Source organism: Brassica napus, chromosome C9, assembly GCF_020379485.1.
Source record: "Brassica napus cultivar Da-Ae chromosome C9, Da-Ae, whole genome shotgun sequence".
Taxonomy (NCBI): Eukaryota; Viridiplantae; Streptophyta; class Magnoliopsida; order Brassicales; family Brassicaceae; genus Brassica; species Brassica napus.
The window spans coordinates 27,906,797-27,970,498 of NC_063452.1; the positions used below are offsets into that span (position 1 = coordinate 27,906,797).

The 63,702-nt window shown below is 36.3% G+C and overlaps 5 protein-coding genes and 1 non-coding gene across 6 annotated transcripts; 3 read left to right on the forward strand and 3 right to left on the reverse strand.

Annotated features, from left to right (window-relative positions):
* Positions 1-727: 727 nt before the first annotated feature.
* Positions 728-4,221, reverse strand: LOC106430990. Its single transcript, XM_048767819.1, has 5 exons — positions 3,879-4,221; positions 3,347-3,540; positions 2,180-3,148; positions 1,657-2,103; positions 728-1,276 (listed from the first exon to the last, which is right to left on the reverse strand). The coding sequence occupies exons 1-5, from the start codon at positions 4,219-4,221 to the stop codon at positions 728-730; spliced, it is 2,502 nt and encodes an 833-aa protein (XP_048623776.1).
* A 17,451-nt stretch (positions 4,222-21,672) lies between these two features.
* On the forward strand, positions 21,673-22,612 carry LOC106417909 (auxin-responsive protein SAUR36). The gene has a single exon (XM_013858625.3). It carries the CDS (start codon positions 21,969-21,971, stop codon positions 22,449-22,451), a length of 483 nt encoding a protein of 160 aa, XP_013714079.1. The 5' UTR covers positions 21,673-21,968; the 3' UTR covers positions 22,452-22,612.
* Positions 22,613-23,177: 565 nt separating this feature from the next.
* Positions 23,178-23,251, forward strand: TRNAN-GUU. Its single transcript has one exon. It is a non-coding gene; the product is annotated as a tRNA-Asn (tRNA).
* Positions 23,252-32,743: 9,492 nt separating this feature from the next.
* On the reverse strand, positions 32,744-33,573 carry LOC106375901 (pectinesterase inhibitor 9-like). Its single transcript, XM_013815913.3, has one exon. It carries the CDS (start codon positions 33,513-33,515, stop codon positions 32,901-32,903), a length of 615 nt encoding a protein of 204 aa, XP_013671367.2. The 5' UTR covers positions 33,516-33,573; the 3' UTR covers positions 32,744-32,900.
* Positions 33,574-34,304: 731 nt separating this feature from the next.
* BNACNNG22150D lies at positions 34,305-35,257 on the reverse strand. The gene is made up of 4 exons (XM_013858446.3): positions 35,111-35,257; positions 34,865-35,027; positions 34,696-34,789; positions 34,305-34,620 (listed from the first exon to the last, which is right to left on the reverse strand). The coding sequence occupies exons 1-4, from the start codon at positions 35,168-35,170 to the stop codon at positions 34,425-34,427; spliced, it is 513 nt and encodes a 170-aa protein (XP_013713900.1). The 5' UTR covers positions 35,171-35,257; the 3' UTR covers positions 34,305-34,424.
* A 24,384-nt stretch (positions 35,258-59,641) lies between these two features.
* Positions 59,642-60,729, forward strand: LOC106417185. The gene is made up of 2 exons (XM_013858030.1): positions 59,642-60,221; positions 60,272-60,729. Exons 1-2 carry the CDS (start codon positions 59,642-59,644, stop codon positions 60,727-60,729), a joined length of 1,038 nt encoding a protein of 345 aa, XP_013713484.1.
* Positions 60,730-63,702: the final 2,973 nt, after the last annotated feature.

The following is a 63,702-nucleotide window of genomic DNA, read 5'->3' on the forward strand; positions in this document are numbered from 1 at the left end:
TTAGGTGTGAATAAATTAAATATTTAAAATATATTTATATTATTTTATTTATTTCTTGAATTTTAGAGACTAATAAGTGTGAGAATGATTAGATAATACACAATTAGAAATTGATGGAGAAAATTGCAATAATTTAAAAGAAGAAGAATTTAAATATAAAAAAAGACATGAGGACACATGTCAACAAACTCTTCTTCCACATGTCATGAGAAGGGAAAAAGCCAACTTTATATTTATAGATAACACAATAATAGTTTATGAGTTTTGAATTATGCTCACACCTTATATGTATCAGTTAAGTTTATGAGTAATTGTAAGACAAACATATACCTCAAGATCAAGATTGATTCTAAACTCGTAGATTCAATAAAGAAGACACATTCAGTTGATTATATATTTACTTCATATATATAATTGGAGTTTCAATTTAACATTTTAAAGTATAAACTTTTTTTTTTATTATAGGGTATGTTTGAGGTATGGCTGAGTTATAATATCGTAACGGCTGACTAATACTAATCGATACGGCTGCGTTATATAAACATGTTACGATTATAGGGTATGTTTGGGGTAAATCTGAGTTACGTATATACGACACGGCAGGGTTATAAAAACAATAAGACTGAGTCAAATACTTAATAACAACATAAGTCAAGTACAAAATAACAACATAAGTTCATCATAAAACAACAACAACATAAGTCAAGTACTTCATAACAACACATGTTCAATTAGCCATCATTTGGTCCGTCACAACATTTCCTTCTTCAGCGAGGATATTTGCTGCCATCTTCATCCGTAAACCTTGAATATTTTGATCGTTTATCCCATCAAACGTTACACCAAGCGCTAGACACTCCACAAACTTCAACGAATACACCCCACAATCGCCAACCTGGGTGTTTTGTGGAGTGTATCTTTTGCTTCTCCTTCTGAATGAGAACTTCTTCCTGCTAATGGGTCGGATATTGGTAGGAATATGTGCACTCAACATAGCGGGAATCATGTGCGTCAGCGGTTTAAATGAATTCAGAATTCTCTGCTCACTTTCGAGTGTTACCTCTCCAAAGATTGGATCGTAGCAATCAATCTTCTCCTTCTTCAGATCCACGTGATACGCAACCCAGTGATTTCTGCCGGTTTGAAGACATCCGTACAAGTGATCCACATCTTCATACCACTTCAAGTTTGTTTGACAATGATCGGGAATCCTACCATTTATCATATCTTCATAACCATTGCCTTTGAACATGAACATTGTGGGTTTCATCTTGAACTGAGCGTAATCGTGAATCAAAAAACTTTGCCACCAAACGTCAACGAAGGCAATCCGCTTGGACCAGAATGGAGTGGACTATCCCATGGACCTTTTAATGAGGACGTTCATATACGCCACGACATACTACATAAATAATATTAACAAGTCAGCCGTAATCAAATATATAACTCAGCCGTTATATAATAAAAGAATATATAACCCAGCCGTAAAAATTAGTTAACACTGCCGTAATAAAATAAAATAATATATAACTCAGCCGTAATAAAGACTTACATTATCAAACACCCATCCATACTCATTCTCCGGCCACGGTCTCTCATGGATGAGTATGCTGTAGAAGTCACTCTCATGATCAGCTGTTAGTACTTCTTTTTTACCGGGCGCTGCTGGTGGTTTGGGTGAATTGCCTTGATGTGCTGCATAAGTTTCTCCAATAGCGCCGGATCAACAGGTGCTAGAGGGTCATATATTGCTGATGAAGGAGTAACATTCTTCCTCATGCACATCGTTCCATCATGTCCTACATTCGGAAAAACTAATGATGAAGAAACTGCCGTCATTGACAACCCTTTTGGAGTTAACCGAACATTTTTCTCCCGGTAGTCCTTAATTATAGCAGATCTAACCACTTCAGAATTCTCGACATCAGACTCCGGCGCGAATTCGTTCTGTTCTGCAACAACTTCGTCAGTTATATCAGCCAATGAACTGTCCTCTACATCAGGTTGTACCTTGCATCTTGTTACACCGTCACGCGGCGGAGTCACCTTTTTGTACTTTGACCCAGCCTGTTTTTGCTTCTTTAGCTCAGCCTCTTGTTTCTTCTTTAACTCAGCCTCTTTTTTGTTAGCCTCAACCGTTTTTTTTCTTAGCTTCAGCCTCTTTTTTCTTATCCTCAACAGCTTTTTTCTTAGCCTCAGCCTTCTCCTTCCTCTTAAACGCAACATCTGCCTGCGCTGCTTTTTTCTTTTCATCGGCTTCCTCACCCTTAACAATACGCTTGCGCCTATAGCCGCGTCCATAGGCTGGATCCTTAGCAGCCTTATCATCCTTAGTGGCCTTATCATCCTTAGTAGCCTTTGCAGGAGAAACTACTACGAAATCAAGAGGCCGCATATCAGTAGCTTTATCGACACTACCAAACTCCTCATCCAAAGTCCTTTTCACCCCTGATTCCTTTTCAAGCTCTTTGGCCAAATTCTTTTTCGGTCCAAACTCCTTACCAGTAGTCGCAGCTACTAACGCTGGACTATTAACAGACTTCTGATGCGTTCGAACCACCGGTGATGCCATCGATAAAGAGTTATCTGATAATTGTGGAGAGGGGTTATCATGGTTTTCGAGAATTTTCCCAATCCCCAGATCTTTTAGACGCTCCTCCAGTAAAGCATTCACCCTGTCATCAATGGTCTTTTGGTCCATCAATGGTCTGTTCCGGTCTAACTCGTAAGCTTCCAACCGTGAGTCAACCTGATCAAATTTTCTGGAAATAATATCCAGAGTACTCACAATGGTCGTTAGAGTCGCTTTGTTCTCCAACTCCAACTCTTTGCTGCCTTCCTTCTCGCTAGAACCCTTTCCCGCTGCATCAGCTTCAGACTCATTCTGTGTCTTAACTTTCTTCTGCTTCTTAGTGGGTGGCTCAGCTTCTGACGAAACTCCACCCTTCATTCTCTTCTTCTCATTCCCCTTCCCCTTTGCATTCCCCTTCCCCTTTGCATTCCCCTGCACTTCCCACAAACCTTTCACAAATCTACCTGAATGTATGTTTGTTATCAACCTAACGAGTTGTGGGTCATCATCTTCACCCGGCCAAATAGGAAACATCTCTTCAATTGAGTCCTTCAAAACCATTCTCCTCACACGCACCTGCAACACCAGGTTATAACAAAACTCAGCCTCCAAACTAACACAAAACTCAGCCATCAACTAAAATAATTCAGCCGTGATTTAACACATAACTCAGCCATCAACTAAAATAATTCAGCTGTAATTTAACACATAACTCAGCCATTAAGTAACTCCGAACTCAGCCATCAAATAAATTAAGTCAGCGTTAAACCTTACTTTGCCATGCTTTTTGATTTCGGCAGACAACAATTTATCAAAGCTTGCACGTGTACGCTTTCCACCCCATCGCAAAAGCGGAACGTCTTCGTTATTGCTCACTCTCCCAAAACTCTCACCGAAGCATGTGACGGATTCATAAGCCCAAAACAATAACGCGTCCTTCATGCCGCTTATTGTGTATGAACCTCCATCTGGAGCCAACGTTTTAACAGAGTCAATTAGAAATTCGTATGCAGTCCGATCCCATGGATACGACCTCATGGCTTCATCATCGAATACCCTTATTGCACTTTGAAAGGGTATCCTTGAATTGTGATGCAAACAATAGACTCCCATGGCTTGAAGAAGTAGCAGCTCCAACCACTTGCGCTTTTCAAAACTCCAAAGCGGACAGAACGCTAATGCTGCCTTCAGTTCATCTAACTTTGGTCCCATCCCAAGCGGCACCTTCAACTCCCCCCCCCCCCCCCCCCCCCCCCCCAAAACTCGTTGTATTGACCAGGATCAAATTTTTCTGTTGGCAATGGACCTGTGTTTAGCTTAGTGATCTTACCAAACTCGAGCAAGCTAAACCTTATAGCCTCATCAGCCATGAGACACCATATCTCCTTGTTTATAACTCGCAGCTGTCTACACAGTAGATAGTGCACGGTCCTACCAGACCACATGCTTTCGCGTTTAGCTAGCCTAGCAACTACTCCAATGGGAGAGTTCACCAGTTCTTCCCACACATCAAGTCTTATTGTTTCTCTAACGTGGGGGAAATGCCCTGGATGGAAATTGTGATTAATAACTTTACCATCTAGGTTAGAAGACCTTTCAGGGTAAAGTCTTGGTGGGTAATCCCCTGATTTAACTTCAGCAGCATCCATCTGATCATATAACCCAACAATAAAATCAGCCACAACAAAACAGTAACTCAGTCGCATCATAAGAGTAACACAGTCATAACATAACATTAGGTTATTCACGACACAAATATAACTCAGCCATAACATAACCATAACTCAGCCGCAGCAAAACCCAAACTCAGACGCAACGAAACCCCCAACAAAACAAAATCACAGCCGCAACACAACTCTATCTCAGTCGCAACAAAATATAAATCAGATGAAATATAATACATAACTGACCCACAAACTCAACAAAACACAATATATAATGTCGCGATATCCTACCGGAAAAGACGAACTTGGAGATAAGAATGCGGCGAAGACGATTTCGTACAAACGAGTTCAGAATTCTGATTTCGGGCACGATGATAATAGAGAAAACAGAGTACAACGACAGAGAGCTATTTCGACAAAAAAGAAGTTAACACAGACAATGTCGATGACGAAGGGTGGGAGTATCCTCGCGGTTCCTTCTTCGACGGTTCTTCTTCGAGACGACAAAACGATGTTCTTAGTTAGTTTTTTTTTTTAAACTTCGATTTAGTTATGTTGGAGAAGAGACGGTTTGGTTTCTATTGTGGTGGTGATGTGTAGTTTTAATTATTGATGTGGATTATATGTTTAAAAGTAATTTCAATTAAAAAAACTAACCAAAAGTCATTAGAATCATTTACTATGGGTGTCCAAACTAACTAGTCATTTTAAAAAGATGTTTAACACTCTAGTAATAAACCAACTTTTGTTATACATTCTAGTAATTTTCTATATTCTTTTTCCTCTTACTATTTGAGAAGAACAAAATTATTCATTAAAATGTCAAATTGTTCTAAACTTTCGTTGTAACCTCCGAAACAAAGCTTCGCCACCACCAGAATCTTCAAAAATTGAATAACAATGAATTTGGGTAAAAAAACTAAAATCCTCTAAAACTTTTTGTCCTATACACCCTCCTAAATGCTATTGAAATAACGGATTTACATTTTGCTCCATTATTACGACGACATATGTTGGATTCCAGGAATTTCAAGCCAGGTGTTAACTTTCTTACAAAACATTATCGTCCTTCATACTGGCATCTGTTGTGATGTATGTGTGAATAGGATTCAAACTTTTATAGAATATTAAATTTACATAGCATCAGAAGATAAGAACAAATGACAAACGTATATGCATGTTTCAATATTAGGTAAACACAAGTACATAATATTGTTAGTTTATATCTCTCTCTTCTGTAAAGGTTCGGAATTTCTTTCTTATTTTCCCAACTAAATTAACACGTTTTCAATTGTTCTGGTTAAATGTATCGTGGTAACCGGAGTATATCGTTTTCTTTTGAAATAGTGGATGGAGAAAAGAGAAGAAAATATGTAAGTGTGCGACGAAAAAACAAAAAAAGTATAAAAACGTGTGTGGTTTTAAGTTACGCCTTGACCATTCATTATTCTCTACGCATTGTATCACGCTTTCCACAGGTAATAGATATGCATCGAACGTTACACGTTCTGGCTTTTAAAAACTTTTTTATGGGTTGAGAATTAAGAGAATGAACTTTACACATTAATCAAAATCTGAGTGAACTTAAAACAAAATAAAATTGTGAGTGTTGCTAAGTAAACTTGTTTGGGTTAAGAAAAAAGTGACGAATTGTCTAAATCAGTTGTCTCTAATGTTAATTGGCAAATATATTCCTCACCAAGTTATAGATGCCTGTGGTAAGACAAAATGAAAAAGGAACAAATGCATGAAGGGGGTTAGTAAAAAAAAATAAAAAAAATAAAGAGTTGTAAGCTAACTATGGTTGCTATTTTGAGTTATGAGTTAATGTTCTAGTCATTTTGCTTAATATTCATAACAGCCTCATTTTTTAAGAATATAGTCATGCATTGATATATGTGTCAATTTGGTATGAAAATAGACAACGCTCTCCCTCCCCGCACGTAAGAGTCTTTAATACAATATTTGACATTGTGCAATACTATATATGTTAAATATATAGTACATGACAAATAATTTCTACCAACAACACATTATGAAGGAGATAAACAAAATAAGAAGGATAAGAAAGATAAAGACTTGGTAGATAAGTAGACAAAGGAACGGACAGAGGAGAAGGAGGAAGTGGCGCAGGGAGGGAGGGAGAGAGGGAGAGGAAAAGTATATTGTACTATTTTATGTTTTTAAACAAAATGGAACACATCAACATTGTGTTTCATTTTAGAAATAAAATCTAACTATACTATATATATGTGTAAAGTAGTATAGATTTAAAACCGCGATTATAAAATATTATATAAAATTTATAAAATATATGTCTGTTTTAAAATTTTCAAAACATATTATGTGTACAAAAAATCTATGTTTTAATTATGTAAACTACAAAGTTCAATAATTATTTTACAAGAAACTGAAAGCAACTAATAATAGAAGGGGAAAACATATTTGTAAGAAAAAAAAAAGAAAGAAAAAAAATCATTCAAACATAAATGGTGCATGGAAGGGGCAATATAGCAATCGTTACATAAATATCATAGCTTTCTCTTTGCTATGTATATATACTTCATTTAAATCCTACAATGGATATGATCCCAAATTTCCCTTAATGTTCTAGCGGAGTTTCGAGAAAAGTTCGTTCGTCCTATTTCTTGCAGAGTTTTTCATAACAGAGTGTGGAACTGATTTATGAATGAAAAAGAAAATTATATATGTATGCGTTTAGTACATGACTTTGATTTAGTCATGCAATCACATTATTAATATATGCATGAGTTCATCAAATAAATAATTACAAATTGGTTGTTCATCAATATATAATGTTAATTGTTTTATTACAGTCTGGATTTTCAGATTAACTCCTGTTTGCGAAATATGATGATTTTTTATGTATAATAATAACAACTATGTAATAACCCGCACCTTGCGCGGAATGTGATTATTAGTTTCGTTATTTTGAATTAAAGAAACATTAATCTGTTTAATATGGATATCGGTTCGGTTTTAGGTTGTTTTTTGGCTTTTTATCTCCTAAAATATAACTATCATTTTAAATTAATATTTATTTGGTTTGTTCCGTTAAAATATTTGATGTTTTTGTTTTTTTTCCTGTGATAATCAAAAATTACTATTTTTTGTTTGTTTTCATGTTATGAATCTTAGATAGTCGTGATGTCGAACCAATGGTTTCATATTATAGTTTCTAAACGGATAATAGTTAAAAAAACAAAATTATTAGGACAAATCATTTTACTACAATTTGGTCGATAGTGAAAGAAGCATTAAGAAAAAGAATATTTTAACTTCCAAAAAATTAGATATTTCAGTTGTGGTAAATACTTAGTTATAAGGTGCTCACGTCAATGTGCACATGTATGTGTATGTAAAAGTATATAAATATAGTTGATAAATATATAAAGATACTGTTAATTAATATTAAATGACATTTTTTTTCAAAATAATACATGAAAATAAAAATTCTTAAAATAAAATTAATTAAAAACAAAAATATTGTAAAATTTATATAAACTATAATATATAACTTATATATAATTATTTAAATATATGTATATATATATGCATATAACGGATCAAATTGGATATCTGTTTCTATAAATATTGATATTTGTGAATTTTTTTTACGGATATTGCATTTTAGTATTTGATTTGCTTCGTAGAGTAACGGATATCCAGATTTTCGGTTCGAATCAAAACGCATAATGAATCGAATCAAAATTTATGAATAATTTGTCCAGCTCTATTCGTAAACAATAAAAATAACGTAAAAAAGAACCATGCGCGTGATTTTTGTATTTAAAAAAAATGTAAAATATATAGTGTGAACATATTTGTGTAGAGTTTGGCTGAAAACCTCTTTACATGTGACATGTGTCTATTTTAGTGTGAACGCATTTATTACAATGTTTCTACACGTGACATATGTCCAGTTTAGTATCAACGCATTTATTACCATATTTGTCTTTTAATATATCTTATTATATAAAGCTCGGTTCTTCGAAGTTGCTAATTAACATGATCGTGACACATGGCGACTAAAATATAAGATTATGACATGTGTTAAAAATAATAAATTTTTGTAAATATAATATTTGATAATATATAATTACTTATTATATAAAGTTTGGTTCTTCGAAGTTGCTAATTAACATGATCGTGACACATGGCGACTAAAATATAAGATTGTGACATGTGTTAAAAATATTAAAATTTTGTAAATATAATATTTGATAATATATAATTATAGTTATCTAAAATAAAGTATTTAATAATGATTTTTTATTTTTTATAAATCCTATTTAAAATAAAATTGGAAAGTTTATTTGAAAGTAATTTTCCCTTTTAAAAAGAACTTCATGAAAACATTATAATGAGATGGTGGCATAAATAAATTGTAAAAATAGTAACTATAAAATATCTAAATGTAACCAAAAATAATTAAATGAAAGTAATTTTCATTTTCATAAATCATAAACCAAATATAACTGTAAAAGTAATTTTCCTTTTCATAAATCATAAACCAAATATAACTGTAAAACATTATTTTATAGTAATTATTCCAAATTTTCTTTATAGATACCTAACATAAAGTACTTGATAGTAATTTTTCTTTTCTAAAATCCTAAATGAAATATAGTTAAATATATATACATATATATTTATTATTTAAAATAAAATATAAGATAGTAATTTTTTATTTTTTTTAAACAGTTCCTAAACAAAAGAAAGGTTGAAAATTATTGAAAGTGATTTACCTTTAAAAAAATGAGAAATTTTTTTATATTAAAAGTAATGACAAAATGAATTGTAAAAATAGTAATGTGGAAAACTTATTAATTTTAACTAAAAATAATTATTTGATAGTAATTTTATAAAACCTAAACAGTAGATTATTAAAATTTCTAATTAACATTATCGCGACACATGATAATAAAAAATTAAGATATATTGACATGTGTTAATTGTTTTATAAATATATGATAATTATCTAAAATAAATTGTTTGATAAAAATTCTTTTTTCAAATCATAGAAAATAGAATTTTAAATGAGTTATTTGATAATAATTTTACCTTTATAAGAATTTGATGAAGAACATGATACTAGAAATACTAAAGTAATGAATTATAAAAAGAGTTATTTTAAAAATTATATAATTATAATTGAAAATTGTTATTGATAGTATTTTTCCTTTTCTAAATTTTTGAATAAAATATAATTCTCAATTTTTTTTGATGAAATTATTTTACAGGAGTCTTTCTTTTCAAAAAATCCTAAACAAAATAAAATTTAATTTTCAAGAGTATTTGATAGTATTTGTTTTTCAAATCGTAAATAAATTTGATTTGTAAAACAACATTTTCAAATATTTCTTATAAATAACAAAATTTTATGTTTAAAAGATCACAATAATTATATTTGTATATACGATTAGATTCTCTCTAATTTTTCACCATACATAATAGCAGATAAAAGAAATTTTTTATAAAAGATTTATTTCTTCACACAGCTCTAAATTTCTTTACTATTAATTTGCTACATCTTATGTGTACATAAAATTATGATGCCGTTGTTAATGAGCTTATGCCACCATTATGTTATTGCGTTTATATGCATAGAAAATATATAATTAGCTATAATGTCACGTTGCAAGAATTGAAAATATTGTCAAATGTGTACATTCAAGTGTTGGTGAAAATTATTTATTTTAAATTAAAATTAAAGAATTAGATTTTAATCTTTGAAATTTTGCGGTCTCAAATATTTATAAAAACATAAAGGTAAATATACTACATATTATATATTTTTTATTTTACTAAATTTAATATTTCAATTTTTATTTATTTTTATTAAATCAACTTTATGGATAAGAACTGTAAAAACAAACGCAAAGAACAAAGATAAAAAAATTTAGAGTAAAACATGTGAGAATATTTAGAAAATCACATTCTTATGCTCAATTTATATTTTAATTCAGTTGTGTAACATTATCTATTTAAATTGTGTTGCTTTTAATTTGTTTTAAACCTTATAAACAATATGGAGGATTTACACCAAAAAAATTTTCTATATGTTTTAAGTTTAATTACATACCATTCATATTATTTTTATTGTAAATAAAATTGAACTATTTATAAATTAAATAAAAAAATTAGTTAAGTTTTTAAATATTATATCATTTCAAAATAAATATCAAAGAACCCGTGCAATCTAGTACTATATAAAAGTTGAGGCCATTGAGGGCGTCCACGTAGGATGTTAAACCACCAATCGTATTATGACACATCCGATATTTAATTTGCTATTTTAAAAAAATTTAATATTAAAAATAATCTTTAAAAACAAAATTGATATTACATAAATATACTAAACTAACAAAATAGATATTAACTTTTCATAACTTTCTAAAAAATGCTAACTATTAAAGTAAAATGGAAATTCAATAGAAAATAGTAATATTAACAAAAAATATGTCTTCTTAGGTATATTTTAATGTTAAAATAGTTAAAATAACAAAAACAATTAAAATTTTTTTGACTAATATATAAAATAAGAAAATTTTTAATTTCTAATATATGTAGTATTGCGTGACTATAAATAATTTTCTAAGTTTCACATGGATCAAGATTTTCCGGTTTGGTTCACAGAGTCATTATGAGTCTGTATAAGTTGATGACAAAAAAAAAAGTTTCCAAATGAGTCTAAATTATGGTTGCATCTACTTACTTTGAGAAAGTGATAGTGAAAAAAAAGAGAAATCTAAACTATGGTTGCTTCTGCTTCTTTCTCGGTATTTTCACGACCTCAAGCAGGGTTTTAATAAGAAGTTGTTTATTACAGGTTTTGCAGAGTGGTTATTTTTTGGGAGTTTATTTATAGGTTCATTGTTTAACTGTCCATATATAAAATATACGATTTTATCATAATGTTCTAATGATATACCTATTTTTATAGATGCCTTTGGAAAGTTAGTTCTCATCAACAATGAGAATTTTAACTATCCAACTGGTGATGCATTTTAATTTTTTATTTTTAAATATGTCAATATTTCTTAAAAAACTGTTTATTTCATAGTAAAAAGAAATCAATATCGAATATGGCAAACTAAAAAAGTAAAAACATTATACATATATTAACTTAATATATATGTTAATAATTTCGAAATTTAACATAAAGTAACTAAAAATAATAATTCATTTTAAAATGCAATAATTATAACAATTATAACTATAAATTTAACACATGATTTTTAAAATTTAGGCTATAAGCAATTGAAATTCATAAATAAAATACATTATATATAATCTAAGACTATAAATCAGTGAAAAAAATTCATTATACTTTGATTAGGATTTGAAAAGTTCCATAAAATCAATTAAAATAAAACTCAAACCAATAGCAAACAAGGTAAGTTAACAAAAGTAAAACATTATATGCTATTAAAATATTCAAAATAACATATATTATATATGAGGCTATAAGTCATTGAGAGTGTACACATAGGACTAGGAAAAAAAAACAATCAAAATATGAAAAATCATAATTATAGTTTACTATTCTTAAAACGTTAAAATTTCCAAAATTGATAACACAAAATGAAATTCAACATCAAATAAGGTAAACTATTAAATAAAAGCCTATAAGTCATTAAAAGCGTCCAATATGATTTAAAACAACCAACCATATTATGACAAATAAGCATTTTAATTTGTTATTTTTTAAATATGTCAATATTTCCCAAAAACTGTTTATTACATAATAAAAAAGAAAACAATATCGAATATGGTAAACTAACAAAAGTAAAAACATTATACATATATTAACTTAATATATATATATATATATAATAATTTCAAAATTTAACATAAATTAACTAAAAATAATAATTAATTTTAAAATGCAATAATTCGAACAATTATAACTATAAATTTAACTCATGATTTTCAAAATTTAGGTTATATGCTATTGAAAAAATTCATGAATAACATGCATTATATATAACCTAAGACTATATAAATCAGTGAGAAACAATTCATTATATTTTGATTAGGATTTAAAAAATTTCATAAGATCATTTAAAATAAAATTGAAACCAAAATCAAACAAGGTAAGTTAACAAAAGTAAAACATTATAAATAAATTTACTTAATATATACTATTTCTCAAAATGTAACATTAAAATAAAATACAAAATAAGAATTAATATCAAGAATACAAAATTTTCAAACAATTATAAGTAAATTAATTTAACTCATGGTTTTCAAAGTTTAGGCTATATACTATTGAAAATATTCAAAAATAACATATACCATGTATGAGGCTATAAATCATTGAGAGTATACACATAGAATTAGAAAAAAAAACAATCAAAATATGAAAAATCATAATTATAGTTTACTATTTTAAAAATGTTAAAATTTCCAAAATTGATAATACAAAATGAAATTCAACATCAAATAAGGTATACTAATAAATAAATCATCAAAATTAAATTGATTCATAGATATAGATACAATATTTTTCCTTCCAGGAACACAAAATAAAAATATACTCTTCAAAATAAAATTTCAAAAGTGTATTTTCAAAATAAATTATAAATCAATATCAAATGTGTTTTCTTTAATAATATCCAAATCGAAAAGCCAAACATAATCTTCATGAACAAGGAACGCGTCAAGAATATAGGACTTGAAGTGAATGAACAATAATAGTGAATGAGAAATAGTACAAAGAAAAATGTAAAACATCTGCGAGAGAAAGTAGACATACAAAGCCGAAGACAAAATCCAATAGACAAAAAACGTATCACACCAAAAAATTGGATAGAGTAGAGAATAATTCCAATATAAGAAAAATATTTGAAATTTGCATTCGCTCTCTCTGAAAGATGTTAAGTAAGAGAACAGAGATAGAGAGAGAGAATCGCAAGCCATAATTTATTTATGAGTTTCAAATTATTTTTAATCAATAAAAAAAACTAACGAATTTATTTATCCATTAAAATTTTAAATATTAATCAACATTATTATTTTATGTTTGTACAAATATTGTTTTAGTCAGTTACAGTCAAAATCTTCATAAAAACTAAACAAATAAGCTATACTGAAATAAATCTATCATGATGTGATCTACAAGATTTTTAAAAACAATTGTTATTAAAGCAAACTAAATGATGAATTCTTATAATCATTAGTCTGATTCACCTCATATAACATATAAAGTTTAAGATGCTCTCTGTTGAGTTATGTTGAAGAATATATTTAAAGAACAATGCTTACAAGTTAGATAAAAATAATAAAGAGTTTAAGAAATCATGTCAAATAAATTGGTTAAGATTTTTAATAAAATTATAAAGACGACCAGCAATTAATTAGCATGAAATATAACATAAAAGAATGATCGAAAAAATAATCAATATGAATTTATCATCAACAAACTAAAAACATACAAATTTATAAACTTATAACATTTTAAAAAATCTCAAGATTACAATAAGTACGCTATCTAAGACGTTCATTATCTTATCACCAGCATTTAGCAACTAGAAATATTTTTTTTTTATCAAATTATATAATAGTTTATAAAGAATCTTAAAAATATTCATGGAAACTCCGAAACAAACATATATTATCTATCGTACCAAAATCATATTTTTCATATAAAAAAGTAAATTATGATATATTGTAATGCTATACAACTAAATAATTAGATCAAGTAATATATAAATATTATACTTTAGGTTCTCTATAATATTAATTCAATAAATAAAATATTATTTAACATTTGTTTAATTCATTATATTTACTTTAAATTTATATTATCTTACAAAGATTATTTAATATTAATTAAGGTTCATCAAAATATTTGTTGCGATTAAATTTTAAATCTCAATATTATACTATTACATATCTATATATATATATATATATATATGTATAACAATCACACATTAATTATAAAGATTTTCTGAATATAAAGAAAAATTAGATATTATACAGATAGTTTAATTGCTTATGTTATTCAAATAAAATATGTATAAATTTTTGATAAAATATTATAATTTATTAACAGTTTACATACATTGAGCAATCTACATAATATTTTAAAATATAATTTAATATTTCAAAAACTATGAATATTTTTATAAACATAATTATTGCATCTATAAATACAAATAACTAAATAGCTAATAAGAAATCATATTTAAAATAAGAAAATTATATAAATCAGTTAAATTGTTAGCTTCAAAATTGTTATAAAACTAAACTAAATTATTAATACAGTTACGAGCAAGTATAAAATCTAGTAAGGGATAATTACGAGTTGATCAGATTTTTTTTTTTTGGCTAAGTCATGTCAAACATCAAGACGCATTCATGATCATATAGAGAGAAAAAAAGTACGCACAAAAAAACATTAACCCGATTTTTCTGGTTTTACAAAAGAATAAAACATTAGCGACTGATTAGTTTTTGTCTGAGAAAGGGGACTGATTAGTTAACATAAAATTGAAATATTATTTGTGATGTCAACTAATTTTTCATTAAAAAAGAAAACGGATGGCATCAATTTTGACAAAACATTATGCGAATATATTTAGAAACAAATGCATGTTTTGCAGTTTCTTCTATTTTCTAAAAGATCAGAATAAAGTACCTAAAGAACGATATGTTTATAGAACAAAAATAATAATTATGCAACACAATAATTCTCAAACATACGAAGCACTTGCAGTGAATCGGGGCATGTTACAAAGATCGCACAAGCCGTGTCGACCGCTGACAAAATCGTACTCTATGTCCGTCCCACCACCACATAGTTGCATGCCTTTTGTCTTGATCAACCTCTTCTTAGTTTATGATTATCTAATTCAAGCTTTCATTTGTATATATTTAAATCTCCCTTATATCTGTATATCTGAGCTATATCTCTATAACGTTTATTTATAGATGCGTTGTTCCAAGTTATCTTATCAAAACCATGATTGAATCTGACTTAACTATGATAAACAAAGCAAACAAATCGTAACCTATAATGAAGTTTGTTAAAAAAGAGAATCAAATCGAATCATCCTAGATGGTAGGTTACACCAAGAAACATGTTATTACTACTACACATAAATTCTTTTTCAAAAATATACTTAGAAAATATTTACAGAAGATTTAACTAGTGGTTACAATGATTATGACTTGTCAACGTTTCTGTAACATCTCTATTTATCTATATAAAATCCAAGATTACAAAATAATAATACAACACTGTTATAATTAGAAGATTAAAGACTGAATAGTTTATTATTAATCATAAAAATGGTTCCTTTATATAAGGATTACAAGTCATAGAAAAAGAAAAGTATCCAAAAACCTAAACCAACTAGGATTAGGAAAACTACTAATACATAATAATGAAAAGATAACAATTACAAGGAAAAAGAAATAGAGTTTCCTTTTTTCCAAAGCATAAGCCGCCTCTCTCTCTTTCCTAAGGTCACGGCCGTCTCTCTCTCTCTCTCTAGGGTTGGGCCATCTCTCTCTCTAAATGTATGGACCGGTTATGGACCGGTTATGGACATCCATCAATTGATTTATAACACTTACCCTTGGATGCCATAACCATTTAGGGATTATAATACGCTTAATGTTGCCTCATTAAAACCTTATCATGAAAAACCCAGTGGGACAAAAACATGATGAAAGAAAAAGAGTACAACACGTACTACCCCCCCCCCCCTGATACGAACCTCAGTGGAGGTCTTTCAGCCTACGCATCCCAATCTGATGCGTGAGCTTCCTGAACGTACAGGTAGGAAGTGCCTTAGTGAACAAATCGGCCGAGTTATCACTGAACCATACTTGGATCACTTTGACCTCTCCGGTCTTTTTCTCATGTTTTCTGGAAACTCGTGTGTGCATGGACAAGACGTGAGTCTTTGCTGTCGACCACTCTAAACTTTTGTCGAACATATCTCGACTAAACATACTCATAGATAATATAGACTGAGCATGGTACCATGAACTTGTAATTTCAGGTCGTAAGCCTATGTTCTGGTGCATCTTCTCCACACGGATGTATATTGACCATATGCACCAATGTCTTGTCCATCACAGTTTGATCTTTCTTTATTATCATCAGCCATACTCTAATCTGATCGATCCATGTTGAGTCATAGACCTCGTCTATACATGTCCATAACTTGTCTCATGAGTGTCTAAGATCATGATGTGATCAATAATCATTGCTGCAATGAGTTTCTCAATCTCATCAAACTATGGCTCTGTGGCCAAAATACACTCATGGACCTCATACATGGCTATCGATTCTTCTTGCCTTCGGCAATGCCACATACATTAGATATTGCAGTCCTATATTTATATCTTGATGGCGTCCCATGACCTTTCTTGTCGTGGATCATACCACGCACTTGAATATATATTAGGTCATGGACCTCGACCACACGTGCTTATGGACTGCCATATGATAGCTGATCTTTATTTTCCACTAGCCATAATACAATCTGGTCGGTCCATGTTGATATATCAACTTCAACTATAAATTCTCTTGGCTAGTGTTGCAGCGATGGTCTGAGATTTAATAGATAATCCGTATCAACCAATTAACCTCTCTTTAGGCTGGTTTAGTATAAAGTAAACACAAGGAATTCAAATTTCTTTTATAAGTATATATGGACTGAATTAGATTGTTCTTATATAACTCATTTCCATGCTATATGCAGCTGCTTTGTTTCAGTCCATAAACAGCTTAGGAACAATGTTGTTCTTTATCCAGTGATCCATATGCTGCTTACTACATCTTTATATGTCAATCTAATTTCTTTCTTATGACCAGACCTTTATCAATTCGAAAATATGTAGCAGCATCTACCACATAGGAGTTTATCTCCTTATAATCTGTTCCATGGTCTCTGTGAGTATCCTTGTGTAACAAGCTATGATCGAATGCTGTTAGTAGGAAACATGAACACCTTTAGACCTTGTGATCATGTACCATATCTCACGGTTTCTTTTCCCTCACAAGACCCAACTATTTCACTGGTTTATATCAGATGGCGTTTCTGTATATATGTGGCCAATACGCCTATCTTTCTCTATAGATACTTTAAACCCCACGTTTATCTTTTCAATCTAATATTTAATCTTTATGAGTACTCTTTCGTGGGTTCTGATCCTCGTTTATATCTTTTTGTTCAAGTGCTACTCTCTTATGTACAAATATATCTTTATGTGTCGACACTTATATATGGTTCCATTGTGTTCCAGACATGATCTAATCGATTTGAGATTTCATTATCCAGGATCTTTGTTACCTAGTAGCTTGGCGTCCCAAACTACATGGTTTGCCCAAACTACATGGTTTGCCCAAACTACATGGTTTGGTACCTTAGATATTTAGCTGCGCAGCCTTTTCTCAATGTCTGGTCTGGTTTCCGTATGACATCGGATTTGTATTCTATGCACCATTCTCTTTTTCTTTCCGAGGTTCCTTATCTTATGGAACACTTTGGTCCATCTTGTATAGACTCTGTAGCAACTTGACTGTGTCTTTTTCTAGGACATCAGATTTCGTTTGGTGCTAAGCTGGTTATGACTTAGTCATTCTTTTCTTTTCTTTTCGGGTCAGTGTCTGGCATCTCGATTAGCTAGCTATGTATAATCTTTTCTTTCTTTGGAAGTCTATAAGTCTAATCCAATCTTTGCCAAGACAATGATGGTTGATACCATTCTGTTTCTTATCATTCTTTACTCTTTACCAGCTTATAGCTTTCTCCTTTTAATGTTGGATAGTCGGATTCATTGATCATGCAATCCGTGTACCTGGCCACTTTCTGATCACCCATATTTGGCTCAAGGTCTCTTAGAAGTCGTGGGAGAAAGACATATTCTTATCCAACATATATTCCCAATCCTCTTCTGAGGTTCCATCTTAGACGGCACATATGTTTGTGGTGGTTTATTCAAAGTCTCTTAAGATGGTGTATGTCTGGTTTATGACCCGTATTCAATCTGAGATGGAAATATCTATGCTCACTTATATGGCCTGATATATTTTTACTTTATATACATGTAAATCCATGATGTCCCTAAGCATTAGGATGGATGTCCGATCCTTATAGGTAATGGACTGCACGGCCAAGCCGTTTATATCATGGTCATAGACCATGGTTTACGAATTTGTAGTATTGATCATGTATCACGGGTTTATCCTCTCTCCCCCTCATGAACATACTATAATTTTGTGATGCTTAGGACAATAAAGCCTAATGAGTTGCCCTTTGTGTACATGTTTCACAACGCGAGATCTTATGGGATAACTCTTTGTGCCTTCTCAATATCAATCTTTGCATCAAGTTTAGACTAGGATGGCTAATCCGGTCTTGCCATAAAGTGTATAATTTTCGTGGGATATATCAGTATGGTCACCACGGCTCTTGCCTCTTATCATACTGATCTGTAGCATAGTTTTGATCAGTAGATTACATAGGTATAGTCTTGACCACTTTCTTAAAGGGTCTTAGGCGTTTTCTTTCTTTCTTAAATTTGAAGGAACTTGTTTCCTTTTGCCCATTGTTTCTATTTGGAAACCATATTAACTCAGTGGGTCATATATTCTTGGGTGTATATAATGCCCTTTAGGCAATGCCTTAGCCATAGATTTCTTACTAGGCTACTACACCGTACCATAATGCCTTTTAGGCGATTTCTATATCAATCATTCACATTATCAAGTAAGATCAGGAAATATATATAATAGTAATGAACTCAAATCAATTCTATAATTATATATAAAATCGTGAATGACAATTAGGTTTAAAGCAAAACACAAATCAAAGACTTAAAACACAATTAGCATGTCGAGATCTTTCTTTAGTCAATAGACATGCCGGCCACACCATCAGTTACATTGGACACGGCTGCCTTGGATTCATCCTGATCCATATCAGTCTTATTTGCTTCAGGATATCTCATCTCACTATTTCTTTTTAGCAACTGATTACTCTGCTCAGTTAAGCATGAGAGCATATCATTATAGGTGGTGAAACCTTTTTCTCTATAGATATGTTGTAACAATAGATCTCTTGGATCGGCTGTGAGGAAGGTATTTTCCAGTAAATCCTCCTCTGTTACCACTTCACCACATAGTCTCAGTTTGTAAACGATTTTGGACAAAGCAAAATGATATTCATCCACAGACTCAAAGTCCTGGAATCTGAGACTCATCCATTCATGCCTGACCTTTGGTAATAACACCATTGTGTATCTGGATTTTAATTATGTCCAAAGGTCAAGAGGATTCTCAATATTTAGGTACTGATTTCTTAGATCCTCAGTGAGATGATGGCGCATAATTGTTATGGCCCTATGCTTTTCACTTTCAGTTGCATAATTACCCTGAATGATACTCCTTCCGAGTCCTCTTGATTTCATGACAACTGAAGTGTTCATTGCCCATTCTAGATAATTTTCTCCAGAGGGATTTAGAATGGCATAATCCAAAGGCTCAAATCTCGGCATCTGAAACCATATTATCAATCAATTCATGATTTAGGATGCAACCAATTAAAAATAATCAGTGCATATGATTTCATAATTCTCTCGACCAAAAAACTTTACTACTCGATCATGGTACGAAACAAGTCAAGAATGCTAGGTCTATATGTGATGCTTAGGCCACACGGCCATGTAATGTTATACAACGATCCTAGAGATCGGTTCATGAGATATGCAAGCAAGGTCACACGACCATTCAGATATGGTGTCTCTCTAGGCCACACGGCCAAGCTATGATGCATTAAGCCACACGACTTTCAATCACATGATGCAAACAATGTGATCTATCAAGGGCACAAGGCCGCGAGTATGAACAATGCATCGAAATGGTTAGGCCACACGGCCGTTCGGTATGGTTCATAGCAAAATCACACGGCCACAACAGAATATAATGCAAACAAGGATAATCAATTTAGATGCATTCAATCTTATCATTCAGTTGCATATCAATTAGGGTTTTACCAATTTCAAGGCTGGTAATATGCGGCTAGGATTTAGAGTTTCAGAATCAAATAATCTAGCAATCTAACTCTCATGCAATATGTAATCAATCCTAAACCTCAAATCAATCATTCAAATTTTAAGCAATATGAGATTTAAGGTTTCAAGGCCTTTAGGAATTTAAAACGAGATTTAGTGTTTTAAAGATGAGGTTAAGGGTTTCAAGGCCTTAAGATTTTAGTTTCGAGATTCAATCAATCTATTAATCTTAAAACTCATATTATCAATCATTCAATCAAGCAAGGACAATTTAAAATCGGTTTCAAGCTTTAGGGTTTTAGGGTTTTCGATTCCAAGATTTAGGGTTTTCATGATTCAGATCAGAACAATCAATCAACATGTTCTAATGGAATCGATTTCAATCTAGTGATTATAAGATGATCAGTTTTAGGTTATACCAATTTTTAGGGTTTGATCAAGAACATAGGATTTCCATAATAATGGATTAGGGTTTTAGGGTTTGATCATTATGTTCTTAGATTTAATCGATATACCTTTGTTTGTAGGGTTGAAACCGGACCACCAAAGAGAACAGATGAACCTCGAACTGGACGCGAGCAGGAACGGGACGCATCTGCTTCCTATCGGGTTCGCGAGCTGCTTCCTATCGGGTTTGCAAGCTGCTGGCCGGGATTGCGAGCTGGAGATGTCCGAGATGCAAGCTGAGGACGGATGGGATCGTCTTAAGCTGAGATCGGATGAGGCTGAGACGGTAATGCTTGCTGGAACGGACGGTATGCGATCGGGTTAGGGTTTAGGTGCGATCGTCGACAAGGTTAGGTTTTAGGTGGTTGGCGATTTAGGCTCAGGGAGTTTAGAGAACGTTAGTGCTGATAACGTGTTATAATTAGAAGATTGAAGACTGAATAGTTCTGTGTATTATTAATCATAACATGGGCTCCTTTATATAAGGATTACAAGTCATAGAGAAAAATGAAAGTATCCAAAAACCTAAACCAACTAGGATTAGGAAAACTACTAATACATAATAATGGAAAGATAATAATTACAACGAAAAAGAAATAGAGTTTCCTTTTTTCCAAAGCATAAACCGCCTCTCTCTCTCTCTCATAAGGTTACGGCCGCCTCTTTCTCTCTCTAGGGTTGTGCCGTCTCTCTCTCTAAGTGTATGGGCCGGTTATGGACCGGACCGGTTATGGACCGGGCCGGTTATGGACATCCATCAATTGATTTATAACAAAAACATCACTAATTAAATTTTTGAGATACCAAAAAATATTTGACGATACTTTTTCCCGGAAAACCTTGCTTGCTAACAAAATGTCAACTTTGTATCCAAATAACCAAATATTTCCGGTATATATATGCTAATTTTCATCATCTATTTTATATTGGTGTAGCATCATTTTGCATGTTTTCAGTCTGGGGGAAAATGAAAAAGAAAACAAAAATAAACAATTTAAAATGTTGAATTTGGAAAACTACCCATCAGAGTGCACAAGTGTACATCTAAAAATTACATGTATTACCATCCAAGGCCAAAGCTCAAAGCCCTATATAAAGAGATTCTTCCTGCCCATTCTCAAAACAGTCTTCTTCAACCGTAAAACAAACACAGAGAGACCAAAATATCCAAACCCGACTTGTTGAAACTCGATTCAAACAAACCCATTTTCATTCTTAGAACAAGCATGAAGAGAGTCAGAGGTTTCAAAATTGGACATAGATCTGTCAAGATATTCAAATGGATCCGATCAAGAAGAATTCGAACAATGAAACGTCAGTACCGGTCACGAATTACAAACCCGATCGCCGGAATACGGTCATTAGCACGGTGTCTAAGCCATGGAGCCAAGAGACTGTGCGGTGGCAAGAATGATTTGGGTCAGGGTCAGATCCGACTGGGTAAGGATCCAAAAACGGCTGTTCCGAAGGGACACTTGGTGGTTCACGTCGGCGAATCAGACGGCGACACGCGGCGCGTTGTAGTGCCGGTGATCTATTTCAATCACCCATTGTTCGGAGAATTGTTGGAGCAAGCGGAGCGGGTTCATGGGTTCGATCAACCTGGTCGGATCACGATTCCTTGTCGGGTTTCTGATTTTGAGAAAGTTCAGATGAGGATCGCCGCATGGGATCATTGCCGCAGGAAGAGAACTTACAAGATTCTCTAGTTTGTCACATTTCTAGTTTTTTTTTAAATAGTCAAAAATCAGAAAAAGAGAATAAAGAAAATACAGGAAATTTGTTAATATTTTTAGTTTCTTCTTCTTCTTGTATTATACATTTATACACGGCATGCCGATACATAATTGAAAGATTGTGTTTATTTTTATGCATTTCTTTTATCAAAAGAGAACATAGTTAATAAGTTTTATATATATTAGAAGATTTATCTGTGATTTTCAATTTTATGGTAGCATAGGAAGAGTTTGATTGTTATTCTGTATTGGCATTGCAGTGGTACGAATACATCTTGTGTATAGCTTGTTACTATTAACTGTACTAAATGCAATCTAAATGGACTAAAATCTTGATTGGTTATTCTGTATTGCAGTGGTATGAATGCAACTTTTTAGTTCTTAATAGGTTTAGTTTTTTGTTGAATCTTAGAGATGAATTTTTTTAGTAAGTGGTTATTTCATTGGTTGGAAATGTTTTGGCTGATGTGGCATGCTTTATAGGGTTTAAAATTAACCCCCTTTTATATCAAGGAGATTGTCAAGTCCTTATAGTTGTGTAAATTGCAATAATTTTTCCTATAATTATATCATCGTTCTTCTGTTCATATTGTCACAAAAGCCTCAGTTAGCAATCAAAAACTTGTTCTATTAACTGAACTAACTCGGTTTCTTATTACAGTTACTTGTCATATATAATGGTGAACAAATAGGTACGAAGCTTCAGTAGCTCAGTTGGTTAGAGCGTGTGGCTGTTAACCACAAGGTCGGAGATTCAACCCCTCCCGGGAGCGTTCTTTTAGTGTTTACTAACTTTTCTTCTGAACGGGTTTTACGACAACACTATCGACATAGCTGCTTGTTACACAAAAGCTAGGAGCACTACGAGTCTACCGGAGGATTTGAAAGTTGCTGGGAAATGCACATTGAGATTGACTCTAGTTTCAAAAAGGGATACAGTAGGAAAGGAGCGATTCAGTTTTTTTTTTCATCAAGGAATACGAAAAAGCCATGGATACATTGACATATCAAGAACGTCTGAAGCATGATCCTAAGAACCAGGAGTTGTTTGATGGTGTTAGAAATTTCTGCATCTCGTTTATTATTAAGGCTATGTAATCCGAGTCAGTGTGAAGCATATAGACAAAGCGAACCAGGGTGATCTGGCGCCAGTAGAATTGAAGGATAGACAAGCAAAGGCAATGCAAGATCTAGATATTGGGGGTGATTGGTTGGGTCGTAGGAGCTGACTTTAGCTTTAATATTAATCTACAGCCTTTAAATCACCGATCGTGCTTTATCTTGTTTTTTAAAACTACATCCAAAAATTAAAAAAATGGCTGTAAAAGCCTTATTTTCTAAATCCCTATCTTTTGTTGGGGAAAGTCACACGGCGCAGCGAAAATACTAATGGTCGTGTTCTCATGACCTTGTGCGAACCTGTGAGGAAAATACTTCGATGATGGCAAGATATCAAAGTTGCGATAACTAAATGAGACACACAATTTTTACGTGGAAAACCTCCTCGATGTGAGAAGGAAAAACCACGGGACCGTAGTCTACTCAAAAATCCACTATATAAATGGTATGAGTACAACCACGTCCTCCCTGTTCAACAGCCTGAACAGAACAGAGAGTCTAGCTACAAAGAGCTATCTCCAACACAAACAACAAAAACAAGAGAGCAACACAAAGCTTCAAAACCGGCAGCAACCAAACGACCTCAGCTCACAAAGATTCCGGCTTCCAGAAATTAATCTAACCGTACAAATCCAAGATAAACAAGTCGACAATACCTCTGCCAAATTTCAGCTCAATAAGAGAAGATCTCACCGTTGGATTTACCAAACACTCAAGACTGCTCTGCTGAAGAACTATGGCGACCAGCTTCAAGACAACTCAGACAACAGAAGATCCAACCGTTGAAATCCAAATCCCTTCGGTAAACCTCTAACCCACTGACTGAAGAAGCTTCCCCCAAAATATCAGCCCGATCAGGATCCGTTTGACCCTCCAAATCCAGTCTTGAAACCACCTTACAAGTTTTCTCCTTCTCTCTCTTTTTCTCCTTTCTCTCTCTTTTGTTTCTTTTTGTCAAAACTCTATTATTGTGTCAAGTGCCAAAGGGGAGCATTAATTATTTCTTAAGTTCACCCCAATTGGTCCTCTCCATCTAGGAGGGACCCAACAAACTCCCCCTCCAACTAGATGGAAGAGACAGCCATTCCGGCTATCCCTCGGCATACTTCAAGCTTCCCCCTCGGCAAGGACTTTGTCATCATATCAACTCCATTATCATCCGTATGAACTTTTGCAAGTTCCACTTCCTTAGAAGCAACCACATCATGTATCCAATGATACCTCCTCTGAATGTGTTTTGACTTCGAATGAAATGTAGAATTCTTCCCGAGACAAATAGCGCTTTGACTATCACAAAGCAACACATACTTTTCTTGCTTGAAACCGATCTCTTCACAGAAGTTCTTCATCCACAACAGTTCTTTACAAGCTTCAACTGCAGCAATGAACTCTGCCTCAGTGGTAGATAGTGCAACACACTTTTGCAACCTTGACTGCCATGCCACAGCTCCACCCGCAAATGTTACCAAGTAACCCGAAGTAGATTTGCTAGAATCAGCATCTCCCGACATGTCAGAATCAGTGTAACTGACAAGCAATGACTTCTTACCTCCAAATGTAATCTTCAAATTAGAAGTCCCTCTGAGATATCTCAAATCCACTTCACAGCATTCCAATGTTCTCTTCCCGGATTGGAGAGAAACCTGCTGACAACTCCAACGGCGTAGGCTAAATCCGGTCTTGTACAGACCATGACATACATCAAACTACCCACTGCAGAAGCATACGGAACCTTCGCCATATCTTCCTTCTCCGCATATGTCTTCGGACTTTGTTGACTGCTCAGTCTTAAGTGTGGAGCAAGATGAGTACTCAACACTTTAGACTTGTCCATGTGAAACCGCTTAAGTACTTTTTCAATGTACTTCTCCTGAGATAAGTGAATCAGCTTCTCACCTCTATCCCGAATAATTCTCATACCAAGAATCTGTTTCGCTGGACCCATATCTTTCATGGCAAATGACTCACTGAGCTGCTCTTTCAACTCCTTAATTTTGTCCATGTTCCTGCCCACAATCAACATATCATCGACATACAGCAACAAGATGATAAAATCATCCTCACCGAACACCTTCACAAATACACAATGGTCTGAATCAGTCTCTGCATAACCATGCTCCCCCATAACAGACTTGAACTTCATGTACCACTGCCTTGGTGCTTGCTTCAATCCATAAAGGCTTTTCTTCAAGCGGCAAACCAAATTTTCTTTGCCCTTTTGCACATAGCCTTCCGGTTGTTCCATGTAGATCTCTTCCTCCAAATTACCATGAAGGAAAGCAGTCTTCACGTCCATTTGCTCAACCTCTAGATCAAGGCTCGCTGCCAATCCAAGTACAACCCGAATGGATGACATCTTCACAACAGGAGAAAAGATTTCATCATAATCAATTCCCTTCTTTTGGCTGTAGCCTTTCACAACCAATCTAGCCTTGTGTCGAGGTGGCAAATTATCATCCTCATGCTTAATTCTGTACACCCACTTATTAAGCAGAGCCTTCTTGCCCTTAGGCAATTCCACCAACTCAAAAGTATGGTTCTCCTCAAAAGAATCCATCTCCTCATCCATGGCTCCAAACCACTTATCCTTGTGTTCATCCTCCAAAGCTTCATCATAGCTTTCAGGCTCTCCCCCATCAGTAAGTAATACATACTCACTAGGATCATACCTTGTCGACGGTTTAAGACCTCTCTCGGATCTTCTAACAATAGTAGGTTGGTTCTCAGCAGCTGGTGTCTCACCATGATCGTCACCATGATCACCACTACCATCTTCATGTGCGGGAGCATCTGCACTGGGTGTATTATCCTGAACTTCAACCTCAACCTCACCGTGAACCGATGTAGAAGGAGTAGCCTCTGTATCGATCAAACCCTCAAAAATCTGAGTTGGCTTTTTGGACTTGTCAATGTCCTTAATCGTTTGATCTTCCATAAACACAACATCTCTGCTCCTTACGAGCTTCCTCTCAACGGGATCATAAAATCTGTACCCGAACTCATCATGACCATAACCGATGAACACACACTGCCGCGACTTCATCTCAAGCTTCGATCTATCAACCTTGGGAATATGAACAAATGCCTTACACCCAAAGACCCTCAAGTGACTGTAAGAAACATCCTTACCAGTCCAAACCCTCTCTGGAACATCACCATCCAATGGAGCACTTGGTGACAAATTCAGCACATGAACCACCGTGTTCAAAGCTTCTGCCCAGAAAGTCATCGATAAGCCTGACTGTGAGATCAAACATCTCATCCTCTCGACAATCGTCCGATTCATCCTTTCAGCCAACCCATTCAACTGTGGAGTATGAGGTGGCGTGAACTGATGCCTTATTCCATGCTCTTTGCAATAAGCATCAAATGGTCCAAGATACTCTCCACCATTATCACTGCGGATACACTTCAGCTTCTTCCCCGTTTGTCTCTCAACCAATGCCACAAAGTGCTTGAAATATCCCAGCACCTGATCCTTCGTCCTCATAGGAAATACCCACGACTTCCTTGAATGATCATCAATAAAAGTCACAAAATATGATGCGCCGCCAAGAGATCTTGTCTTCATTGGACCACACACATCTGAGTGTACCAAATCCAGTACCTCGGGTTTCCTAGAAGGTGCGGAAGACTTGAAAGATACCCTGTGTTGTTTTCCCGCAAAGCAATGCGAACACTTCTGTAGGTGCAAACCAGAGATTCCTGGAATCACCTCATTCTTAGACAACACAGTCATTCCCTTCTCACTCATGTGACCGAGTCTCTTATGCCATAACTCCATGGCATTATTATTCTCCACCGCATTAACAACATCTTTGGAGACCTTAGCCTGCATCCAATAGAAAGATGAAGACTTCTCACCTCGAGCCACAATCAAAGAACCGCGAGAGAGCTTCCATTTACCACCACCGTGCAAACTGAAATAGCCCTCATCATCAAGTCTTCCCGTCGATATCAGATTCATCCTAATATCAGGAACATGCTTAACATCCTTAAGCACCAGCCTAGTACCAAGACTAGTCTCCAAGCAAACATCACCAATGCCAGCAACCTGAGCCATCGCATCATTCCCATCTTCACAGAACCATAATTACCCGTAGTATAGGTAGAAAACAAATCCCGCTGTGATGTAGCATGAGTAGTAGCTCCACTGTCAATCACCCAACTGGTGTCCTGGCATGCGACATTAATGGCATCACCCTCAAGAAGAATGAGAAACTGATCTTCGGTGAGAGTCACCCGATCCACCTTTTCTTCTTGATTTCCTTGCTGCTTGTTTTTCAACTTCCAGCAATCCTTCTTCATGTGCCCTTTCTTATGACAGAAGTAGCACTCCATATTAGCAAATCTATTAGACTTGCTCCTGCTCCTGTTCTTGTCTCTCTTGGGATCTCTACTTGTACTTCTCCCCCTTGACTCAGTAACAAAGACATCTGAACGCGAACTGCTAGCATTCGACTGCCTTCTTGTTTCCTCATTAAGAACACTGTTCTTCACTGAATCCATCGAAATAACACCTTCCGACGCGGAGTTACAAAGAGACATCCTGAAAACCTCCCAAGAGTCCGGTAAAGTACCGAGAAGCCACAGACCGTGAATCTCATCATCAAACTTGATGCCCATATCAGACAACTTGTTGAGCAATCCCTGAAACGCATTCAAGTGATCTGTCATCGGAGTCCCCTCCTGATACCTCAGCTCAATCAACTTCTTGATCATGTACATCTTGTTGTTTCCGGTCTTCCTAGCATATAACTGCTCCAGCTTCTTCCACAAAGAACGAGCATCCGTCTCAGTCTCAATGTGATGCAACACATTATCATCTACCCACTGCCTTATCAACCCACACACTTGGCGATGCTGCAGCTTCCACTCTTCATCCGTCTTCTTCTCAGGTTTCTGCTCCTCGAAGACTGGAACATGGAATTCTTTAACAAAGAGCAAATCCTCCATCTTGCCCTTCCATAGATGATAGTTAGCACCATTCAAGCTTATCATCCTGCTCATATTTTCCATCTTTCACACAAGCAAATAACAACCCAAAGTTATCAAAACCAAAGCTCTAAAACCAGAAGCTCTGATACCACACTGTTGGGGAAAGTCACACGGCGCAGCGGAAATACTAATGGTCGTGTTCCCCCGACCTTGTGCGAACCTGTGAGGAAAATACTTCGACGATGGCAAGATATCAAAGTTGCGATAACTAAATGAGACACACAATTTTTACGTGGAAAACCTCCTCGATGTGAGAAGGAAAAACCACGGGACCGTAGTCCACTCAAAAATCCACTATATAAATGGTATGAGTACAACCACGTCCTCCCTGTTCAACTGCCTGAACAGAACATAGAGTCTAGCTACAAAGAGCTATCTCCAACACAAACAACAACAACAAGAGAGCAACACAAAGCTTCAAAACCGGCAGCAAACAAACGACCTCAGATCACAAAGATTCCGGCTTCCAGAAACTAATCTAACCATACAAATCCAAGATAAACAAGTCGACAATACCTCTGCCAAATTTCAACTCAATAAGAGAAGATCTCACCGTTGGATTTACCAAACACTCAAGACTGCTCTGCTGAAGAACTATTGCGACCAGCTTCAAGAAAACTCAGACAACAGAAGATCCAACCGTTGAAATCCAAATCCCTTCGGTGAAACCCTAACCCAGTGACTGAAGAAGCTTCTCCCAAAATATCAGCCCGATCAGGATCCGTTTGACCCTCCAAATCCAGTCTTGAAATCACCTTACGAGTTTTCTCCTTCTCTCTCTTTTTCTCCTTTCTCTCTCTTTTGTTTCTTTTTGTCAAAACTCTATTATTGTGTCAAGTGCCAAAGGGGAGCATTAATTATTTCTTAAGTTCACCCCAATTGGTCCTCTCCATCTAGGAGGGACCCAACATCTTTTTGGTTCTAGAAAATATACTAATGTAGCAATCAATTTTAAAGCTACATCACTTACAGTTAAATCAAAAAATCATACTGCCTAAATTCTACATAAATTCTACAGTAAAGTTTCCGTGGTTACCGTATGAACAATTACTCCCATACAATGACGCAACAGGTAAATATGGAAGTGAAAATTTTGTCTAAGATTTTATTTCGAACTTACAAGCTGATCTCTAGAAGTGTTTAACCGTTGCAGGTAAAACGTGATTAATTGGGGATGTAGCTCAAATGGTACAGCCCTCTCTTTGCATGCGAGAGGCACAGGGTTCGATGTCCACATCTCCAAATTTAATTGTTTTGTTTCTTTCCTTTTTCATTAAAAATGTACTGGTTGGTTTTCAAGAGAACCCAAAAGCTGCACAGGAACATATGATAAACAAGATACAGAAGCTGGTTAGTGCCGGTATATTTCTTTTTTGGTAAATCGGTTATTACTGAACGGTCATCAGTTTTGTGTGCAAATTCTCACCGTGCTGTTTTGATATTTGGTTAAAGAATTTATCAAAGAGTGTTCTCTTTGTTTTATTTTATTTTTACGTCTTGGAATCTTTTCAAAGAGTCTGAGTTTAAATTTTAAAGCTAAAAAGCTGTGAATCTTGTTCCTGCTGTATCCGCTTTATGCACGTTATGGTGACTTGAGATCTGTACAATCTATCCAGACCACTAATCAGTTTAGAAATTAGAGCAGCTTTTCTCTAAAGGGTGAACTATCGTTTAACGAGACACAAAGTGGAGTGTTTGTGGAGCAGAGGGTTTTAGTGCCTTGATTCCGCGCGTTTTGGACCGGCTGAAGTTTGATGTTGCCTGGTTTAATCACAATTTGGTCTTATGGTCGGGTCGGCTAATCCACCGGTTACTTATTAATAAGGGTTTCACATGAGATCTGGCCGATCCTAAAAATGGTTTTTATAGTAACCTTAATTAATCATTCTCGACAGGTTTACCAATATGACACAAGTTAATTGAAAGAGATTATGAATTTTCCTAATAAATATTATTTGGTTGAATCACAAGTACACAACACAATGGGAGGTGAAAGGGTAGCAAAAGTCATTGTTCATTTAATCAAAATGCTTTTCAGGAGATAAGGGAAGCAATAGTACTAAAAACATCATAAATGAGGATACATCTAACTATCTAAGTGCATGTTTCGTAAATGTGGCAATAAGCTAGTTTTTTTTATCTTTCACATATGGTAACCTAATTCGTGTACATGACTACTCTCAGCTCTCAAGTCCACTTCTCCTTGTGCTCTTACTTTCCCAAAAGCTAATAATTTGAAAGTTTGTTTAAATTAATTAAAAGAGCACCAGTGTTTTGAAACTTGACCACGGGTTTTGAAACCCTACCCAGATCCGCGGTCGGACCGTAAAATCCGGTGATCCGGCTTGTAATCCGGTTTGGATTTTAGGAAAAACTCATTATTTAAAAATCCGGTAAACCCCACAAAAAACCGTTAAAATCCGAAGTCCGGCTACTGGTTGAATCAATAAGTAACTTTTAATTATTATTTTTTGAATTTTTCCGTTACACTATTACAATCTATTTTGTATTCTTTTTAAGAAGTTAATTTTTTAGTTTCTTTCAAAAATAAAGAAAAATCACATGATCATGTGGATTCTATTAACAAAACTAGTTGATGTAATTTGGCATTAGTTTATTTTTCTTGTCGATAGTTTATTACAATTTTATATTTTATTTTTGGTTTATTTTGGATTTAAAGTTGAATTTTATTATCACACTAGAAATTTAAATACTTATAGATTTTAAGTCTTGATATATTTTTATTCTATGTCATAACTCTTAACTTGTTACAATATTGTTAAAGAGTCTATTTTTTGTATGTGAAATTAAAATAAAAATAAAGAAAACTAAAGTTAAGTATTTTCCAAAGGGTTTTTAAAACATAAAACATTTCTTATATTTTTCAATAGCTAATATTTTATTATATAATAAAATTATTTAATTTATTAACTCGCGGTTTGCCTGCGGTCGACCCAATAACTGGTGATCCAGTAAGTTGTCTAGTTCAGTGTCTGGTCGGGTTTCAAAACATTGAGGAGCACTCAAATATCCAAAAATTTGATAAGTATCTTCCTACCTGCTCCCAAATTGGCAAAAGTTATATAGCTTAAATTTGATAAGTATCTTCCCACCTGCTCCCAAATTGGCAAAAGTTATATAGCTTATGTGTAAAGAAGTAATGCATTCTCATCATGGATATATCATATGTTTTTTAAATCTGATTAGTGCTCAACCTTTCTATCTGCATGTTATGACTTGTTTGTGATATTAAAAAAAAAAAACTCAAAAACAGCACTGGTTATTCAAGGTGGTTCAAAACGGTAAAAGTAACTGTTTGTACAATTCAATTATATACGATTTCTGGCGTATATGTTAATTTGCAAGAATAGCTTATCCTATTGTTTAATTTCACTTGCTATGTTTTTTTCGCTTAAATCCAAAAATATATTTGAACCAGTTAATCCAGAATCTTAATTAAAGTAATCAACTCAAAGGTAAACTAAAGTAACTAACTCAATCGGTTTGATTAAGAAACCCCAACTCCGAATACAATGAGTAAACTTGGAGACTTGGAAAAGAAAAATAGAAGAACACTTTCTTGATTGATGAAGACAGTTTGTTCTCTAACTATAGGAGAACGAACTCCATATCTCTGTTTCTTTAATTGTGCAATTGTTTCCCTTGTTTGTGGGATTGTTTAATGATCCACTTATGCATCTTCCCTTTTGTTAAAATGACACGATAATAATGGGATCAAACATATACATATTGGCACAGTGCGCCGTGATGTGGGTTGGCCAAAACTTTTAGAGGTCAAAAACGATATCTTGTTGTTTAATAATTACTTTTCCAACTCTATAATGATAGTCTATGAAATTATTATAACTATATAAATACACTAAAAAATAAATTTCCAAAAATGGTCTTAAGCAACGGTTCAAGGCTCTGAAACATTGATCTTTGCCTCTAAATTTTGTAGAAGTAATACGCATAGCCATAAACTTTTGTTAATTACGTTTATTAAGTCTTTAATCTTTATTAAATATTTATAATCTCCAACATTTCATGGGGCGGCTCTGTATAAAAATAAGATGTTTTTAGCAAATGGTATTTGAGATGTCGTAATATTAATTTTCTGCAGAAAGTTAAATAAAAACGAGTCGATCTAGCTCGTAATTTTGTGACCATTTTCCCATAAATCCAATCATCATCATTGTTCACTCTTCTCAACACCATGGTAAAGGCATAAACATCACAGTAATACATAAATACAAACTATCATTAAGAGACATAAACAAAACCAGAAGAAATGACAAAACCTAATTAGTGCAGAGCTGCGAACCGGTTTACAAGAGCCAAGGCATTACTAGTAACTCGAGCCACATGAACAACTCTTCTTCTAATCGCCGATTTCACCACACCATCCATAACCTTTCCATCGAACCCATCAAGACACGTTGTCTCATCGGTTAAAGCAGCACTAACCCAAGTTTCAACGTTACTTAGCCGCCACAAGAACTCGTCCCGACTACGACCAGATCGACCCACTTGTTTCATTTCCCTCATTGACTGAACCAACATCCCTAAGCCATCTCCAAGATTCTCAACACAATCCTTCACGGCTAAGTACTCTCTGCGTTTGATTCTTCTTGCTCTAGTCAGCTTAGCTACATAGACCGTTGTGGACCGAACCCTGACTAGAGTAACGGCTAAAGCGGTTCGAGCTAACCGGTTTTCGTTGTGGTGGATTCTGCTGGCGAAAGCCGCGAGGCATTTGATGCAGAGCTTAGGGTAACGCGTGGTGCGGCATGAAGATACGATGAAGTTGATGCTTTGATTAGGGTTTGGTGATGATGAAGGATTGGCTATGGTGGATTGAGAGAGTAGTGGAAGAAAAAGTAGAAGGCAATAACAAAGATGGGTCAGCTTTGGTTCCATTGTGCGTTTGTGGAGTGTTTCAATGACAACTTAGAAGGCATGTGTTTGTGGTGTTATTTATAGGAGAGTTCACTTATTGTATTTTTTCTGTAGATATTGTTCAAATGGCGATCTGTAAAATGTTTCTATCCGGATTTTTTTAAAAATATTTTAGTCCAAGCTATCAATATACATTACCCAATAATTTTAGCGGACTGCGACGGAGTATAATACTACTACAGTTTGTTATTGATATTTTCAACACATACTTGGCCACATAATCTTTCATAGCGAATAGAATGATCGAGATATAGTAAAGCTGAAGATTTAGAAACTAGATCGAAAGCCAAGCTAGAATCAATCTAAATATCACTTGGAGAACAAGCAGCTGAAGATTATCGTGAAGAAAAAATATTTCGTCGTAGAAGTTTTGTAATTGCTTAGTAGAATTTTTAGGAAATTTGCCATATTTAGAGATTGGGAAATATTTTTTGTGAAACTAAATTACTCGATTGGCTAGTGGGTATAAGTAGGCTTACACGATGTGTGTATTAGGGTTATCAATGGAGTTGTATTCTTAGCATAAGTAGTACTGTATTAAATATTGTTCCTCTTGTCCTTCTTGGTGCACAATGTTGCAAAAGAGAGAAACAGATAAGCACAAACCAACAAAATAAGAAATTCCTAAAGATCAGCAAAGTTCTGTGGAAGAGAAATATTTAAAATTTCGAACGTAACGTTCAAGCCTACTCGATAGTATAATAAAATCCTCCGGGGCTTACAAAGAACAAGTTCTAAGCCCATCTCTGATTAAGCAAACAATCGATATCTAAAGATTAAGATAACCAATAAAAAAAAAGAGAATTTTTTGTTCTTTGTTAAAGATCAAAGTCACTAGTGCTACTTACATTCCAATCCTGATATGAGAAACTAATGAGACAATAGATTGATCATTTCATCCTCCATGTAAGCCAAAATCGAGTTCTGCACATCTGAGGTCTTCTCCTCTAACACTCGAACTTCATTTTCAAGAAACTCCCTCTCACACAACAAACTCCTCAATTCACTATCTCCATCAGCACAAATCTCCCTCTGAAACTCAAAGCACATCTTCACAAACCCTTCCCTATGTTCAAATTCATTAACGTTCCGTTACAACGCGGAGTAGCCAGAGAACTCAGCCAATGGGATTAATATTTACCTCTTTTCGGTTATCCTTCTGAATCTCTCAGAGTCTTCGTTCCTCAGGCGACGAATCTCATCATCCAATAGCTTCAGAGAGTTTCTTGAATCGCCTTGAATGAAACAGATTAGAGTGACGTTAATCACTGATTCAGCTCAAATTCACAAGGAATTGGGATGAAGTAAACCTGTTACGGAGATCAAGCCGGTGAGCTCGTACTGAGAAGCGAGGAACGATCTAGTAAGATCGGATTCCTTGACGGAGAGAGACGATTCAATCTCAGAACACTTGACGATATCCGATTCGATCTCTCGCGTCACTTGAATGTTCGTCTCGATTTCCGAATTGACCTTGACGAAACCGATCACGTTGTTCAAAGCTAACCGCGAGAAAGTGAGCAGAGAGGAGGAGGAAGAGGAAGAAGAAGCGAAACCTGATCAAGCATGTCCTTGTAAACGGAGATTTGACATAGAATCGCTCCTGAATCTTCCATCTCAACTCAATCTCTCTGTATTCGCAATACCCTTTTGTATTTGGACACCCTCAACTAACATTCCATTTATTTATTACTAGGTAGTAACCCGCCCAGAGATAGTTATTTTACATGTTTAAATTATATATGCGTGAGTTAGTTTATAAGCTTATAATATGAGACATAAACCATACTTATCGGTTTTAAATGTACTAATAGTTTATTGACTGAAAAAATTAGAATTTGTCTTCTGGAATATTGCAAAGATAAATTAAGTTGACTCAACATAAGTGGGTTTGGGGTTTTATTTTTAATTGTTCTCAGTGGGCTGCGTTTAAGTTCAGTCACATTGGGTTGGATTTTATGTTTTTTGTTTTAAATAATTTTGCTCAACTTAATAAAAAAAAATAAAAAATAAGACTAAAGGTGGATAAAGTTTACGGCAAGAACGAAATCGATCCACTTCACTTTTTGTCCCGATTTCGATTCATGTCATAAACAAAGCTAAACAGATTCAAGCCGTTCTTTGACTTCCTTTCCTTTCTCTGAATTAAAATCTCCTTCAAACGGGTCTTCGATTTATGTATTTGGGAAGACCGTCTTCGCGAACGAACTCCTATCCCGTGATTTACTCCAAGCAAAAGCGATTCATTTAATTGAAGGTGCAAACCCAGAAAAAAACTGTTCAGATCTTAGGTATGCTGATCTATTTATGCTTCTTTTGTATAGATTAAATTGATTATCCAAGTTTTTCGTATGTGCATAATTAGATTCAGATGCCAAGGAACTCATCAAGTGCCTGAGCGGTAGCCTCTTGAAAAGAAGGAGATTCATCAAAAAAAAATTTGGACATCGGAGATTCTTTAATTGAAGGTAAGAGTAGATTCGAGTATAATATAAGGCTTATAACACTCAGAAAAAATAAACAGTTGCAGCGTACGACAATTAAAAGTTCTTTAACCTTCTAAAACACATACGTTGTAATATAAAAATTCCAAAACTAAAACCAAAACTAAACTTGAAACCGTTATATTATTTTGTAAAGTTGACTTGGTTAGGCAGTTATTATAATTATATAGAGGATGCACGTTAGTTATTGCTTCCACGTTTTTAATTAGTAATGTTATGGAATTTGTAATTATGGTACGGGAGGTCCAATGTAACAAAAAATGTATTTTCTCTAGTAAGATCTAAGTTTTTTAATTAGAGGCTCTGAGAAGCCCCGTGGAGCTGACACCTACGTTGCACGGAAGCTTCATCGGACGTCTGCTTTCCGCTTTGGAACCGGAATCGGAATCAGAACCTTGTGGAAGCTTACGGAATCTCGCTTCCAAAACGCTTCCAAAATATTCTTTTTAAAAACACGTTGGAAGCTTATGATTCCGTTTTGGAATCACGCTTCCGTTCTTTAAAAAAAATACAAGGTTGAATATCAATAAAAATATAATTGTAGTTATTAATTTCTGTAAAATCAAAATTTTAATAGTAATGAATAGAGAGGATATAAATATATAAATATTAAAATTAATACTATAAATTATCTTTATGTATTGAGGTTTTTATTAAACATATATCATATATTCAAATATATTGTGTCAATTATTTATGAAGCATTGACAATAATTAATATAATAATTTCTTTTAAACTTAATTTATGTCTATTTTCACAGTTTTAATATGAAATCATTACAAAATTATTACAAATGAATAAATAATTTATTTAAATTTATAACACATAATTTTTAGTCCTAATTGTTTTTTAAAAAATCTTATATTTTATATATACATACATATGAATATACGTTTCCAATACGTACCCGCTTCCTAATTTTTCAAAAAATCTCGCTTCTGCGCTTACATACGCTTCCGTTTCTGCGTACCCGCTTCCGTTTCCATGTAACATAGGCTGACACCTAAGCACTGATTACAAAGTCATAAGTTAAAAATGTTTCTCCTTTAATATATAGGAGATACTAGGGGCTTATGCGCCGGTTTTTTAATATTATATAATTATTTTGATACATATTTGGTTGTTGATACTCATTTTATGTGTTTTATAAATTTAGAACATTTTATTCATGGTACCATAGAAAATAAACTATTTATCAAAGATACGAAGGTATATTAATTTGATTATCTTGACATCATAATTGATTTTACGATGATTGCAAAAGAAATTAAAGTCTAAATATATACATGATAATTTATTTAATTACATAAGAGTATTTTAGTTTTACTTTTGTATGAAAATATGTTACATTCGAATGATTTTGTAATAATAGATATGTATTTCAATTTTTTTTAAAGATACACATGCACTAAATGAGAAATTTTAGTCTGATTATTTTATTTATTTAATATTTTAAAGCCTTCTAGATGGAGATGAATCTTATGTGCATGGAATTGTATTATTATTATTATTATTATTTTGTAATTTCGTTTTATCATATTTTTATCATATAAAAAAAATTAATTTCTTTTTTAGAATTTTTTCAATAGTAAAAATAATGTTTGTTTTGAAAAATAATGTTTGTTTTGAAAGTGTAATATTTGAATTGCTTGTTATTTGAATGGAATTATTATTTTTATTATGATATAGTATTAATTTATAAATTTGGACTTTACCATACAACAAAAATGTAAATAATTAACATTTATATTATATATATATATTATGTTGTATATAATTTTGACACATGATATCTACAATGAGATATGATAGTAAACATACCTAAAATCTTAAATTCGATAAATTATTGTTAGTTAGATAAACTTCCATTTTTGTTTATCGTTTATTTTGCATCATTATTTGAAATCAGATGAAAATTTTATTTTGTCATATTTCAGGTTGCTAACCAGTTTTTTAATTGAAGCCAGTGACCATTTTCTCTCCCTCTCTTGTCTTTCTATATCAAGATTTGGTTACAATATATTAGTAACATATTAGCTTAATTTCATTTATAGATGCTCCAAAGCATATAACAAACCATAGCACATTGTGTAGTCTTATTGTGAAGATAAGTGAACGAAATCTTATAATGTGTTAAAATAATACATTTTAGCTTCGATTTATTAATCTTAACTTTAGATTTATTATTTTTAGGAAAATTATTTTATTATTGTTGGTATGGTATATTTTTTTTACTCTTTACAACCTCGTTTGCTTCTACTACAAAAGAAAAAAAAGTGGACATTAATAATTTTAAAATGATCATTATATCTGCGACTGCGAGTGTGGATTTGCCACTCACTGTCAACGAAACCTACATTGTCAACGTTTTAGTTTTCATTAGCCACTTCCCTTGTCAAAGAACCGATATAAATCCAATCTGTAATCCAACTCAAGATCAAAATAGACAATAATGAAATAAAGAGAGATAAATGGATATTCATTGTTTGGTTTTCATAGTGGTTTTTGGTCACCTGGACTTGTGTTGGTGCATCCTTGATTGCTGGAAAATTTGGAACAAACACCAGCCGATTTGTGCTATGGTCAGACTAAAACTTTATACTGTCCAACTTGTTAGCTTACAGAAAAGGAGTCACGCTAAATCAGGCATGCCGCCGCACAGTTTCCTTAAAGTTTACAAAGAGTGAAGGAGGAGCCAGTATCTCTTATCAAGACTAAACGACCAACAAACGTTTTGTGCTAAATATTTTCCATCTATAGAAGAATCATGAAGAAGCAGAAATGAGTGAGTACTGTGCCGGTTATGACATATCTAAAGGGTTCCAAAAGCGTTTCTTCTTCGGGTCACATCCACGTCATGTTCATAAGAAATTTAGTCTGTTCTTTCTTTGCCATGCTCTCCAGGACGCTTCGCTCCGGCTGGAGTTTGGAACCAAATATCAAAACATTGACAAAAAAACTAATTAGGAAAGTCAGAGAGCAGTACAATACCATGTTATATCTGTCAACGGGAGGCCAATAGTGAGAACTGGGACGCGTTCAGAAGCTTGTTTTTGGTTACTTCCAGTGTATGGTATGGTCATCGAAGAGTGGTAACACATAAATAATACCAACAAAGATGGTGGACCGTTGGTAGGAAAAACTTTAGCATAGTTGAGCGATGAGAGTATCTGTTTGTCCACACTGAGAGCACAAAATTATTGCATCTGGAAGCTTTAAATCCACTTGCATAAATATAGACATAACCAACGTATTTTCAAATCCACTTGAAGGCCATATGGTACCTGATGTACATTTACCATGAAACTCTTGTTAGTAACTCACAGAACCAACTAAAAACCAAAATATGCATTACAGAATCTGGGAATCTTGTTAGTAACTCACAGAACCAACTAAAAACAAAAATATGCATTACAGAATCTGGGAAATGTGATGCTTTATATACCCTGTGGGAACTGCTGCAGATATGAGATGCCAAAACCCTCTCTCAAACCTTCTTCCTATAAACAAAAGTGAAGATCAAAAAACATTCTCTCAAAAACCAGATGGTGAGACAAAACAAACAACATGGAGAGCTATTTAAAGTGTACCTTGAGTTGATGTAGAGAGAAAGGAATCGGGACAAAACCTTTCCAAGAGTAAAGATTCTTGCTTTTTCTAGACAAACCTGAGTGAGATATAGAATCAGCTCAGAGAGAGTGCAATGAGCTAATTTTTTTCAGAAGAAAGTGAGTGAGTGTATCCCAATGCTCTCCAATATATTGACCACATCATATATACGATGATGTTGACTCCTGCAATAACCCACATATTTTTCTTAGTTTTGGAATCCAAATAAGGCTTAGATCTATTTCCCTGTTCTGAAAATCGGCCGTCTAGGCGCTACGCGTCACTCTTCCGCCCCGATTTATGCCAAATCGGTTAAAAAAATTGGATATCCGATTTTTTCCGCCTAGACCGCCTAAATGACCGCCTAGCCGCCTAAATGACCGCCTAGCCGCCTAAATGACCGCCTAGGCGGCCGCCTAATCTATTTTTTTATTTTTATTTTTATTTTTTTTAATAATATTTTTATTTTTTTATTTGATCTAAAATTTTATAAATATCATTTATATTCATAATTTTGATGAAAATTACACTATATTAAGTTTATATATTCTATTTGTGTGTTTTATACAATCTTAAACATGAAAATGTATTAATGTTATACATAATTAAAGATTAACTTGTTTTATAACACAGTAAACCATCTAAAAATTCTGCCCCATATAATTTCCTATTAATCCCCGATTTTCTCTTTAGACGCTAGGTCCAACCCGACCGCCCGACTAGCGTATAACGCGTTCCCGAACAGAGATCTATTTACAGAGAATTATGAATCTCACCAAATTTGACAGTGGCATCATCGATGCCAACCAAATCAACATCGTGTCGGTTATATAGTTTCAGGAAACTGGATCGTACATACACACGTACAAAAGATAATAAAAGTTACACGGAAACCTAGAGATTTGTCCTTGTGGCTGTAGGATTGGAGAGTGAGAGCATCCACATCTTGAGCCCAATCCGTGACATTTTTTCCATCTGGAGATTGGAGATCTCTTTCTTTCTCCTCGCAGCTTTGTCGTGACTTTTTCTTAAAGCAGGCGGGTGTGAAGGTATTGGCGCCTGAGCATAAGCTACGTAACTGTGTTGCTTCATTGTAAGTGGTTACTGGAATTTTAGAGAAGAAGATGAAGCTATTGATGATTATTGCGTGGAAGGCAAATTAAATATCAAATAGTGGGATGGATTGAAGGAGCAGCTTAATTAGATGGAGTAAATGTTATGAAGCGTTACTATAGTGGTTAAACAGAACTGTGAAACGTATGATATCTCACACACAAGATAATACTAGATTTTAATATGCACGTCCCTGCAGATATTTTTAATTTTATAAATGTATTTAATATTATTAAAAATGCTTTAAATATATAATTTCTATTTTAGTGATATATATTGTTAAACTATATAATTTTATTTTTTATATTTCTTATTCAGCAGTATTAATATACATTAAATTTTTTAATATATTTAACTTTGTTATTATTATTTTTACTTACTAATATATTTTCAAGTTATGTACAATAAAATAACAATCTGAAATAATCAAATAGATAATCTCCTTCAAAATATTTTTTTTCTTTAATTTATAAATTTTAAAAATTATTTATATTATAAAAAATAAATGTATTTAAGATAATTTATATTTACATGTTGTGCTTTTTTTAAATATACTTTTGGCATATATCATTTTAGTATTTTACAAAATTTATAAGTAAAAACGCTATTTTGCTTAAATAATATAGCACTATTATTTTAGTAAATTTTATCGATAGTAGCATCTATCATTTAATTTTAGTAAATTGTATTTATATATAATATTTTTTGGATGTTATGATGTTAATTTTTTATTCTTTTTTAGTTAAGATTTCAAAATATTAGATTGTTTTAATTTTTACAACATACATAGTTTGTTTTTCGTGGTGCTTTTAAAAGTTATTATTTATTATCTATGAATTTTTGGTAATATTTTCTAAATTTTTCTCAACAGGTTTTGTTATAACTAAATAAATAAATTTATAATCAAAACTTGATTTTTCATTAATATTTTAAATGAATTACTAAAATTTCAAAGTTTTCTAATAACATGTTTTTAAATAGTATATGAACTAAATGTTATTATATACTATTATAATTTTCTATATGAACATTTTTAAACATTATATTGTTGAGAGTTTCAAAATAAATAAAAAGATAATATATAGTTATAAATATAAAAGTATAACTTATGTTAATAAATTTATTTTTATGTAAAATATTATATAGTTTACGAATTTAATATATTTTAATGATGAGTGATAATTTATTTAAATGATTTTTTTTAAAAAATATATAATTTACCTATTTAATATAATTTTGTCATATTTAGTTCATATAACAATTTTATTTTATATAATATATAATATAATTATAAAATTTATAAAAAAATATTACATAATTTTTATTTTCTTGTTTTATAATAAAATTTAGTTAAAATTGATTTATAATAATATTATATTACCAATTACGAAATTAATTAATGTGTTATTTTATAAAATATTTGAATTTTAAAGTAAGATTTTGTTAGATTCTTTCGTTAGATTCTTTCTCAACAAATATTGTTATAATTAAAAAAATAAAATTTAAATTTATAGTTGGTTTATTATTAATGTAAATAATCATATATGTAAAATTAGCTAATTCTTTAAGTGGTTGTACTAAGACTTGTTAATAGTAGTAGATAAAAATTGAACTCTCAGTTAATAGATTAGACGAGTTGGGTTAAAATAATAGATAAACTAAATGCAAAGCCCATTAACTGTGTGAAAACCCATAACATGAAATTGCTGAAAAAAAGAATTAACGTTTGTCTCTGAGCAAGGTGACACGTGTCACAATATAAAACACCATACGCTGAGCCGAAGTGACGCGTTAAAAAGAGACTCAAGCTAACTTTATTATAAAAGATAGATAGATAGAGTTATTTTTGGGTTCACCCTAGGTCTGGGCATAAAATCTGGAACCCGAACTCGAACCGAAAAACCCGACCCGTTATTCAACCCGAAACGTAAAAATACCCGAACGGGTCTTGTAGGATGGTACAAAAAATATCCGAACCCGAAGTGTTATTAACCGAACCCGAACGGATAACCCGAAAAATCCAAAATTAATAGTCCATATAAATATTTTGAAATATATACAAGTATTCCAATTATTAAATTCAATATTTGTGGTAATATTATATATAATAATAAATATTAAAATTCTAATAAATGCTTTAAGTACACAATTAGTTATAAATAAGTATTTTATAATTTGCTCATTGAAATAAAAATTCTACTCTCTATAAGGCAATACATATTGTTTACAAATGATGTTTGTTTTCATGCTTGATTTAATATTTTATTGTTATTTTATCAATTTTATATGTGATAGGTTAATTTTTATTTAATTTAGATGTTTTTCTTTATGTTTTACTTCAAAAAATTTGTTTTTTACTTTGGTTATATCCGAACCGAACCGATATAACCCGAATCCGTACGATATATGATTACTTTATGGGTTTTATGATGCAATACAATTTTGAACCGAACCCGAAGTGTTATTATCCGAACCCGATCCGTACTAATAAAATTTTAGTATGGGACCTAGAAGCGTAAATCCGAAAATCCGAAAACCTGAAAAACCCGATCTGAATGCCAACGGATACACGAACGCCCAGGCCTAGTTCACCCTCTAGGATGAACCTCTATATTCACCAGCCAATAGGATTTCTTTATTTCAAATTCGATATCTTTTAAAAAAGAAAACAAAATATTATCAAGTTATCTTATGTTTTTAAAATAAAAAAGTAAAAAAAAATAGTAGTTAGAGAAAAAAGAATTAAAAAAAATTTTTTAACGTCTTCGGCAAAACACTAAACCCTAAATCCTAATCCCTAAATCCTAAACCCTTGGGTAAACCCTAAATCCTTGGATAAACTCTAAACCCTTGGGTAAACCCTAAATCCTTGGATAAATCCTAAACTCTAAATAAAAACACTAAACCCTAAAACTCTAAACCCTAAATCCTAAACCCTAAACCCTTGAGTGTTTTAGTGTTTAGTGATTTTGATTTAGAGTTTAAGATTTATCCTAGAGTTTAAAATTTATCCTAGGGTTTAGGGTTTATCCAAGGGTTTAGGGTTTAGTATTTAGGGTTTAGGGATTAGGATTTAAGGTTTAATGTTTTGCTGACGACGTTAAAAATATTTTTTTTGTAATTACTACTATTTTTTATTTATTTCTTTTTACCTTTTAATTTAAAAAAAATAATATAATTTGACAATATTTTGTTTTCTTTTTTAAAAGATACCGAATATGAAATAACACAATCCTATTGGTTGGTGAACCTAGAGGGTGAACCGAAGAATAAATGTAATAGATATCACCCCGTAGGGTTAGCATTTACTTTTGTTTTATAAATTAATAGTGAACGTTGAAGAGCTTCTCGTTTCTCTCTCGTAAGCGAAAGTCAAAATCCCTAACCATAGTCGTTGACCTCCGTATTCACAGTCATGTCAGGTTCCCCGGAGCCGCCGCTGGTGCCTCCAATGCCTCCCGACCTCCTCTTTTTGGATCCCTCTCCATCGGTGATGGTAGTGTCTCCTTCCTCCAAGGTTGCGTCTCCACTTGTGTCTGACGTCGTCATGAAGGAATCTGTCTTTACGCCTCATGCGGAAATCTTCTCTGGTTCAGAAACTGTACCTGGAAAAACTAGTTCTTTTAAAGAGCCGGTACTTCCCAAGACTGCTCTACCAACTCACTTAAAGAGTGTGGAAGCCACTTTGTCGAAGATTCTACCTTCGTCTGTTACTTTTGGTACTGTCCCTAAGGTTGTCAACTCATCTGAACATTCTCATGCTTCAGCTGCTCCTACCTTTAGTTGGGCAGAACGTTCAAAGGCAGCAGCAAAATTCCCGAAGTCTTCTGTCCCGGTTACTCTGACGAAAGAAGGGATACCAAGGCTTAAGGTGCCTAACGTCGTTTTCGAACGAGGTGCCAAGTTTCACTCTGACAATATTGTTGGGATATTCTATGGTAACGCGCCTTCTTATGGTAAAATTTGGGGTGTTTTAAACTACCTTTGGGGAAAGGACAGAAGGGTTACTATTCACAATCTTACAGCCAATGCTTATCTATTTCATATACCATCTGCATCTTTGAGGCAGAAGGTTCTTCAACATGAGCTTTGGAGAGTTGGGGACTCACCCTTTTTTGTTGCGGAATGGAAAGCTTCCTTTGCTTTTGACCCTCCCTCGCTAGAGGTGTCAACTGGGCGGGCTGACCATGGGCTAGTCCAGTCCAATTCATTTTGGGCGGGCTATGGACGTGCCCAATTAATAAATGGTCCAACTGGATAAAAGATCCATTGGTACATGGTCCAATTGGGCAAAGACCAAATGGACAATGGGTGTCCATGGGCTTCTTAAAACATTTTTTATGAGTTTAACAAAAGAAAACATAACTTTACAATTTAATCCAAAACAATAGTTTTATCGTTAAAATAAAAAATTCACGATTTTGACGGAAAACATAATTTCACAATTTTGACGGAAAAATGTATTTCATTAATCTGGCGGGAAAACGCAATTTCTCGGTTTTGGCGGGAAAACACAATTTCTCGGTTTTGGCGGGAAAACACAATTTTCGGTTTTGGCGAGAAAACACAATTTCTTGGTTTTAGCGGGAAAACATCATTTCTCGGTTTTAGCGGGAAAACGCAATTTCTCGATTTTGGCGGGAAAACGCAATTTCTCGATTTTGGCGGGAAAACGCAATTTCTCGGTTTTGGCGGGAAAACGCAATTTTTCGGTTTTGGCGGGAAAACACAATTTTCGGTTTTGGCGAGAAAACGCAATTTCTCGGTTTTGGCGGGAAAACACAATTTCTCGGTTTCTGTGGGAAAACGTAATTTCTCGGTTTTGGCGGAAAAACGCAATTTCTCGATTTTGGCGGGAAAACGCAATTTCTTGGTTTTGGCGGAAAAACACAATTTCTCGGTTTCGGTGAGAAAGCGTAATTTCTCGATTTTGGCGGGAAAACGCAATTTTCGGTTTTGGCGGGAAAACACAATTTTTCTGGTTTTGGCGGGAAAACGTAATTTCAAAATTTTAGAAATAAGATCTAAACTAATAATTAAAAAATAATTATAAATTTTATTGGGTGTCCATGGGCATGCCCATTTGAACATGGTCTCTATTGGTCTTGGACATTTGTTTGGACCATTGTCTAATATGGACCACCCATTAGTGCCCAAAACTGAAATCGTCCAACTGGTCATGCCCATTTGGACCATGGACGGACCATTTGACAGCTATATCCCTCTGCTTCAGAAAGCTCCTATATGGGTAAAGATCTCAAATGTTCCCTTTGATCTTCTCACAGATGACGGATTATCAATTATCTCTGAACCCATTGGAGTAATAGTGGATGCCAAACCTTTCACCTCAGTATCTGAAGCTGACATTAAGGTGGTAGTTGATTTGTTACAACCTTTGTTGAAAACTGTTGAAGTTGAACGAGAGGATGGAGGTATTCAGGTTATCTCGGTCACATATCCGTGGCTGCCTCCTCTTTGCCCAGTTTGTAATGAGCTTGGACATAAAGTCCAGTTGTGTCCAGTAGCTCAGAAAGCCTCTGGAGATAAAGGAAAAGCTCCTATGGACTCAAATAAATCTTCTTTCAAGCAAAAGAAGCAGACAAGTGCTACTTATATCCCAAAGAAGAAAGGTGGGAAATCTGTTGAGTCAGCAGGTGATGCTGTTTTGAATATAAATTCGAAAATCTCAGTGGATGAAAATCGGACTCGTTCTTTGGATTTACCCTCGTCCTCTCATACTTACGTGGGTGTATGTAGAGGTGATACTGTTACTACCAACTCTTCTCTGCCTCTGGTTCCTGCAACTTCTCAACAGGTGGTTTCCGATAAAGCTAATGGTAAAGCTTCTGTATCATCTCAGAATTTGGAGTTAATGGAGGTTGCGAATCAGAATGTTGAGAAGACAGTTGTTGAGGAACGTCCCTTCACGACGGTCTCCAACGCTGTTCGTACAAGAGAGCTTGTATCTAGAGCTAAAACCGCTGATTTAGTTATCTCAGCTAATCCTTTTGCAGCTTTATCCTCAGACCAAATCTCAAATCCAGATCAGGTATCAAGTGATGAAACTTCTGACGATCAAGAGTGTCTTGTGGTGTCTAATTTCATTCGTAGTAATGATTTCTATTTGGCATCTCCTTCTTCTTCTTCTGGATCGAAGTATCAAAAGAATAAGAAGAGAAAACTAGCGAAAAGGTCTCCAGTTTCCGGTGGTCGTCCCCATTCTACGGGGGATACCCACCACCAATAATTATCTATGTTAGATACATTTTTTTGGAATGTGCGAGGCATCAATGATATTTCGAAGCATAGTCCCCTTGTTTCGTGGATCAATTTGAGGAAGTTAAGTTTTGGTGCCCTTTTGGAAACGCACATAAGGGAGGCTAATATATCTACGGTTTTAGCAAGTTTGGGTTCAGACTGGAGGCTAGTCTCCAACTATCAATATTCAGACCTTGGAAAGATTTGGTTTATTTATAAGGATCCCATAAGGGTTCAAGTTTTATATTCGGATGTTCAGTCAATCACGCTTCAAATTTTTGATGACACGGGCATATCCTTTTTCTTCACGGCGGTTTATGCATCCAACGAGTTGGATGACAGAAAGAACTTATGGACTACTTTAAAAGATACGGAAATCTCATTTCGGCTTGATGAGAAGCCTTGGCTAGTATGCGGAGATTTTAATGAAATTATTGACCCAAGAGAGTCCTCCAATACATCTCTGATTTCCTCTACAGCTCCTATGAGAGAATTCGCTGCTGCTTTATCTTCTATGAGGCTCTTTGACTTATCGTATCAGGGACCTCCTTTTACATGGTCTAATCATCGTCCTTCTGATCCCCTAGGCAAGCGTCTAGACAGGTGCTTAATAAATGACCAATGGCATACGGTGTTCCTATCGAGCCACTGTACCTTTGAACCTCCCGAATTCTCGGATCACACTCCTTGTCATATCCGTCTTCTATCGTCAAAGCCATCTTTTGGGTCCAAGCCGTTCATGTTTCAGAGCTTCATAGCCAACCTTCCATCCTTTGTGCCCACTATTCAATCTATATGGGAAGGTTTTCTTTCAAGGAAAAATAATCTGTCTACCTTGAGTTTCAGGCTTAAGGGTCTCAAGAGACCCATAAAGACTCTAGCAAAGGATAATCTTAGCAACATAGAGAGAAGGGTTTTAGAGGCAAAGGACTCCTTGATATCCATTCAGTTATCTGCTCTTACAAACCCTTCGGAAATAATCTTTGAGATGGAGAAAAATGCAAAAGATTACTGGGATTTTCTAAGGCTAGCTTAAGAATGCTTCTTCAGACAGAGATCTCGTATTAAATGGCTCCAATTGGGTGATCTTAATACTGCTTTCTTTCACCGTATTACTTTGTTAGAAATGCGTCTAATGCTATAAAATATCTCCTCCGTGCTGATGGAAGAAGATCTGAAACGCTAGAGGAGGTTCACAAGATTGCCCTTGAATTTTTCTCAGGAATCCTTTGTAATGTTAGGGGCTCTTACTGTCCATATCTTCCGGATATTCTCTGCCGTATTATCAGGGTAGTCTGTTCTAATACTCAGCAGTCTTTGCTTGCTGCCCCGATTTCAAGAGATTTAGTCAAAACCACGCTGTTCAAATTATCTCTTAACAGAACGCCAGGCCCAGATGGTTGGACAGCTGAGTTCTTTCGTGCAACTTGGTTAATTATTGGAGCAGAGGTTACAGATGCTGTCATGGACTTCTTTGCAAAGCCATTCATTCCCTCTGCGCTAAATGCCACCACTCTGATCCTGATTCCCAAGCGTCCAGGAGCAGAAAATATTGCTGAGTACAGACCGATCTCGTGTTTAAACACCATTTACAAGTTGGTCACAAAAATCATCTCATCTCGTCTCAAGAAGGTCCTACCTATTATTATTCTTCCTAACCAGACTGGTTTTGTGGAGAATAGACTTATCTTAGAAAACGTCTTGCTTGCCTCTGAAGTTTTAAATGGATATCACAAGAAAGGTCTCTCTCCTAGGATCACATTGAAAGTGGATATATCTAAGGCTTTTGATTCTGTCCGGTGGGATTTCATCTTGGAAGCTCTAAAAGCTTTTCAATTCCCGGAACTTCTTATTGACTGGGTTCGAGCATGTATATGCTCACCTTCATTCTCTCTTGGCATAAATGGTGTAACATCTGGTTATTTCAAAGGCAAGACAGGCCTTCGGCAGGGAGATCCTCTTTCTCCTCCTCTCTTTGTTGTGGTGATGAACGTCCTATCCATTATGTTGAATAGAGGAGCAGCAGATGGTATCTATAATTATCACCCGGGTTGTGGTGATTTGGAACTAACTCATTTGGCTTTTGCTGATGATTTACTCATATTTTTAGATGGGACAGAAAAATCTATTGCAGGAGTCTTCACAGTGCTATCCCAGTTTGAGAAATTATCTGGGCTTGCAGTACACATCCACAAGACTTCAATGTTTTGCTCAGGGATTTCAGAATATACAGAAGCAAACATTCTCCGGAGATTTCTACTTAAACCAGAGGCTCTACCTGTCAGGTATTTGGGTTTACCTCTATGTTCTAAAAGACTTTCTGTCAAAGACTGCGACCCTTTGATCTCTCAGATTAGAAGAAAGTATAATGCTTGGATGAATAGGCATTTGAGCTTGGCAGGTAGACTAACTCTCATTTCTTCGGTTATCCCGGGAATAATTGGTTTTTGGACCTCTGCATTTTGTATTCCAGGAAAGGTTTTGAAGCTGATTAATAGTCTATCTTCTTCTTTTCTTTGGCATGGTTGTTTGGATAATCCTAGAGGGGCTAAAGTTTCGTGGGAAAATGTATGTTGCCCTAAAGTAGAGGGAGGTTTAGGGCTGAGGAATTCGGCCTCTTGGAATATGGTATTTGGACTCAAGCTTATTTGGTTGCTTCATTTCAGAGCTGGATCTTTATGGGTTGCCTGGGTCAGAATGAAATATCTAAACCGGCATTCATTCTGGTCGTCTCAGCTCACTGTTCGCAACACTTCTTGGATGGTTCAAAGACTTGTCAAATTGCGCCCTATAGCACAATCTCTGGTTTTCTATGAGATTAATGGAGGAGGTGAAACTTATTTCTGGTGGGATCCTTAGACTCCTTTCGGTCCTCTGATTAACTACCTGGGAAACACGGGTCCGATGGATCTAGGGATCCCAATTGAGTCACTTGTAAGTGACTGTTTAGTAAATGGTAACTGGACTTTGTCTCATCTGCGTTCTGAAAGACAGGTGCAGTTACACATTTATATCTCTACCATAAATCTGAGCCTGGGGAATGAAAAGATTATCTGGAGAGGTGATGGTCTTCCTAGGGAAAAATTTATTTCAAAGGATTTGGAACTATACAAGGCAGAGGAAACAACCATGTTCATGGGCGTCTTTGGTGTGGCACCCAGCAACGGTTCCTAAACATGCCATAAACTCTTGGCTCTTCATGCGAAATCGCAATCCCACAATGGACAGACTATTAGCGTGGGGATTAGATGTCGAAGGGATTTGTTTGCTATGTGGAACTCAACAAGAATCAAGGAATCATTTGTTTTTTGAATGTACCTTCTCGGCGGAGGTTTGGAGAGCGGCTTTGCTTCGCTTGCGCGTTTATAATGCTCCTACAAGTTGGGAAAGTGTTATTGATTGGCTGTCGGCTTTCTCTGGGGATAGACAACACAAACTGGTTGTATTGCAGATATGGCAAGGATGTCTGTATGAAATTTGGAAGGAACGGAATGCTCGGTTTCATTTAGGAACTACTGTCCCCCCCTTCCAAAATATCTGATGGAGTCATTCGTATTGCAAGGTCCAAGGCTGTTGCTTTAAAGAATTCTGGAAGGAAGTTGGGAACTGATCTCGTCTCTTTCTGGTCTGTGGCTTAACTCCACTTTTTTTTTTTTTCCTTTGGTAATCTTCTCATTGGAGCTAATTTCGATGTTGCTATCTCCCCCCTTCTCTGTTTTTTCTTAAAAGATGTAACCTCTGTTTCTTTTTCTTGTATATCTCCGTACTTTCTGTTATCAATACGAAGGCCTTTTTAAAAAAAAGAAAACGTTGAAGAGTATTAGTATTTTTTTATGTCCACTATGCACATTATTTTATTATGGAATGCAAATTCATACATCCCCAAACTTTGACAACACATCAAACTTCGTAACGAAAAACAATCACTGGATGGGTCAAGTTACAAATGTCGGTAGATTAGCAGAAAAAACACACAAAGGGTTTGTAAATATCAAGGTTTGAAACGGCCACCTTAGTTGAAGGCAACCATAAATCGTAGTGCGTATGGTTCAAGTAACCATATACAACTGTCTTTTATCTTAAAAGTTAAAACGTAGAACTCCCTACCATTCCCTAAGCCACTGCTTAGGGCACATGGACCAAATTTAAAAAAAATTACATTACAATTTTTTATTAGGACAAATCTCCAAAATAGCACCTTTCTAAGTTTATATCACAAAAATAGCACTCAAAAACTAAAATGACCAAAATAGCATCTTTCTAAGTTTATCCTTTGAAAATTTTAATTTTTTTATTTTTCAAAATTTGAAATCTTATCCCCAAAACCTCATTTCTCAACTCTAAACCCTAAACCCTAAACTCTAAACCCTAAACCCTAAACCATAAACCCTAAACCCTAAACTTTAAACCCTAAACCCTAAACTCTAAACCCTAAACCCTAAACCCTAAACCCTAAAATCTAAACCCTAAACCCTAAACTCTAAACCCTAAACCTTAAACCCTAAATCCTAAACCTCACTCTTTAACTCTAAACCCTAAGTTTGTGACTTTTGATAAAACATTAAGTGCTATTTTTGTGACTTTTGACCTTGAATGCTAGTTTGGAAACACAAACTTGATTTAGTGCTATTTTTGTCTTTTTCTCTTTTTATTACTTGTATATATTTTACATTGGGCCGGGCCTGCACCGAGTTAACCCAGTTTGGTTTACTATGTAATGGCTGAGAAATCACTTCGCTTGGCACAAACCAAATCTTTTCCTTGTCATCACCTGAACAAGTCAAGGAAAAGGGGAATGCTGGAGATGAATGCTCAAACCAGAAACCCCTGTTGTGATCTTCCTCGGTGGTTTCGCCTCTTTTCCTCTTCACTCTGCTCAGACAAGACTCGTCCTTGTTCTCCTCCGCCAATCTCTTCAAACTCTTTTTCACTCTGTTGTTGTTGTCGTGGATACAAGAAAACCCTTCAGCAATTCCTCTTGTTGTTGTCAAAGGTGGAAGCTTTATGCTCTGTTTAATAGAACATCCACTTGTTGCCAAAGGTGGAAGCTTTAGCGCTCTGTTTAATCGAACATCCACTGGTCTTGCGCTCAATCGGTTTGTTGTTGTTGTTGTCGAGTGAGATGCTTCTTCCAAGTGAAGGTGTTTCCTTGCGGGAGAAGCTACTGCTGCTGCGGGGTAAGTCCAATCTCTGTGTTTCATGGGAAAATGTACTGATGAACTTGAACAACCTGCCAACATCGTCTACAATAATCTACCCAACCCAAAATGCTTGAATCTTAAAAACAATGTGAGAGATGGTGTTAAGTGTATGTGTGTGTGTTTGCACAAACAACGGTTGATTAAAAAAAATGGAATCCGATGGAAAACAAATAAAAATCAAAAATCAAATGGGTGTTTCTCTGTGTTAAAAAAAAAAATCAAAATGAGTCATATCTGTTTTCAAAAAAAAAAAAAGAGTCATATATGTATGAAAAGAATGAACTTTTGTGAAATCAAAACAAAAAGAAAGAATTTTTGAGAAATAAAAGTGAAAAAGAATTGACTTTTTGTTACTTAATATGCAGATTAGAGAAATAGGAAAAAAATGAAATGAATTCCCTTCCAAAGAATGAACAAAAAAATACCTATATTCAAATAAAGAATGAAAGAATAGAACTAATCTAACAAACTTTTATCAAATCAATCTATCATTAAAAACAATCATCGGATTCCTTTCACAAAACAAAAATCTAAAAATGTAGATGATAATGACGACCAACGAATTCACATCATCATGAACAGAGGATGCTATTTGTTTGAACCGAGTTCGGTCGGAAACTAGTGAAGAAGACAAGAACTCGTCGGTGGGTTGAAACAAAGACGTTTTATTAAAACGATGGGCGTTCAGCCGGTTTACAAGTAAGGAAATATGCGGTGAGAAAGCAAGTCGGCGAAAGCGAGTTCGTCGGGAAATACAAGTCGGCAAGAAAGAGAAATGAAACCCTAGTTCCAGCCGCTGGACGTGTGTGTGGTTGATTTTTTGGATCCCTTCTTTGGTGCCTTTCGCTTCCTTTATATAGTCGACTCAGTCTTCTTGACCTAATTGGCCTTATCCCCTTGGGCTTTGGCCCGTCGGACCTTTCGAATAGTTCGCTTCGTCAAGCCGCTAAAAGGACTGCTTTTGGTCGATCACTCGAGCCGGCTAAAAGCAGTCAGGAGCCGAACTAATGTTCTGTCGCCGGACAATCCTAATTTATAGCGGGCCGGGCCTGTTAACTGATGGGCCTTGTGGGAGGATGTAATCCAGTCCCTACAGTAAGTCTCCCCAGGTCGCTAGTGAATGGCGCAGCCAAACTTAGTGAATTAGAGAGACAAGTTCAGAAGTTAGATGATTCGGTCGCCAGAATCGATGTGTCGTCACGAGGTTGGTGACTCAACCCGGAGAACGAAGGAATTTCTTGGTCGACGCACTTTGTCGAGTTGATGCTTCCATTTGGTCTCTTTTATTCACGCCCGGTTGGTTCATTGCTCCAACTCTTGTTCGTTCCGGTCAGTCACTGATTGTTTACCATGCGCTTTAAATAGATCGACCCTTTCCTGCCGTTATATGCTACTGTGCGAACCAACTTCTTGGCCTGGTTCGGTTTAGTACTATTCTGGGATACCGGTTTTCGCTGAGAAAATGAACCGTCGCGACGAAAGTGTAATGGGCGGCTCGTTTGGAGGTCCATTTAGGTCTAATCATGGCGTCTCGAGAAACGCACCTCCTTCTTTATAAATAGGTGGCGTCTCTCCCTTCTCTCCATTCTTTTCTGCAGTCCCAAGTACTTTCTCTCTCCATCTCTCTACTTATCTCTCTAGATTTTCGTCTTAGGATAGGAGATTTTTAGTCTCTCGAATAGCATTATGCCGGTTTCTGAGTCGTCGCCCGGTGAAGATCTGGATGCAATTCACCGGGAGGCCCTAATGGATACAGCGAACCTCAGCTTATCGCAGCGTCGTTTAGTCGCCGATGCGGTAGAACAGTTTAGAGCGGAAGACGATGGTCAGGATGTTGTCGACAATCCGCTGATCTCCGTCTGCTACTATCCCGAGGGGATTTTTGCCAAAGAAGGGCCTTGGATCCTTCGTTAGAGCATTCAAAGAATGTTGAGGGCCAGGATTGGGGGAATGTACAAAAGACTCGATCCACTGTGAGGAGCGTTCATCGGCTACTCCGCATGTATAGTGGAGTCGGAGTAACATTTATCATCCCGAGAGATGACCAAAGGCCCGGGTCCCCCCTGGTCGGGTATCACTGCGTTTATGAGTCATACTTCGAGGATGATACCAGGCTATGGTTCCCGATTCCTCAGCTCGCCAAGTCGTATGTCTTCCGCCGAGGCGTTGCGATTAGCCAGTTCTTGAATGGCTCGTATCAGATTATGGTCGCTCTGATTGTGATGGCGGCCGATATCGGTATATCGTTGAACGTCAGAGCCCTCGAAGAGTTAACTTTCGTAAGGTCGATGCCGAGGGGGCTTTACTCGCTAAGGATGCGCCCTAATTACAACATCATTACTGGCCATCCGAACAAGACGAAACTCTGGCAGCACTTTTACTTTTACATTAAGTCCGATGAGTCGGCTTTCGAGGATCCGCCACCGGATGAATTTCATTATCTTTGGAACTATCAAATTGGTAGATCGCTATTTCCGATCTTTCTGTTTTTCTTTTGGTTCTAACCATCTCTATTTTGGTCGTGCAGCTGATCATCCGAATACTCTTGACTTTGCGGGTGGATTTTTCGACAACGCTCGCGCTATAGCTGCTCTGAGTCATTGCCGTTGGCCAGAGATTAGTCGTGAGAAGATTCATCGCGCCTTGAGTCGTCTTGATAAATGTAAACTAATTTTTTCTAATACCTTCACTTTATTGTGGCATTCTGTCGCTAGATTACGTCCTGACAGTAGTTATTGGTTGTTTAGCTGAATGGGCGTCCTACCTTCCACCCGTGATAGCTCCTGGTAAGTCGCGGTTATTGCTCTTCAATAGCCAAGAATGGAGGGAGATAAAGAAAGCTAGGAAGATGAAGGCTCTCCCGGATCTTAGTGCGATCATAGAAAACGAGATGGATCCACCAAGGAACAACCTGATGATGATGCTCGATGGCATGGGTCTGGACGGAACTTCGGGAGTGAATCCTCACACCGAGTCTCCTCTTAACTTCGCTCCTGAAGAGAACGTCTACCCATCTTTGGAGATTACAATGCCTCTCCCTAGGAAGGCGAATAAAAAGAGATCCAGGGATGACGTTTTCGTCACGACAGTCAGTGGCGATGCTCCCGAGGCTGTGGATAGGACGCAAACTGGAGAATGTCCAAAGAAGAAAAAGAAGAAAAAGCCAGCCGCTGAATTTTCTGAACCTTGCGAGGGGAATGAAACTCGCGAAGTTGATCATGTCGGAGAACCTGTCGACGAACCCGTCGTCTCACGAATCCAAATCCTTAGACTATTCGAGACGCCTCTCCGCTGGTATTTCCTTTGAAGAGGAAGAAGAAGAAGAAATATGCTGACGGGGAAACTTTGACTCCCTCTGGACCGAGTGATCGTTCAGCTGCTTCCGGAGGAGTGGATAGAGAGCTCGATCTTCCCCCCGCTGCAAGTGGGAGTCTGATCCCCAGGAGATCTCGGGTAGAATTTCCCGACCAGGTGGAGTTCTCGTACAGTGGCGACACTCCGCTCATCTACGATCCGCCGAAATGTGCTGAACTGGTCCGCCAAATCAGATGTGGACTGAAAGGTATGCCGGCCACCGAAGATCTATAATTCAAAGATGATTACATCGACACGGCGCGGACCAAGCTGCTGGTGAGTCGTCTTAATGATTTCGTTGGCTTTTGTTTGGCTTTCGTTATTCTTTTTCGTGCTCTGATTACCTTCATTGTTCATTAACAAGAGCGATGGGAGTATGAACTTCGTGATCGAGAAGTATGACTCGAATCTCAAGCAGACGTTCGTTCAGCTAGGGAGATCCGAGAGGCTGGTGGAGACCAGAAATACGAGCATTGCTCGTGCTAAGGAATATCTTAATGGCGCCATCAAAGAGAGAGATCGAGCGGTTATCCAGAAGAAGGCGATAAAGAAAAAGTCGGCCGATCTCGAGGCTGAGCTAAAAGTTGCTCGGGAGGAGTCAGAGGAACTCCGTCCTAAGAACGCCGAATTGGAGCGCGAGAAGACTGAGATTGCTTCGAATCATGCGAGGGAGCTGATATGCCCTAAATAGGATCACTCGTCTGGATTGGTATTGATATGAACTCTTGAAAGAGAACTGATGGAATGAAGGGTCGCACAACAGTTACGGAAAGGCTGCTGATATTCCCGAACTTAGTTGTTGCCTGATATGACGCACATGTCCAACAAAGGAGCTGTTTCGTTCCGTTGCTTGATATGACACACAAGTTCAACGGGAAAGAGGGTGCTTACTTGGATATGACTCACCAAGAAACAAGGGTTTGTTCTATGCAAAGAACATAGAGAATAAACTCAAAATAACAAAGGAAAATCGATTATGATTTCAAAGGAAGAGGTTACATACTTATAGAGTTTTGTAGTCAAAGAAAATAAAGAAATTGTGGGAAAACATGACATAGAAAATGAAAACATTTAGTAGAAGCTTGAAAGGTAGTCAAAGTTGGCGATTTCCATGAAGACTGGTCAAGAAACCCTTTCGCCTACTGTCCAAGTTCATCTGGGCTTGATGTGGGCATGGCGGTAAAGAGATGGACGAACGCGGGACGGTCGGTGCGAACGGCTGGTGCGTTCGTCCGGGTGTTCTTCACGAACCGAATGTGTCCAAATGCGGGTTAAGTCTTCTGAAAGCTTTAGGATCCTTGCCTTAGAGAAATTTGGATGAGTAAAGTCCATGATTCGATCGAACACGGAGGCAAGGTCGAGGGTATGTTCGCCGGGATGAACCAAACGGCCCAAAAGTGAGAATGCATGGTTGTCTTTGGATTCTTCATGACCCAAGGTAGGTCTGGCTCGACTATCAGTCTTTGATTGTTGAGAAGGTCGGGGAAAACGGTCTGTGGTACGGTCAGTTCGGTCATCTTATCGTGGTTCCAGCCTTAGCTTCTTTCCGGACGTACGCGGGTCGATCCAGTACACGGCTCGGTCAGTCTGTCTGGTACGGTCGGATGAGCGAACCTCGGTTGGAATGATCTGATCGTCCTGATCTCCTTCATGAGCTGGTTCCATGTACAGATCCATGTACTGAGGCACATCATTCCCTCTCTCTGCAAAAGGATTTGTCCACAAATTTGGATCATCTGCAACAAAAGGAGATAGATCAGAAACATTGAAACTTGAAGATATATCATACTTAACTTGCAAATCAAGCTGATAACCATTATCACTGATTTTCCTAAGGATCGGAAATGGACCATCGACCCGAGGCATGAGTTTGGACTTTCTTTCTTCCGGGAAACGTTCCTTCCTTAGGTGAACCCAAACAAGATCACCTTCTTCAAAAATGACCTTGTTTCTCTTCTTCTTTGCCTTTCTCGTGTACTTGTGTTGGCTTCAATGTTGGCATGAACCTTCTCATGCAACTTCTGAATACTGTCCGCCTTCCTCTTGACATATGTACTAACTCTTTCACTCAAAGGCAAAGGCAAAAGATCAAGTGGAGATAAGAGATTGAAACCATAGACAACCTCAGAAGGAGAAAACTTAGTAGAAGAATGCATGGAATGATTATATGCGAATTCAACATGAGGCAAACATTCTTTCCAATGTTTAAGGTTTATCTTAACCAAAGATCTAAGCAATGCAGACAATGTTCGGTTCACAACTTCAGTTTGTCCATCAGTTTGAGGATGACAAGTTGTCGAAAATAACAATCTAGTTCCTGGCTAGACCACAATGTTTTCCAGAAATAGCTAAGGAACTTAGCATCTCGATCAGACACAATTATTTTAGGCATGCCATGAAATCTAACAACATCTCTAAAGAACAGATGAGCAACATGCACATCATCATCAGTTTTATGACAAGGTATGAAATGAGCCATCTTAGAGAATCTATCAACCACCACAAAGATAGAATCTCGTCCGGCCTTAGATCTAGGCAATCCAAGCACAAAAACAATGGAAATATCGACCCAAGGAAGAGATGGAATGGGTAAGACTGAGTACAAACTTTGATTTTTGTTGGGGTCAAAAACGGTTATCTCGAAATCAACGTCTAAAAGTTGATTTTTGTACGAAAGCTTTCTCGACACACTCTCAATAGAAGTTCTTAAAGCAAAATAATCAAGAAAAATGGATCTCGGAATCAGACGAGCAGTTTAACTCGCCAAATGGGCGAGTTGGATCGACCACACTGTCCAACTTGCCAAATGGGCGAGATGGACCGATCAAACCGTCCAACTCGCTCATTTCGCAAGTTGGACCAACTCTTGTTGCCGGGACATCATGCCCTTTACCAAGCCTCGCTGGATCAATCCTTCGTTTCGTATCGATCAAAGTTACCATTGGAGCTTTATAATAAGAACCGTGAGAACTCTTTTTCCCGAATAAAGTACATGGCTCTCGTATAAACGACGACGGTTAACTTAACACCATACTCGTCTAACTATAAGAGAAGTGTGAACTTCTTTGGCAAACCGACGTCGCATCAAGAAACATTCATTCGAAGAAATCGTAGAAAACCTTTAAGTCAGAAAACAGCCCAAAGAGCCCTAGAACGCGGCTAAGGGCCCACGTACGATTTTGTAAACAAAGCCAAGCCCAACGATGCTATGACGGCCTATCTTTACTTGCAGAAGAACATAAATCTCGCGAAATCAGAAGATAAATGTCAAGCTTCCAAGATAATGATGAAGATCGGAAAGAAAAGGAATATTTCCGCGAAGAGATAAACTCGACCCAGGGGCAGAAAAGGAAGCGAAAACTTACTTAGAAGGCATATATAAGAGGAGCCAGAGCCGAGGACGCAAGGGAGAGATTCTTAGATCTAGAAAAACGCTGCTAGCTTAGGAATACTTAGAATTTAGGCGGCTCGATTTTTACTTAGACTCTTTTCGTCTTTGTTCTGGGACTGACTTGGCTAGCAAAACTCTATCCGTCTTGTCTCTCGAAAATCCTGTAACTTTGTCCTTATCAATCAATAATACGCCTCTGTGCAATTTACTTTTGATATTCTATTGTTCTTGTCTCTTTCATTTTACGTGTGTTTTTGCAGATAATCCGGGACCTCTGGAAAATTAGAGTTTTCGTAACTTTTCTTATTTTACGGAAAATTGACAGTGTGGATTTCGGTTACCACAGTTTGGCGCTAGAAGCAGGGGGGGTCGTATTCTCTAACTCTAAAATCACTGAACGACTGACACGATATGCCTAATCAAACGGGTAGCAACGTCATCTCCTTCAGGGAAAGAGCAATGATCGATCCGATCAAACCTCTCAACGATCTCCTTGTCGTTGAGCTGACAATACATAATATCGAAGTCGCAAGGATATTGGTCGACACCGGAAGCGCGGCTGATATCATCTTCAAAACCACCCTCGAAAGAATGGAAATCAATCCATCCAAAATTGCAGAAGATCCAAACCCGATAGTAGGACTCTCGTGGGAAGCATGACGAAAATCGTGGAGTTCTTGGTCATCGATCGACCCACATTGTATAACGTGATCGTAGGAACTCCATGGCTGAATTCCATGCAAGCAGTCCCGTCAACATACCATATGTGCCTCAAATTCCCAACCCCTCGCGGGATCGAGGCCATCTGGGGAGATCGAAGAATCTCGCAAGTTTTCTTCACTGCGGAATTAATGCGAAAAAACCCATCGGCCGAGTTTCCGCCTCAAAAGAAAAAGAAATCGTCTGTCGTTGACAACACCCTAGAACAAGATAAAACCAAAATCTTTTGGCAATCACGAGTAGCCGAAGCTTTGGAAGCGAAACGCGAGCTGACCTTCGAGCCCGTAATCTCGGTATGCTTAGACGAAGCATTCCCAGATCGCTGCGTGGAAATCGGCGCGAACATTACCGAATCTTTAAAAACTGAGCTCATAGCTTGTCTGAAAAAGAACTTGCACACGTTCGCATGGGCCGCAGAGGACATGCCGGGGATTGACATCAAGGTCACATGCCACGAGCTGAACGTCGACCCGACTTTCAAACAAAAAAGAAGAAAGTTGGGACCCGAACGCGCAGGTGCGGTTAACGACGAGGTTGAAAATTCCTCAGAGTCGGATCCATAACAGAGGTGAGGTATCCCGACTGGCTCGCTAGCCCAGTCGTTGTCTACAAGAAAAACGGAAAGTGGAGAGTGTGCGTCGACTTCAACGATCTTAGTAAGGCATGTCCAAAGGATAGCTTCCCACGGCCACACATCGATCGCTTAGTCGAAGCAACGGCAAGGAACAAACTCCTGTCCTTCATGGATGCATTCTCCGGGAATAATAAAATCATGATGAACCCTGACGATCAAGAGGAAACCGCGTTTATTACTGACCGCGGCACTTACTGCTACAGGGTGATGCCGTTCGGTCTTAAGATTGCTGGCGCAACTTATCAACGACTCGTCAACCGTATGTTCTCCGAACAACTCGGAAAAACAATGGGGGTGTGTATTTACAACATGCTCGTGAAGTCACTCAAAGAGCAGGATCATATTGACGACATGCTCGTGAAGTCCCTCAAAGAGCTAAGCCATTTGTAGTTCCTTTTATCCGAGTAAAAGGGGCAGCAGGTGCGCATTTACTCGGTTTTTTTTGGGGGCCAGTGTAAAAGTGACAGTGTCTCATCTACTCGATGGTGGTGGAAGTTGGTTGAGTAAAAGTGATGTGTAATCATTTACTCGATGGTGTGATATTCTTCATGAGTAATATCGCCGGAGATGCATGGAGTTCCATGCTCTCGGAACTGCTTCGCCGGTGGATGTCTCGAGTTGGTAGACTCCGGGTTTGATTACTTGGGCGATCTTTTACGGACCCTCCCAATTAGTCCTGAGTTTACCGGAGTTCAGCTCCTTACTGTTCTCGAACACGTTTCGTAGTACGATATCACCCAACTCGAGAGGTCGGGGTTTGAGTTTCTTGTTGTAGTAACTCTCGATCTGGTGCTGGTAGTTTTGTATTCGGAGCAGTGCTTGGTCACGTTGTTCCTCGATAGCGTCCAATGCGTTAAATAGCATATCTCTGTTGAGCTCTACGTGCTGCGGCATCTTAGACCCCCGTAAGCTTGTTACGCTAACTTCAGCGGGGGCCATAGCTTCGACTCCGTGAGCGAGCGAGAATGGGGTTGCTCTTGTCGCTCCTCTGTGGGTTGTTCGGTGTGACCATAAGACGCCGCCGAGTTCGTCTGCCCAACATCCCTTCTTCAAGTCGAGGCGTTTCTTGATACCGTCAATTATCGTCTTGTTGGATGCCTCGGCTTGACCGTTACTCTGTGGGTATCTCGGACTTGTTGTGTTTAGGAGGATTCTCCATCGATCGCAGAATTCTCGAAACTTGTTCTATATGAGTTAGGACCCGTTGTCAGTTACTATTTCGTAAGGCAGCCCGTGGCGACAGATGATATTATTCCAGACGAACTTCTGGACTTCTCTTTCGGTTACATTGGCGAAAGCTTCTGCCTCGATCCATTTCGTGAAGTAGTCTGTCAAGCCAGGATGAAGCGCTTCTGTCGGGAATTCGGCATGGGCCCAATTATGTCCATTCCCCATCGTATGAAAGGGTATGGAGCTATCATAGTTCGTAGAAGTTCTGTCGGACAATGGATAGTTGGAGTGTTGGGGTCAAAAACGGACACGACGAAGTTAACATCCAAACATCCGTAAAAATCAGCGTGAACGTTTTTACGAAAAGTAATCTTCGTAAAGATTACTTTTACGAAGAATTTTGCGGTGAAATCTTGCACTAATCTCGGTTGATTCATCGAAACTAAACACTCGTAGTCCAAGAACACGTTCATAAAACGTCAGAAAAAGATCCAAACCAGGTCACCACGTAGGGACCGGTCCGCGAACGAGTCGGTGGCTACATAACGACCGACCAAGCCACTTGGTCGGTCGCTACGTAGCGACCGACCCGCGAACGAATCGGTCGCTATGTAGCGACCGACAAAGCCACTCAGTCAGTCATTACGTAGCGACCGACCCGCGAACGAGTTAGTCGCTACGTAGTGACCGAGAAAACCTTTCGTTCGGTCGATACGTAGCGACCGATCCAGCGCGGATCAGGTCGCTACGTAGCGACCAAACTGTCTCGGACATTGATCAACGGCTACGACCAAAATCCATGCATTCTCGTCTGCTCCTCGATGCTAGCTCCCATGTACCGCAGCCATATCATTTCTCACATCATTCATATCAAAATTACCGTTGAAACTTGACGATAAAAACTACGAGAGCTTGTTTTTATCGAAAAGAAAATCATAACAAACGTTTCATGTCAAGAGACGGCCCAACGAGGTCTAAAACGCGACTACAAGCCTACTTACGATCCTTAAAGAATGAGCTCGTAGATACTATGGCGGTTTATGTTTTTATTATAAAAACATAAAAATAATAAATGATAAGTTTCCGCAGAAAAAATGTTAAGTTTCCGCGGATAAACATGAAGATCGTAAAAAATGGAATATCTCCATTTTTCACTTAAGATGGCTTAAGGGCAGGAAGGGAAAAACTGAAACCGACCTTGGAAGAGTATATAAGGAGTCCTAGGCGAGAGGCACAAGAGAGAACTTTTCAGAGCAAACTTTGCACTTAGAGCAATTAGGCAACTTTCCGTTTTTGTTATTTCGAGATGCGAGTCAACTAGGTTCTGCAGTCTTAGGTTATTAGAACTAGGGAACTCGCCGACAGCTCTTGTAGCCGAGGCTCCTACCTTGTCGTAAACGCTCATACGTAAATTTATTATATGACTTCTTTTTGCTCTCTTTTCGATTTCTTATTTTTCTCGTCTTTATTTCGTCTTCTGATTGCTTGGCGTGTGGTTTAGCAGGTATCCGGGACCTCTGGGAAATTAGGGGTTTCCTAACATTCCTTATTTAAACGGAAATCGACACTGCGAATTTTGATTCCCACAGTTTGGCGGTAGAAGGAGGGGGGGGGGTACATATCAATCTAACTGACATGACAACTGACAACACGAATAACATGCAAACTCCTCTCAACGGAGGAAGCAACGACAATCTAAACACTCCAGAAGCGGCCGTTTCTGCGGCCAACGGAACTGCTAACGTCACGACGCTCGAGGTGTTCAAAAAAGGTTCTCTGCCTACAAAAAGAGGTCGGAAGAACATGGAAAACTAGTGGGTACCTTGACGGAAAAGGTCGAAACCTTAACGGCAAGAACCCGTGCAGTCCTCCCTCGCGGATCTACAAAAATCCGCGGAAGAAAACTCGACTTCGCAACTCCACTCAACCGGCCTGGAAAGTCACGGGAACGTTCTTCGGGTCAAAACCCCAGCGAAACATCCCCTGCTGAGAAACGAAACTCTGAAAGTCCTCTACCTCCCGCAAGGGACACATAGGTCGATGAAGCCGAGCATGTCGACTTGGATCCCAGCGACGTTTCCAACGATACGAAAGAGGACGCTGACATACATCCAAGAAGAACCAGAAGCCGATTGGCTCGGGAAGATTCACCGTTTGATAAACCTATGACGGAAGAAGAGGAAAACCTCTACA

Excerpts from the sequence above, each read along its gene's own strand:
- LOC106430990 (XM_048767819.1), bottom strand. The coding sequence starts at position 4,221 with ATGGATGCTGCTGAAGTTAAATCAGGGGATTACCCACCAAGACTTTAC. Across the intron at positions 3,541-3,878 it reads GATCACTAAGCTAAACACAG|ATGGAGGTTCATACACAATA; the intron begins GTCCATTGCCAA and ends CGTTGGCTCCAG. Across the intron at positions 2,104-2,179 it reads CTGAGGCTAAGAAAAAAGCT|AAGAAACAAGAGGCTGAGCT; the intron begins GTTGAGGATAAG and ends GCTGAGTTAAAG.
- LOC106417909 (XM_013858625.3), top strand. The coding sequence starts at position 21,969 with ATGAAGAGAGTCAGAGGTTTCAAAATTGGACATAGATCTGTCAAGATA.
- LOC106375901 (XM_013815913.3), bottom strand. The coding sequence starts at position 33,515 with ATGGAACCAAAGCTGACCCATCTTTGTTATTGCCTTCTACTTTTTCTT.
- BNACNNG22150D (XM_013858446.3), bottom strand. The coding sequence starts at position 35,170 with ATGGAAGATTCAGGAGCGATTCTATGTCAAATCTCCGTTTACAAGGAC. Across the intron at positions 34,790-34,864 it reads CGGCTTGATCTCCGTAACAG|GCGATTCAAGAAACTCTCTG; the intron begins GTTTACTTCATC and ends GTTTCATTCAAG. Across the intron at positions 34,621-34,695 it reads AGAAGGATAACCGAAAAGAG|GGAAGGGTTTGTGAAGATGT; the intron begins GTAAATATTAAT and ends ATTTGAACATAG.
- LOC106417185 (XM_013858030.1), top strand. The coding sequence starts at position 59,642 with ATGACGAAAATCGTGGAGTTCTTGGTCATCGATCGACCCACATTGTAT. Across the intron at positions 60,222-60,271 it reads GTTGGGACCCGAACGCGCAG|AGGTGAGGTATCCCGACTGG; the intron begins GTGCGGTTAACG and ends GATCCATAACAG.